The sequence below is a fragment of the Zootoca vivipara genome, chromosome 13 (assembly GCF_963506605.1).
Source record: "Zootoca vivipara chromosome 13, rZooViv1.1, whole genome shotgun sequence".
Taxonomy (NCBI): Eukaryota; Metazoa; Chordata; class Lepidosauria; order Squamata; family Lacertidae; genus Zootoca; species Zootoca vivipara.
In genome coordinates, this window is record NC_083288.1 from 45,602,386 (window position 1) to 45,673,984 (window position 71,599).

At 43.5% G+C, this 71,599-nt stretch overlaps 7 protein-coding genes and 2 pseudogenes across 7 annotated transcripts; 4 read left to right on the forward strand and 5 right to left on the reverse strand.

Moving 5' to 3' along the window:
* Window positions 1-801: 801 nt before the first annotated feature.
* LOC118095707 (olfactory receptor 6C75-like) lies at window positions 802-1,749 on the reverse strand. Its single transcript, XM_035136938.1, has one exon. It carries the CDS (start codon window positions 1,747-1,749, stop codon window positions 802-804), a length of 948 nt encoding a protein of 315 aa, XP_034992829.1.
* Window positions 1,750-6,196: 4,447 nt separating this feature from the next.
* On the reverse strand, window positions 6,197-7,453 carry LOC118095706 (olfactory receptor 6M1-like). The gene is made up of 2 exons (XM_060281349.1): window positions 7,443-7,453; window positions 6,197-6,926 (listed from the first exon to the last, which is right to left on the reverse strand). The coding sequence occupies exons 1-2, from the start codon at window positions 7,451-7,453 to the stop codon at window positions 6,197-6,199; spliced, it is 741 nt and encodes a 246-aa protein (XP_060137332.1).
* Window positions 7,454-9,141: 1,688 nt separating this feature from the next.
* On the reverse strand, window positions 9,142-10,125 carry LOC118095705 (olfactory receptor 6C1-like). Its single transcript, XM_035136937.2, has one exon. The coding sequence runs from the start codon at window positions 10,123-10,125 to the stop codon at window positions 9,142-9,144; it is 984 nt and encodes a 327-aa protein (XP_034992828.1).
* A 4,294-nt stretch (window positions 10,126-14,419) lies between these two features.
* LOC118095704 (olfactory receptor 6E1-like) lies at window positions 14,420-16,190 on the forward strand (annotated as a pseudogene).
* Window positions 16,191-17,569: 1,379 nt separating this feature from the next.
* Window positions 17,570-18,523, reverse strand: LOC118095703 (olfactory receptor 6E1-like). The gene has a single exon (XM_035136935.1). The coding sequence runs from the start codon at window positions 18,521-18,523 to the stop codon at window positions 17,570-17,572; it is 954 nt and encodes a 317-aa protein (XP_034992826.1).
* Window positions 18,524-23,882: 5,359 nt separating this feature from the next.
* LOC118095702 (olfactory receptor 6M1-like) lies at window positions 23,883-24,806 on the forward strand. Its single transcript, XM_035136934.2, has one exon. It carries the CDS (start codon window positions 23,883-23,885, stop codon window positions 24,804-24,806), a length of 924 nt encoding a protein of 307 aa, XP_034992825.2.
* Window positions 24,807-31,286: 6,480 nt separating this feature from the next.
* LOC118095701 (olfactory receptor 6C65-like) lies at window positions 31,287-32,235 on the forward strand. Its single transcript, XM_035136933.2, is given in 2 exon segments — window positions 31,287-32,147; window positions 32,149-32,235. Coding segments are annotated over 2 exon segments (948 nt in total).
* A 29,998-nt stretch (window positions 32,236-62,233) lies between these two features.
* On the reverse strand, window positions 62,234-62,733 carry LOC118095700 (olfactory receptor 6X1-like; annotated as a pseudogene).
* Window positions 62,734-66,818: 4,085 nt separating this feature from the next.
* LOC118095699 (olfactory receptor 6X1-like) lies at window positions 66,819-67,769 on the forward strand. The gene has a single exon (XM_035136932.2). The coding sequence runs from the start codon at window positions 66,819-66,821 to the stop codon at window positions 67,767-67,769; it is 951 nt and encodes a 316-aa protein (XP_034992823.2).
* The last annotated feature ends 3,830 nt before the right edge of the window (window positions 67,770-71,599 follow it).

Below are 71,599 nucleotides of genomic sequence, written 5' to 3' on the forward strand. Positions count from 1 at the left end.
CTCACTGGAAGGACAGATCCTGAAGCTGAGGCTCCAATACTTTGGCCACCTCATGAGAAGAGAAGACTCCCTGGAAAATACCCTGATGTTGGGAAAGATTGAGGGCACTAGGAGAAGGGGACGACAGAGGATGAGATGGTTGGAGGGAGGCAGTGGAAGACAGGAGTCCCTGGCCTGCTATGGTCCATGGGGTCACGAAGAGTCGGACACGACTTAATGACTAAAAATCAACAATTTAAACTCCAAAGTCATGCAGATAACAATCACACACAGTTATGCCAGTTGTCTGCCTGTATCAGATGGAGCTCAGTTTCTACAGAAGTAGTTTCAGGCAGTGGGAAAACTCATGAAGATGTCAGTAGCAGTGCCAATATATACTTTCCCTGGATTGGGACTTATTCATGAGGAGGGGGGAAATTAAATTTGAGATTGCATCCCCAAGATGACTAGCAAGGGATCTACAGGATATTTAATCCTACCTTTCACCTTTTATTCCAGCAGCTCTAACTGCCAGAAAACATAGACTGGAACACACAGAGTGAGGGTCAAACCCCAGTTACCCAGTTTTCTATCTACCCTCATTTTACACGTGGTGACTGAATTGCACTTCAAACATTCTTTAATTACCTTCATTGAAGTTGAAAGAAGGGGTTGCTTCTTCCTATTGAACTACATCAGTGCAGAAGAAGCAACACAACCAGCAGTCCAACACCGTTGTTCGCATTCCAATCAACCAGTACAAACTGAATCAGAAGGATGCAATGACGACAAAGTGGGATGAATCAAAGAGTTGCTTCATTCTCACAGTGTGAATTTCCTCTTCTTCAGAAAGTCTTTGAATACCTCCTTGACCTTCTCATTCCTTAGTGTATAGATAAAAGGGTTCAGTAAAGGCGTGACCGCTGCTGTAAGGACAGCAATGCCCATCTGGACATCCCGGGAGTATCCATGGCTGGGTAAAGAGTACATGAAGATTGAACAGAGATAAAAGATGGAAGCAACAGTGATGTGAGATGCACAGGTAGAAAATGTTTTTAGTCGACTTGTGGTGGAATGCATGCGCAAGATGGTGGCAATGATGTAGACATAAGAGAGAAGCGTGGCAAACAAAGAGCCCAGGAGCACCACTGAGGACACAATATTCTCCAGAGCCAGGTTGAAATGTACATCATTACAGGAAAGCTTTATCATTGGGGCATAGTCACAGAAGAAATGGTCAATGGTGTTAGAGCCACAGAAGGATAGGTCCAAAAGCAGGATGATGGGGACAAGTGTAGAGACGGAACCACAAACCCAGCAGCCCAAGACCAGATCAGTGCAGAGCCATCCATTCATGATTATGGAATAGCGAAGAGGTTTGCAGATGGCGACATAGCGATCAAAGGCCATCACGGCAATAAGGATGGCTTCACTGCCACCAAAGGAAAAGTAGAAATAGCATTGGGCCACACAGCCTGAGTAAGAGATGGCTTTGTTCAGAGAAACCATGTTCACCAGCATCTTGGGGATGATAGATGTGACGAAAAAGACCTCAATGAGTGAGAGGTTGCAGAGGAAAAAGTACATGGGGGTTTGGAGGCGCTTGTCCAAGCATACCAGTGTGATGATGGTGATATTGCCGGCTACCGTTAACAGGAAAACAAGAAGCAGCACCACAAAAAGGAACAGCTCCCATTGCCTAGGAAGTTGGAAGCCAATTAAGATGAACTCGGTCACCTGTTCCATGCTGCTGTGATTCCTCATTCCCATGACCAAAGTGGAATCGTGGGATGATGATCAAGCAGGTGAAACACACACATATACACTTTAGGGTTTGTATGATTTAAGGAAAGCTGTTTTTCATCTCTTCCAGTAATCTGGGCACTAACAGGATCCCCCTCCGTTACAGTTGCAAAAAGGCTTACACATAAAACCAGGGCACCCCAATCTTCCTAAGGAATAATAATAAAATATATATATGAAAATTTTCTCATACATTATTAGTGTTCAAATTTCCATTGAACCCTGTGCGACTCACTTCTTACTGTACTTTTTAAAAAGCACAACTAATTTTGCAACGTTTATGTACTGCTTGGTTGTATTAAATCCTCTAAACAGTTTTATTGGCTCCTAGACATCAAAAATTTGCCCATTAAATCACTCCCTGGAGAGGAGAACCTCATATGCATTTTCAGATCAAGCACTAAAACAATTAAAATGCTAACTTTTTGCTATGTAATGATTGGAATGTGTTGTATAGCATCGATAATAGTGTGCCTGTTATTTGCTTCATTAAATTTACTGGTCACTGTTTTACTAAAGTAATTCCAAGTGACTTACAATATATAAACAAAAGAACAGAGACATTAAAACCAACAACAACAAAAAAGAAAACAAAGAGAAAAGTAAACATTACACAAAAATCAAAGTTACCCATGTTGATCCATAAGTTAAATAAGAGATAAGTGTTTGTGTGTAGAGTAAATTTGTAGAGTGTTGCCTAAGTATGGTGCAGTTATCAGCTGAAAGTCTCAAAGACCAATGATGTAAATTTAGCAAGTCCATTAATCTTACCATGGCTGGTTGCCTTTCATAATCCTCTATACAATACCAGCAAGGCACACTTTATTTATAAAGGCACCTTGGGAAGATGGCAATTATACTGAGGTGGAACAGACCAGATTTCTGCTGCATGAATCAGTCTTCTCCAACCTTGTGCTATCAATGTTCTTTGGATTACAATTCCCAGCAGCCACTGCCAGATTCAAACAGTCCCATGTTCAATCCTATATCCGGGTTGAGTTGGCAATTTCTCCAGCAATTTCTCTGGCTGGAGATGGTGGAGGTTGAACCTGGGACCTTATTTGGGCAAAGCAGACGATCTATAATTCAGCTACTATATTCTCCTACTCTGAAACATGTGTGCTGGCATGATATTGGCAGGTTGCATTCAAAAGGAGAAACATCTTATAATACGTACTATTTCATCAATTATTTTCCAGAGGGAGGAGTTATTTTCCAACAGTTCAATTAGAGCGGGGCGCACCTTTAGCAACAGTAAGCGCTTCTCTTCTTACTGTTTGTGGAATGCTCTCCCCAGAGAGGCTCGCCTGGTGCCTTCCTTTTATATATTTAGGTGCCAGGAAAAAAACAACATTCATCCTCTCTGTACCTTTGGCTAATTAAATAATCTATGGCCTTTGAAACTGTGTAAGTGGTATGTGGTTTGGTTTTCCCAGTAGTGATGTATGGAAGTGAGAGCTGGACCATAAAGAATGCTGATCGCCGAAGAATTGATGCTTTTGAATTATGGTGCTGGAGGAGACTCTTGAGAGTCCCATGGACTGCAAGAAGATCAAACCTATCCATTCTTAAGGAAATCAGCCCTGAGTGCTCACTGGAAGGACAGATCGTGAAGCTGAGGCTCCAATACTTTGGCCACCTCATGAGAAGAGAAGAATCCTTGGAAAAGACCTTGATGTTGGGAAAGATGGAGGGCACTAGGAGAAGGGGACGACAGAGGATGAGATGGTTGGACAGTGTTCTCGAAGCTACGAACATGAGTTTGACCAAACTGCGGGAGGCAGTGGAAGACAGGAGTGCCTGGCGTGCTATGGTCCATGGGGTCACGAAGAGTCGGACACGACTAAACGACTAAACAACAACATGTGGTTTGGGGACGGGTTTCATTTGTAATTATGTTATGCATTGTTGTGTTTTTATACAGGTGACTCCCCACTTATCTTGGGGTTACGTTCCAGGGGCCCCCACGCTTAAGTGAAATCACATAAAGTGGGGAGCGCCCTTTAAACACCCTTTAAACTCCCTCTCTGCCACTCTCTCTTCAATCCATACCAAAAATACTGTGTCCAAAAATATCCACAACTACAATTGAAGCTCTGGGGTTGGCAGGAGGCTGGAGGACGTGTGGGAAAATGGCTGCTGCTGCTGCTGCACTGCCCCACACATCATCTGTTAGGCAGGGAGGCTGAGCAGCCTAAACAAAGCCCCACTGCACTTCTGGTCTCTATGGGGCTTCCTCTTTGGGCTCCGGGGAGGGTCTCCCCATGAGCCACGAGGACTCTCCAGCTCTCTCCCACCTTTTCCAGGTTTGAATTGAATTATTTGATTATTTCCCAGCACTGTGTGTATACGCAGTTGATTATTAATTGATCATGTGTATCTGGAGGGGATGCCTGTACTGCAAACTGCCCTGTGATCTTCAGAGGAAGGGCGTTATAATAAATAAATAATAAATAAATAATAATGATGACAATACATTAGCGTATCTTCTTCTTTCTCTCCTCCACCCCAAGGTTGCAAGTGGGGTTGGGCACAGCAGCAGGAAGTGTATTGGAATTCTGGCCAGGAGTTTTCATCCTTCCCAGGACCCCAAACTTAGTGACATTAGAGGGAAGGCGGGGGAACATTCCAGCTCCACCCTGTGGGACAACAATTGGCTGTTGGGTGGGACAGCTCACTTGGCAATCACGTGGCATCATTATGAAGTCGCAGGATTGGTAGTTCTGCCAACCTGCCGAAGTCCCCAGCATGGGACAACTTCAAGGAACATCATGGGGAGGAAGAAGTGGTTTCACTGAATGGGGACTACCTCATCTTCCTTGAGCATTTGTGTGCCTACAGGTGATCAGCTGCTGGGCACTGGGAAGGAAACCTTCCTTCAGCAAAGGAATAATCAGGAGCCTGCTTTAATCTCATAATAGTTCCTTTGAAACTGCACCCTTGTCTGCCCCATAACTGATGCAAATATCACATCATGTGTATGGTGGATGGGTGCAGTTTACCCCAAAATGGTTTGAAGATCCCAATGGAGGTGCCTGGAACACCACATTTGGCCATATGCCAGAGATTCCCCATCCATGTTCTAAATGAGAAAGGTTACTATTCCCCTACACGCACCCTAACAGTATGGAAAATACCTGGAGAAAAAGTTTCCTCAGTGCTCTCCTTTTTCTGGGCATGTGTGAGAGAGAAAAGGTGCATTGTTTTTGTTTTTGTTTATAATGTGGGTTCTCCTTCATGGAGAGCACGTGTTGAGGTGGGGGCCTAACAAACTACCCCTGAGTTGCTGGGTTGGGGGCTATGAGTTGGCCACCGTTCTGATGGGACCCAGGCTGTTGTTGGGGAGAAAAGCATGTTTCAATTTCTGTGGGACAGCCAGGGGTATAAAAGGCAAGCATGTGATTTGTTCCTCCTCTTGGCTGCGTTCTTCGGATCACCCGCCCTCCTTCCCTATGTTTAGGCCTTTGTGTTGACCTTGCTGTGCCTATCATGGGGTTGTCTGCTTGGCAGGGGCCTGGTAGGAATTTTGCCATTTGGCTGATTGGCTGGTGCCATCTGGTTTTGCCTATTGCATAGCAAATTGTCACAACTTGTAAGGTTGGCAGTTAGGCATTGGTTATTTTGGTTGTATGAGGGGTCTTGTTGACTGTGTTGGCCCCTCAATTTAATGCCTGTGTGTTGGGGAAATTCCGGTCAGGAATACAGGGGCTCGATGCAGTGTCCGTAACCCCCGGTTGGGGGCCAGGGCCGCGTGAGAGCCCCTGGGAGCCTGAGGGGAGGGCCAACGCAGCCGGCTCCCTGTCTCTCCCTGTAGGGTTTCCCCTTGTTGACAAGGCTACCGGTAGTTTAGTTCTGTCCTTAGGGGACAGTTGGAGAACCAATTCCTACGCAACCACTCACATATTTTGTATTTTAATAAAGTTCTGGCCAAATTCATGCCAAAAACCCAGAACAAAAATTCTGTCTGTGGTGTGAATTCTTTTGAGGGGTGGTTTTGGGGACCTCCGCACGCAATCTTCTGGTCATGTGACCCACTTTTGTATTTCTGTTCCTTTAACCTACCTCACAGAGTTGTTGTGAGGGTGGAATGGGTAGTGGCGAGAACCATGCAAAGAACCTTGTGCTCCTTGGAGGTAAGGTGGGATTTAACCCATCCAGTGCTTTTTTCCCTGGGGTTACGCATATCCCTATACATTTTGTGAATCTACGTTTGGCCTCGTTGAGGAGCATTATTTCAATATGAGTAGGAAAATGAGAGTACCCCTAAACATTTTTTTAATTATTTTTTAAAAAAGTACTGACAACATCACCCTACAAGCTTCCCTCATTCCCCAGGCAATTTGTGGAAGAATAAATCAAACCAATTACGGTTCAACAAAGGAAGAGCAGGATGGATCAACAAGTTGCTTCATTCTCAGGGCATGATTTGTCTCTTCTTCAGACAGTCTTGGAAGGCCTCCTTGACCTTCTCATTCCTTAGACTATAAATAAAAGAGTTCAGTAAAGGAGTAACAACACCAGTAAGGACAGCAAGGCCCATCTGGACATCTTGGGAGTATCCCTGGCTGGGTAAAGAATACATGAAGATTGAACTGAGATAATAGATGGAGGCAACAGAGATGTGAGATGCACAGGTGGAAAATGTCTTTAGTCGACCTTTGGTGGAGTGCATGCGGAAGATGGTGGCGATGATGTAGATGTAAGAGAGAAGAGTGGCAAACAAAGAACTGAGGAGCATAACTGAGCACAATACATTCTCTATAGCCAGGAGGGGCTGCACATCACTACAAGAAAGCTTTACAACTGGGGAATAGTCACAGAAGAAATGGTCTATAATATTAGAGTCACAGTAGGATAGGCGGCAGAGTAAAATGATTGGGACAACAGGAGCAAGGAAGCCACCGATCCAGCACCCCAGGACCAAATCAATGCAGACCCATCCATTCATGATGGTGGCATAGCGCAGTGGCTTGCAGATGGTGACATATCGATCAAAGGCCATCACAACAAGGATGGTTTCACTGGCGCCAAAGGAGAAGTAGAAATAGCATTGGGCCACACAGGCCAAGAAAGAGATGGCTTTGTTCAGAGAAACCATGTCCACCAGCATCTTGGGGATAATAGACGTGACAAAGAAGAATATTCTGTAATATTCCCGGCATAGCCATGGTGCAGTTATCTTTCATGTAGAGTTCTAAATCCTATAATCTTACCACAGCTGGTTGTCTTGCCTTCATTCTGTTGGCATAATATCAGTTAAGCAAGCTTTATTAAAAGGTGCCTTGGGAGAATGGTCACAATGCTTGAATCAGCCTTCTACAATCTGTGCTCTTTTTATGTTTGGATTACAATTCCCAGTAGGTCCTGCCCAGTTCAAACCATCCAAACATCAACCATCACAGACCCTCCAAGTGACCCTATTTTCCAGGGACATCCCTGATTTGGAGAAGCCATCCTGGTTTCTGATTTGATCACAGAATGTTCCACTTTTCCTTAGGATGTCCCTATTTTCATTGAAGAAATGTTGGAGGGTATGGAGTTATCCGACCCTAGGCCATTTTAAAGCAATCTGGTACAGTGCCAAAAACCTGGTACACACACACACACTTCAAGTTGGGAAAGGGGACAACATAAAAGAAGGAGTAATTCTGAACTGGTACAGCTCCGTCATATGTCCAAAGTTAGGACTGCACAAGCTGAGGCACTCAATACAGACTAGCTCAGGGTCGTAAACTAAGGCCCGGGGGCCGGATGCGGCCCAATCACCTTCTAAATCCGGCCCACGGACAGTCTGGGAATCAGCATGTTTTTACATGAGTAGAATGTGTACTTTTATTTAAAATGCATCTCTGGGTTATTTGTGGGGCATAGGAATTCATTCATATTTTTTTCCCCAAAAATATAGTCCGCCCCCCCCCCCCACAAGGTCTGAGGGACAGTGGACCGGCCCCCTGCTGAAAAAGTTTGCTGCCCCCTGGGCTAGCTGCTCTAAAAATTTTTTTCTAGCAGAAGGTTCAGGTTGAATTCAGCCTCAACAGATTTTGGTTGTGGAGCTGGTTTTCCACATTAAGATTTGCCTTCAAAACATGACATACTTGTTGTGTGTCCCAGGAAAAAATGGGGCATCCCTTTTTTTCTCTGTGTGATATCACAACACCCATTTTGCGTGCTGTGAACACTCGACATCTTGCCCAGAAAAAGCACTTTTCTCAAGGTAGAGTGATGTGTGGGTCACATGACTCACCTTGGAGTGCATCCCAGAAGACACACATGCTGGTATTAGATCTCCAAAATTTGGAGGGTATGACACCAGAGTGGTTATCTTACTTCCTCCCAGTGCCTTTTCCCCGTCCAAAGCTGATTTTTCACACAGTAGCTATCACTGGCAGATTTCATGAGAAAACTGTTAGAGGAGGAAAGGCTCATCAAGTTTGTTTACCATTGACCCAATGAAGCAGATTGCAACAAGCCACCATATCTAGCAACACATCAGTCATTTTTACTATTCTTTCACTGGGATACCTGATAGGAGCCTCCTATGGGAACTTCTGGATGTGAATTTAGGGCTGTAGCCAACTAAGTTCTAACCACTGAAATTAATTGGCCTCAATCGGCAGCTATATTAATTTCAATGGGTCTACTTTGAGTAGGACTAACTTTGAAGACAGCTCTTAGTATTGCAAAAGGAGTTGTTCAGGTATTGCAAGTGTGTGTGTAGTTTATTTGAATTCCCCCTGAAAGGGTAAATCTAGATTAAATGGGGGTGGGGGGATTCTGATGCCAACAATGTTGTGAAGATGCTGGCAAAAAATGTGTATGCATTAGAAGCACACAGCAGCCTGTTTTTATGTGATTTGTTTCTCTCACAGATTGGACTTTTCGCAATAGTGTATTCCAGCCAGAAGGCCCAGTTTTCACATGAACAGAGGTCGCATGAAGGTTGCTAGTCAAACCTTTGCAGAGCTACAATTCCCAGCACCCTTAGTAAACTACAGTTCCCAGAAATATTTCAGGAAAGCCAATACTTTTAAAGTGGTATAAGAGTGCATTAAATGTATGGTATAGGTGTGACCAGGGACTTTGTAACCACCCTTCTAGGATGTATAAACTGGGGCAAAGGCTTCCTGCCTCAGAGGGTTGTTGTGCTGACAAAAGTGCATAGGTAGAGCTATACAAATGAGATGGCTGGCTGATGACTAGATACCTTTATGATTCTATGATCTTCGGACTATGAAATAAAGATCTGGTAATAATTCAGAGGTTTTCCAAACCAATGAAGGTTTTTTTTAAAAAGGAGGAATCTATTTATTTGGGCTTCTGAAACTCCATAAGAAGTATCATAGATCTATTTTGATCAGTTCATAACTCCCCTTCCTTCCATCGTTTCAAACTGCATGAGTTTCTCTGCATTTTATTAAATACATGCTTGCAGGCAAAAACATTTTTCAAGGCATCTTGGACCTGCCTGTTCCTCAGGCTGTACACAAAGGGGGTCATAAGAGGACAAACCACATTGTTAAGAACGGCCACAACCTTGTTGAAGTTTTGCCCACCATCCCGCTCAGGTATGATGTACATAGAGATGCAGCTTCCATAGGTGACAGTGACAACGGTGATGTGGGCAGCACAGGTGGAAAAGGCCTTCTGCCTCCCTGCAGCAGTTGGGATGTGGAGAACAGTTGAGATTATATTCACATAGGACACAACAGTGATAGCTAAAGTCCCCAGTAGCGTAAACACCGAAAGAATAAAGCCGGAGAGCTCTAGGAAATGTGTGTCACCACAGAGAAGACGGAGTAATGGTTTGCTGTCGCAGAAGAAATGGTCAATGATGTTTGAGCCACAAACAGGAAATTGAATGAACAGAACAGTTTGGGCCAAAATCACAGCAAACGACCCAATCCAAGAGAACAGCACCAAAAGTGTGCAGAGCGTCTCGTTCATGATGGTGGTGTACCTTAGGGGGTTGCAGATGGCCACATATCGGTCAAAGGACATCACAGTCAGCAGGAAGAAATCTGTGGTGCCCAGAAAGAAATAGAAAAACAATTGGCTTAAACATCCAGCATACGAGATTGTTTTCCTGCCAGATGCAAGGTTGAACAACGCCTTTGGGACGGCAGCAGTGGTGTATCCAATTTCCAAGACGGCGTAATTCCGGAGGAAGAAATACATGGGTGTCCTGAGGTGGGAATCCATGAGAGTGATGGTAATAATGATCATGTTTCCCATTACAGCCATCAGGTACATGATTAAGAAAAGGACAAAGAAAAATATCTCTAGTTTGCCATTCTCAGTGAATCCCAGCAGTAAAAACTCATTGATCTTTGTTTGGTTCTCCATAAGGTCTTGATGTTCACAAGTTATTTGCTGGGAAAAGATGAGTATAGATAAGTAGCATCATTATCATCATCATTATTATGAAGTTAAGCCAAGCCTGCCTGGATCAGACCAGGGAAGCCTCCTGTTTCATACATTTACCCAGAATCGGAGTCATAGAATCATAGAGTTGAAAGGGACCACAAAGGTCATCTAGTCAAAACACCTGCAATGCAAGAATCCTTTTGCCCATTGTGGGGTTGAACCCAAGACCCTAAGATTAAGAGTCTCATTCTCTTCCAACTGAGCTATCCAGTCAGTGGAAATTCACACAACTGGATTCAATTGACCATACCTGCAAAGAGAGCGGTAAATGTCCATTTACAAGTGCCATTTTTATCCAAAGCACACATGCAAAGAGTAAAGGCTTTGCAAACATTGAACAATCAGCTGATCAGTTGCAAAGCCCTTCTCTGGCAACATATCTGCAAAGAAATTAATTGAGACTGCCAATAACTATTGGTAATTTGGCGTTCACACTATTGGTTAGTACTTCCACGTAATGAAGAACTAATAACAATGTTTGTGAGATAGTGTGTGAGGAAGGCAGCTACTGAATTTGCACATCACCAGGGCAGGTCTTAACTTAGGTTGAGTGAGGCAGTTACCTTATGGAACAGAAGGTGAACGGTTCAGTGCAATGTTGGAGGACAGAGTTGTGGGTACCACATCCCCTGCCATATATTCCTTCAGCTAAAGCATGGTAGACGACTTCACTGTGTCACCAGTGTTGATGTAAGAGTCAGCTGCCCTTTGCCTCAGGCTCCGTAATACCTCATCTCACCATGTCCATTGTACTGTGACTGCCTCTGCCCTGAAAGAGAGTCTGACTTCACTGTGACAATGGTTGTATTACCAAAATCAGAAGCTGAGCCAATGGGATTGTGGCAGAAAATAGGCACAACAGCTTTGCTAACCATCATGGAGCTCAGGCCAGAAAATTACCATGTTCGGCATATGTGGCTTGAAGTCAGAGTACATAAAAGCCTTTATGCCCAAAATGATTGTGAGAGAGTTCTAAGATTTCAAAAAGTGTGTAATTGGAGTTGAGCCACGGTGCCTGAAGGACCACAGGTGGAAGGGAGGGAATACTACGAATATAATAGCAAAAGTGGTCAAATTCTCCTATAATATTTGTAAGAATGCACACATTGGTGACAATAAGACGTCAAAGTTCATTATATTACGAAAAATGGCTTTGAAAAAACGTGTAGATTAGGAAAAAATGCCTACCAAAATGTGCATTTTAGGAGAACTTTTTTTCACGAAGACTTAAATAAATAAATAAACATAAGTAAAAACAATGTGATTTACCTAAATTTTGTATTAGTTAACTATTTAATCATATAGCACGGCACTGATTCAACCCTAGATATATCTCAAAAAAAGGAAAAAAAATGACATATTTGCCTCATTATAAAAATAAGAAAACTCACCTTTATAAAGCAAAGCAGTATAATATGCTATAATATGTCTCACCTAGGTAAGATGCAGCTTTCAGCACCAGATCTATAATATAGATTTCCTGTGTCACTTAAATCTTATCATGGCTGGGTGTCTTTAATCATACTCTCTATAGAATACTAGTGAGGGAAGCTTTATTTAAAGGTACCTTGGGAGGAGGATGTTCACTGTTAAGTGGAACAAAGCTGCTTTAAATTGCATAGATTAGCCTTCTCCAACCCTTGCTCCCCACATGTTTGGACTACAGCTCCCAGCAGCCACTGCCAGATCCAAAGGGTCCCAAATTCAATCTCCAGGTTAGGAGCTGATGATTATTCCGCTCTTTCCCAGGTCTATCTGAAGTTGGTAGCAATTGAACCCAGGACTTTCTGCGTGCAAATCAGACACTCTACCACTCAGCCCTCCCCATCCCCCACAATGGAATGTGTTGCACCCATAACAGAGGACAGGAGGCACCTGGCCAAGTGCTGGAAGTCCCCAATTGTTTTATATATATATATATATATATATATATATATATATATATATATATATATATATATATATATATAACATACATACTGTACCTGCTAGCATGTTGAGCAAAGCAGAAAAACAAATAGAAAGAGTGGTTATATATATCACCCCCTTAAGGACCCTTTAAGAAGATGGCAAAAATGTACCGGTATCTTTGGATCATCAGTGGTGGTTAACTTGGATAGGACCACAGGTTAGCTACCCTTCCTCTGTCTATAGACATCACCCCTCTCCTTTGCCTGTTTAAGTCACGGTCAGCAGTGATTAGAAATGGGTCCATTTTCCGCTCTCCATCCCCCCAAGAAATGCTTAGCAGACATTTAATTAATTTAAATGAGCTGTACACCCCCTTACAGTGGAGATTCCAGTTTCATGGTGAGTGTTTCAGTCTCCTGAAATAGCTGCTTGCCAGTTCTTCATGCTTGCTGTGGCCTGACCTCCATCAATGGATGCTAACTATTCCTTGTAGCTCATCTCTCCTCTCCTCCCATTCCTTGAATGCTTTCCAAAAGTACTTTATAAGTATCAAAACGTGCACTCACCCAAATTTGACTAGCTGGTATCACTGAGAACAATAGTAGGGAACTGAGGGTGCTGACAAGTGGTTTTCCTTTTTCCCAGAATACTGAAAAGGTTGTCATAAAAGTGATTTTGTCAAAGTGGAAAGTGTTTGTTCATTTCTGTGTTCTGTGTTCTGTTCATTTGAGTGTCCAGAGGAGGGCAACCAAAATGGTCAAAGGCCTGGAAACGATGCCTTATGAGGAACGGCTTAGGGAGCTGGGTATGTTTAGCCTGGAGAAGAGAAGGTTAAGGGGTGATATGATAGCCATGTTCAAATATATAAAAGGATGTCATATAGAGGAGGGATAAAGGTTGTTTTCTGCTGCTCCAGAGAAGCGGACACGGAGCAATGGATTCAAACTACAAGAAAGAAGATTCCACCTAAACATTAGGAAGAACTTCCTGACAGTAAGAGCTGTTCGGCAGTGGAATTTGCTACCAAGGAATGTGGTGGAGTGGTGGAGACAGAGGCTTGACGGCCATCTGTCAGGAATGCTTTGATGGTGTTTCCTGCGGGGTTTCGGACTGGATGGCCCTTGTTGTCTCTTCCAATTCTATGAGTCTATGAGTCTATGATTCTAAAGAGAGCTGCTTTTTTTCAGAAATGAATACAAATGACAACAGTTTTGCAAATGGGTTAATTTAAAAGGTATATTTGTTTTACATTGATGTTTAAGTTAGGGGACTTAGTTTGTTAAAAAACACACACAACAATCCCAGTTTTTATAGACTATCTAAAGGTACTGCAGGAAACTTTGCTATATAATAAACTTTAAACTTTATTATATATTTTCCTAAGCTCCAAGTCTACTCATTATCTTCTTAACAATAACAAGAACAATGATAATATCTATGCTGAAATACCTCTATGAATCAAGTTGCGCTTCTTATTCATTTTCCGGGTGGTAATTAATTCTCTAGGGAATGAATTCAAGGAACAAATTTATTAAACTGTGACAGAATAATTTTGACCTCCAATAACCTTACTAGATTCTAGCAGATCAGAGACCCTTACAGCCACCCAGATTTGACAGGTTGGCATAACGGGGGGCAATTATGAGGAACTGAGAGTGTGGGCAAGTGATGGGAATTTAAACTCTTTTTTTTTTTTTTGGTGCACAGAAAAAGTTGCCATAAGAGTGATTTTGACAGAGTTGAAAGTGTTTGTGAAATGCCGTGAGTAGTTTCACCTCATCTCTAAAGACAGCATTCTACATATCAGAAAGGATGACTTTTTTCAAATGCATGTTGATTTCAAATATACAGCATGTCTTTTTAAACTGATGTTAAAAGTTAAAAACCTTTACATGGGACTTTTAAAAATCCAGTTTTCATATGCGTTTTCATAGAGCATTGCTAGAAACTTTGCTAGATAATTAACTTCAATCCTTAAACAAATGATTAGTTCCCAAGTCTACTTATTAACTTCTTTAAAAATTAAACCATCTAAGTTGAGATGCCTCCAAGGATCAAAACTTGCCTCTCACTTTAGGGTAATTAATTCTCTAGGGAATGATTGCTAGGAACAAACTTCTTAAACTTTTAAAAATAATAATGATGATGATGATGATGACCTCTGGTAACCTTGGTTGATACCAGGAAATCAGAAAACAACTGAATGAATACCAGATCTCCTTCTCATAGACCAGCATGTAGACAGTGGTAAAGTGGTCAATTCTAAAGTGCAGGAACCTATCAGGACAGCCCCATCCCCAAGATGAGAGTCCACAAAAGTAGGCAGGTGTGGACTATATACATCAGTGATAGCCAAAATGGTGCCCTCCACATGAAGTTGGACCCTGCTGTCCCTGACCAAAGCTATACAGGCTGAGGCTGATGGGCTTTGTAGTCCAACAACTTCTGGGGGGCATCTTCTTGGTAATCCATGATCTGCATACAGGCAAATACATATGAGGCAAAGGACACAGAATATATTATCCAATGCATGAGGGTCAGAAAGACTGAAATGGAGCCATTCAAAGTGTATCAGCTTTACCTACCTCATCCATTAAAGTAAAAATAAAATAAACCAAATGATATTCACAGGTATTCTGCCAATGGCTTCAGAACTGTGCCATCTTGGAAATTGGATACACCATTGCTGCCATCCCAAAAGTGTTGTTCAACCTTGCATCTGGCAGGAAAACAATCTCGTATGCTGGATGTATAAGTCAATTGTTTCCCTATTTCTTCCTGGGGACATCACATGCATTGGGGGTCATGTTGTGAAGGATCCTGTCATCAAAATATACAGGAAGGAACTGTTACAGCCCGATAGTGTACACCTCACAGCCACTGGTAACGATTATTGGCTGAGCGAGCCAATGGGCATGGCCTCTTGCAATGGTTGGCCGTTTGCGAAGCGTCTTTTCAGGTGTAGGTAGTCTTGGTGGCGAGACCTTGATTTGCAGTCTTGGGTGGCAGGTGCAGGCCTTGGGCGGAATCCTTTAGTCATTTACCAGAAAGGGGGGACATGAGGGAGGTGACCCCCCGCCCCCATTGCGGCAGCGATACCATGGTTCCCATAAACGGGGTCTGGGGGGGAGGCATTGACCATATGCCCAGAGGTCATCATTGCCCTCCCCCTCCAGTGGCGGCGAAAAGGGGGGCGGGCTATCTGCTTGAACATATGTTCTCCAGAGCTAGCCCAACCCCCACATATGCTGGATAACCCTGAAATTACCCAGATCCCCGGCTGGGGGCTGGGAAGGATAAACACCCAGTGCCTGAGCCAAGGTCTCCCTACACCTGAATCTTAATAAAGTTGTGGCCAATTTTAATCCCATAGAACATTGTCTGGTGTCATTATTCTGCTTGGGGGTTGCCTGGGGTTTTGGGGGACTCCGCCTGACCGCCCAAAACAATCTCGTATGCTGGATGTATAAGTGAATTCCCCCCCCCTATTTCTTCCCGGGGACCACAGATTTCTTCCTGCTGACTGTGATGTCCTTTGACCGATATGTGGCCGTCTGCAACCCCCTAAGGTATACCACCATCATGAACGAGACGCTCTGCACACTTTTGGTGCTGTTCTCATGGATTGGGTTGCTTGCTGTGATTTTGGCCCAAACTGTTCTGTTCATTCAATTTCCTGTTTGTGGCTCACACATCGTTGACCATTTCTTCTGCGACAGCAAACCATTACTCCATCTTCTCTGTGGTGACACACATTTTCTGGAGCTCTCCAGCTTTATTCTTTTGGTGTTTACACTACTGGGGACATTAGCTATCACTGTTGTGTCCTGTGTGAATATAATCTCAACTGTTCTCCACATCCCTACTGCTGCATCTGCGCTGCCCACATCACCGTTGGCACTGTCACCTATGGAAGCTGCATCTCTATGTACATCATACCAGATCAGGGTGATGGGTATAATTTTAACAAGGTTGTGGCCATTCTTAACAATGTGGTTTGTCCTCTAATGACCCCCTTTGTGTACAGCTTGAGGAACAGGCAAGTTAAAGATGCTTTGAAAGGTGCTTTTTGACTGCAGACATTTATTTAATAAAGGACAAATAAACTGGTGTAGTTCAAAAGAAAGAGAGGAGGGATAAGTGTGAACCATCTCAAATAGGCCCATAATACATCTTGTGGCATGTCAAAAGCTGGAACAAATAGTTTTATTTTATTTTATTTTTTAAAAAACTCTCTCTATACCTTTTACGCCATATAATCCATATCATTGTTCAATTCAGGAAATCTGGAGCAAGAACATTAATCAATCAATCAATCAATCAATCAAATCTTTTATTGACATCATTTTCAAACAAGAACATCTGAACATCTGGAGCAGGCATCCCCAAACTGCGGCCCTCCAGATGTTTTGGTCTACAACTCCCATGATCCCTAGCTAACAGGACCAGTGGCCAGGGAAGATGGGAATTGTAGTCCAAAACATCTGGAGGGCCAAAATTTGGGAATGCCTGATCTGGAGCAAGAACATCTGAACCAACTCATGAAGTATGGATTTTAGAAGACCTGCTTCCTTACTGAATTTTCAAATGAGAATACCTATGTGCAAAACAATGTCCAATGCACATCATTTGGCCTTGGAAGGTGTGGAAAATATTACCTTCCTCAGTCTCAATTCTGGCATTGCATGAAAAACCATCTCAGCTACAGGATGCTGGCAAAGCCTAATTCAAAGTAGAACTTGTGCTATATAAGATAATATATAATACATCTTCCAGAACATTATGCAATATATAAACATGTTTGTCTATTTAATGGAATGGAATGAAATAATACATTTATTTAACAGAATTAAAGAATGTTTATGGGTACTCTCGTTTTGACTCAAGAAAATCACCATTTTATAGTTCAAATTGGGAAAAATAAATACAGTAAAAGGACAAAAGTATGAAGATTCAAAAAAATGTTTAGGGGTATGCGCACCCCTGCGTCCCCCAGAAAAAAAGCACTGGTAATAATGATGATGTTTCAAGATGGAGTGTAACACTAATTTTTCTAGGCAGAGCTTCTGCAAAGATTGATACTTCTGAAGAATAATACAATGCCCATTTCCTTTCACAGTCCCTTTTCAGATGGTCCCTTTTCAGAGCTCCTTTTCAGAAGAAGAAGAAGAAGAAGAAGAAGAAGAAGAAGAAGAAGAAGAAGAAGAAGAAGAAGAAGAAGAAGAAGAAGAAGAAGAAGAAGAAGGAGAGTTTGTATTTGATATCCCGCTAAAATTCTCCTTTCTCTTCCTCCCCCACAACAAACACTCTGTGAGGTGAGTGGGGCTGAGAGACTTCAAAGAAGTGTGACTGGCCCAAGGTCACCCAGCAGCTGCATGTGGAGGAGCAGAGACGCGAACCCGGTTCCCCAGATTACGAGTCTACCACTCTTACCCACTCCACCACACTGGCTTCAGGTGGTCCCTGGTCCCTTAGCAATGGTTTTGAGTTGCCCAAACAAATTTCTCAAGGCCTCCTGAACCTGTTTGTTCCTCAAGCTGTAGATGAAAGGGTTGAGCAAAGGGGACACAACAGTATTGAGGACGGCCACCATTTTGCCAAACTCCACTTTGCTACTCTGTGTCGGTTTGATATAAAGGAAGATGCAGCTCCCGTAGGTGATGGAGACCACAATGAAGTGAGAGGCACAAGTGGAAAAAGCCTTCTGTCTCCCTGTGGCAGTGGGGAAATGTAAGATGGTTCGGATTATATTGACGTATGACATTACTGTAATCACCAAGCTTCCCAGCACAGACAGCACAGCAGTGATGAACCCAACGAATTCCAAAAGCGATGTGTCCCCACAAACGAGTTTGATCAATGGTGTATTGTCACAGAAGAAGTGGTCAAGGACGTTGGACTTGCACATTGGGAACTGTAGGGAAAGCACTGATGGACCTATGATCAGCAGAAACCTGCCAGCCCAACAAAACACAACCAGCGTGATGCATAAGTAATGGTTCATAATAGCTGGATATCGCAAAGGATTGCTGATGGCTACATATCGATCGTAGGACATGACAGCTAAGAGGAAGAACTCGGTGGTTCCCAGGTGGAAATATAAGAAGGACTGTATCAGGCAACCAATGTAAGTGATGTTTTTATTGCCGGTTGAAAGGTGGACCAAGGTTTGGGGGATGATTGCCGTGGTGAAGCCAATTTCCAAGACAGAGAAATTCTGGAGGAAGAAATACATAGGAGTGTGTAGCCGGTGATCTATTTGAGCAACAGTGATAATCACAGCATTGCCTAAGATTGACAGAAGGTAGGAAAAGAGAAGGGTGGTGAATAACAGGAGCTGCAGTTTCCGGATGTCGGTGAAGCCCAGAAGGATAAACTCACTGACTGTCGTTTGGTTATACTTCATGCCTTCTTTAGAACTAGAGATGGGGTGGGAGAAGAAAGTGATGGACTGAAATAAATAACATCAAAACAAACAAACAAACAAACAAACAAACAAATAATGTTTGAACCACCCTGTGATCTTTGGATGAATGGCGGTGTACAAACGTGATAAATCTAAGCAAACTCAAATGAATAAATGTTCATAATCATGTAACTACAGAGCTGTAGACAATTACATGTGCAACCCCCAAGTTAAAATATGCCAATCTAAATTGCTTAATGGTGTTGATGTTGAGGATTGAGTTCAATCAAGATAACCATTATCTTTACTGCTGGGCTATGGCCCCTACAAAATATGAGCAAAACATACAAAGTCGGAAAAATGATGCTGACCTTTACTATATTTAGACAGACAGACAGACAGACAGAGAGACAGACACACACATATAGGGCTAGAAGAGTAAAGCATAAGAAAGGCAGAGGTGGGTGGAAGAGGAGAAAGAGAAGAATCTAAGCCTGTGTGTGCTTTTTATCCTGATGGATAGATACAAAATTCTAAGCTACGGAAAATCATTTCTCTGTACCCTTCCAGTAACTCTAAATGTCACCTTTGGAAAAGAACCAGCATGGCGCTGTGTTTAGTGTGTTGGACTAGGGCCTGGGAAGCCTGAGTTCAAATCCTGACACAGTCATGAACCTTGGCCTAATCTACCTCTCAGGCTTACTTTGATGAAGATTGGGAACGAGAGAACCATGTACACCATTTCCAGCTCTTTGCAGGAACTATGAAGTCAGATTGCCAGGTTCCAAATGGCATCCCTGCTATCATGGAAAACTGCAGAAACATTACAATGTACTTTGTATATCCAGATAACAATGGGTAGAAAGATAGGGGGTCTATCTTAAATTAAGATGGCTGGTGGACCTAAGGTCTTCCAGAGGTTGTTGGACTCCAGCTCCCACCAGCCCCAGCCAGCATGGCCAATGGTCAAGGAGTGTGGGAGTTGAAGTTCAAAAGTATCTGCAGAGCCACAGGCTCCCCATTCCTGACAGAGGATCTGAGCCACCTCTCCTTCCTTTAAGCTTACCTTGCTAATTATTTCGTGCCTTCAATATTGTGGCTGTGCCAACCGCAGTGTAAAGGACCAACTTTTGTGAATGATTAGCCCCCTAATATCTCCTTTCTTTTTCTAATTTGAAAACTGCATAGAAATATTGACGTACAGAGACCTGGTTTTGTCATATTTGTCGCTCATTATAGGTTCCCAGAAGATTATAGGTTCCCAGAAGATCTATGTGTCCTGATAACGGATGATTAATTTAACCCTCTCTTGTTTTGATTCTACGGACTCCGTACTTGAAATGGGGGAGTGAAATGAAGAGGACATGTTGCATCTAGGGTGGGGTGGGGTGAGCTTAAACCCAGGAGGGCAAGGTTCATATTGTTGATGAATCTCAACCAAACTCTCTGCTACCCACTGCCAGGTCGGTGTAGCCCAGGACGACGACTCAGGAACAGAACTTGCTGAACAGTAACTTGATTTGTATTTGCTTCAATTATATACAGCAGAGTAAAGCACAGCTTTGTACAAGTTACTGTATACACAGACTAGATTCAACCTGTAAATCATCCAGCGACAAAACAGCTCTAAATCATCCAGCGCCAAAACAATAGTAGCTCTTGCCCTCTGATCCTGCTCCGAATCCCCAGCATCAGGCTTCAAAGGAGGTTTAGCCACAATATCCCAGAGAGAGTCTGTCTGTAACATAGCTTGCATCCACTGGGACCACAGCAAGTAGTTGTGATTGTTGAGACCCTCAAAAGGTAACGCAAACGGATGAGCCATGTCTGTGTTAGTCAGCATCCAGTCATCTTGTAGACACGGGTCTACCGCCAATCAGCTCTTAGCATCGACTCCACGACACTCTGCCACCAATCACCACTGGCATGTCAGCACCAATTTCTTCCCTAGGAATCTGTGAGACTTCCGACCCTTGCGTCCATGACTTGGCTAGCACCTGGCAAACAAGCAGCGCTCCACAACCTGGATGCACGTAATCTGCGCCGGTAACCTGGGCCCATAACCTGTTGATGAATCTCAACCAAACTCTCTACTACCGACTGCCAGGTTGGTGTAGCCCAGGACGACGACTCAGGAACAGAACTTGCTGAACTGTAACTTGACTTGTATTTGCTTTAATTATATACAGCAGAGTAAAGCACAGCTTTGTACAAGTTACTATATACACAGACTAGATTCAAACTCTACACTCCAACCTCTCAACTCCAATCATACTCCAACACTGAACTGCTGTGTCATGCTTATAAGGGAAAACTTTTAATAATAATAATAATAATAATAATAATAATAATAATAATAATAATAATAATTTATACCCCGCCCATCTGGCTGGGTTTCCCCAGCCACTCTGGGCGGCTTACAACAGAAAAATGAAATAAAACAATTAAACATTAAAAGCCAATCACAGCCTGTTGCTAGGCTTCCCAGTCTCTAAGCAGACTTTCTCACATACTCTTCTTTAACTTGGCTTCTTGCTAACTGTCCACTTGAAAGCTGCAGTTTCTCACAGACCTCAACACATATCCCCAGAGAACTCGGAAACTTTCCTTGGGCCAGGCACTCTCTCTCAGCTTAACATCCTTCGCAGAGCTGTTGTGAAGATAAAATGGGGGCAGGAAACATACATGGAATGGTGAGATAAGAAGCAAGGCAAGTAAGTTAAATAGCATTGCTGTAAAATTCATAACTGAGGCCTAAGTTATATACTTTTAATAAAAAATCAGGGTCAACACTGTTAATATTAAAAAAATTAAAATGCTTGCATCATAATGTGATTATGATGATTCAGCTCACAACTATGGAGGGAATGCAAGGTTTTTAATCCCCCCCAGTTATTTACCCAAATCTCTCTCCAGCCCTTTTCTTTGACTCAAATGGGAGCTTTCTTCTCAATGCCAATAGAGGCTGCCGGGTGGGGGAGAGGATTTTCATAGAATCATAGAATCATGGAGTTGGAAGGGAACCTGAGTCATTGTGATGAAAGCCAGAAAGAAAAGGTTAACACCCCACCCCCACCCCACCCATGTCTTAAAGTCCCCAACCTGTGGCTACTATATCTTTTTTAAATGATTCCTGTAAACCTAAAGAGATGCATATAACTTCACATTTCAGATGGCCCATGTTGGATTGTAAATAGCCCTTGAGAGACACCTATTGTCTGTAGCTAAGGTCTGAAAGTGAGTGAAGTGGGGGTGGACATAAATGAAAGTGGAGGATGCTTTTGTGGCAGTTGAAGTGTGGAGATTACGGTGATGACTTTTTTACAACCTCATTTCTTTGTATCATAATTTGATGAGCTTTCATTAAAGATTAGATAAAATCTTACTTTCAAAGAGATTTGATTAAAAAAAACCTCACACACAAAATGATTTTTTAAAAAATTATTTATCAGTTTTTTTGACCGTTTTTGAAGTCACTGTAAGCAGATATAAAATTGAACCCAAGCTTTAGAGTCACATATATACAACATTATATAGGGTCATCAAACACACAAGGAAGCTTTTTTTAGCTGCAGTAACAGTATAGACGCCACTAGAGGACAATGTTTTGCTACCTCTCCTGTAGGTGTGACATTTGTACACCCTATGTTGCTAAGAACACTCTCCATTGTGGAATGTGGTGTTGTGTCCAAATCTGATACGAAATATATATAGAATTGTTCATACAATATTATGTAATGGTAAAACGGCATACAAAAAAATGACAATACAAAAAAAATTAAAACGGTTTGTGCATAACCTTTTTTAATATTTCAATGGAATATACCTCATTTTAGTCATTAACAGGCAAAAGTTCATCCATTTGTGCTACAGGAAATAATTTTTGAAGGAAAAAAATGAAAAAGCCATCACCCTAGTGGAGATGCCAATGTGTTGGCCATGGCCTTTTTGCGAGACAGGTCATTACATTACCCCTCCCATCGCATTTCCACCACCATCACCCTCGAGAGTGAGCTAGCAGCATTCCATGGCTACGGAGCATGCTCACTGTACTTTTGGCTCTCTGGGCAATGAAAGTGAGATGAGAAGGACTTTGCTTGAGACTTGGTTTCCCTTGACATTAGGTATGCAGCTGGGAGCTTTTAGGACTCGGTAATAATCATTCCCAGGTAACTTCATATAAACTCTGTCTCACGGACAGCACATTCTGTAGAAGAGGATGAGGACACTGCAGTAAGTCATGGTAAGATTAGGGGGCCATTGAAGCAACACTTTATTTCTTTATTATCTGATTTCGCCGCTAGCTACATAAGAAAATTCAGAGGATGTAATAAATTTTGTCTGTGACTTTCTAATTCTTTGGAGTCTTGCGGTGCTGGAGCAGGAGAAGATACAGGTGGGTTTTTTGTGTGTGCCAATTTCCCCTTCCATCAGCACCATTTTCAATACTGCTCTAACTCCCCCCCCCTCCCCGGCAACACCTTCTGCGTAAGATCTTAGGGTGCATATGGGCCTGCAATGTGTAAAGGGAATCAGAAATATATGCCCCCTTCTCCAATCTACTGACTCAATGCTCTCCTGGAAAGAAGAGGGCTCAATGGAAGCCACTGGATAAAACCAAATAATGTTGGCTGTTTATTTTAGATTATTCCCTATACACATACATTGGGTTTTAAGAATAATGGGGATTCTTGAAAGGGGTATGTGAATTAAGATTGGTTCTTCTCCCTCCTCACATGAGACAGCTCTAAACTGAATCATTCAGACATGCCTATTATACTGCTATTATACTCATTTGTTATATTCATGCATGGGGTAGTGATGTTTTTCAGTACAGATACCATATTTTTCTGTTTATAAGACACCCCCATGTATAAGATGCCCCCTATTTTTGAGGACTCAAAATTAGGAAAGCACCCCTCAGCACTACCCATGTATAAGAGGGGCCCCAATTTTAAACTTTTCTGGGTGTGTGTGTGTAAAAAAACCCCTAGTGTTATACACAGAAAAATACGGTAATCAACTTTTCTATCACCCAGTTGTTAGGCATTGATCTGGGGAAAAGCCAAACTATGAAAATCTTATGGAAAAAGAGGAATAATAATAATAATAATAATAATAATAATAATAATAATAATGTTTAGAATTTATGAAGAGGGAAGAATTGCAAAAGTAAGAAGTAACTGGAATACAAGAGAAGACATTTTAAGATGGAGATAATGGGTATTTGTATATCTGAAATCTCAGAAGAGGGGGAAAGTGGCAACCTTGAATCACACAAACTCCAGCGTGTGTAATTTGCATGTGTCTTCACTTGCCGATTTTGCAGCTCAAACTGTGGTTGAGGAATCAGAGCAGCATGGAGCAGGTGTCCGAGTTCATGTTAATTGGCTTCCGTCTTCCCAGGCCATTGGAGGTATTATTTTTTGTGGTGTTGTTTCTTGTTTTCCTACTAACGTTAGTTGGGAATTTCACCATCATCACACTGGTATGCCTGGACCAGCGCCTCCAAACTCCCATGTACTTTTTCCTTTGCAACCTCTCCCTCCTGGAGGTCCTCTTTGTCTTGTCAATCACCCCCAAGATGCTGGTGAACCTCATTTCCACGAACAAAGCCATCTCTTTCTTGGGCTGTGTGTCTCAGTGCTATTTCTACTTCTTTCTTGGAACCACAGAAACCATCCTTATTGCCGTGATGGCCTTTGATCGCTACGCTGCTATCTGCAAACCTCTTCGCTATACCATCATCATGAATGGTTGGGTCTGCACCAATTTGGTCTTGGGTTGCTGGATTGGTGGTTTCCTCTCTACACTCGGCCCCATCATTTTGCTCTTCAACCTATCCTTCTGTGGCTCTAACACTATAGACCATTTCTTTTGTGACTATGCCCCAATTATAAAGCTTTCTTGCAATGATGTACATTTCCAGTTGGCTCTGGAGAATGTCTTGTCCTCAGTGGTGCTCTTGAGCTCTTTGTTTGTCACTGTTGTCTCTTACATCTACGTCATTGTCACCATCTTGAGCATGCACTCTGCCAAAGGTCGACAAAAGACATTTTCCACCTGTGCTGCTCATATCACTGTTGCCTCTATCTTTTTTGGGAGTGCAATTTTCATGTACTCTTTACCTAGCCAGGGATTTTCTCGACAGGTACAGAAGGTGGTTGCAGTTTTTACTGCCATTGTAACACCATTACTAAACCCTTTTATTTATAGTCTAAGGAATGAGAAGGTCAAGGAAGCCTTCAAAGAGTGTCTGAGGAAGTGGGCATTCTCACAATGAGTGGAAATCCTATCCTTTCAGAGAGGAGCCAAAATGGCATCACATTTTATCAATCCCCAAATAAAATGGTGAAAGCTTTTCGGCACTGTTTGTAGCAAATGTTTGTCCTGAAACACTGAAAATGATTAACTGTTACGATCCATGGTGGCCATTGTATGTTTTTTAAAAAGGCATGGCAATTGCCATTAATCTTGGATTATTTTGTAGATAGAACAGGATATGGGGAGAAATTTAATGAATAGGAAAATGGGGTGGGGGAGGGGTTTTATTGGTTTGTGCTTTTCAGTTCTTGCTTTTATTATGTATTTTGTGCTTTTATGTTGCATTCTTATGTTGTGAACTGCCCTGAGACCTGCAGATGGAGGGCGGTATACAAATTTAATTGATAAATAAAAATAGTCAACAACTTAATAAAGAAAGACTTTTAAAAATGATTTATGTAAACATATGATATTATATGGAGGGCTGATCTGAAGACCCAAATGATTTTGATTGGTTATTATTATTATTATTATTATTATTTATACCCCGCCCATCTGGCAGGGTTTCCCCCACCACTCTGGGCGGCTTCCAACAAATAGCAAAAGACATTAAAATATCACAGATTAAAAACTTCCCTAAACAGGGCTGCCTTTAGGTGTTTTCTAAATGTCAGGTAGTTGTTTATCTCCTTGACCTCCGATGGGAGGACGTTCCACAGGGCAGGCACCACTACCGAAAGGCCCTCTGCCTGGTTCCCTGTAGCTTTGCTTCTCGCAGTGAGGGAACCGCCAGAAGGCCCTCGGCGCTGGACCTCAGTGTCCGGGCTAAACAATGGGGGTGGAGACACTCGTTCAGGTATACAGGACCGAAGCCATTTAGGGCTTTAAGGTCAGCACCAACACTTTGAATTGTGCTCGGAAACGTACTGGGAGCCAATGTACGACCGGTGTTATGTGGTCTTGGCGGCCACTCCCAGTCACCAGTCTAGCTGCCGCATTCTGGATTAATTGCAGTTTTCAGGTCACCTTCAAAGGTAGCCCCACGTAGAGCGCATTGCAGTAATCCAAGCAGGAGATAACTAGAGCATGCACCACTCTGGTGAGATAGTCTGTGGGCAGGTAGGGTCTCAGCCTGCGTACCAGATGGAGCTGATAGACAGCCGCCCTGGACACAGAATTGACCTGTGGCTCCATGGACAGCTGTGAGTCCAAAATGACTCCCAGGCTGCACACCTGGTCCTTCAGGGGCACAGTGACCCCATTCAGGACCAGGGAGTCCCCCACACCCGCCTGCCCCCTGTCCCCAAAAAACAGTACTTCTGTCTTGTCAGGATTCAACCTCAATCTGTTAGCCGCCATCCATCCTCCGACTGCCTCCAGGCACTCACACAGGACCTTTACCCCCTTCACTGGTTCTGATTTAAAAGAGAGATAGAGTTGGGTGTCATCCGCATACTGATGAACACCCAGCCCAACCCCCCTGATGAACTCTCCCAGCAGCTTCATATAGATGTTAAAAAGCAGGGGGAAGAGGACGGAACCCTGAGGCACCCCACAAGTGAGAGGCCAGGGGTCTGAACACTCATCCCCCACCACAACTTTCTGAACATGGCCCAGGAGGAAGAAGCAGAACCACTGTATGACAGTGCTCCCAGCTCCCAACCCCTCTAGACGGTCCAGAAGGATGTTATGGTCGATTGTATCAAAGGCCGCTGAGAGACCAGCAGAACTAGGAAACAGCTCTCACCTTTGTCCCTAGCCTGCCGGAGATCATCGACCAGCGCGACCAAGGCAGTTTCAGTCCCATGATGAGGCCTGAATCCCGATTGGAAGGGATCCAAATGGTCCGCATCCTCCAGGCGTGCTTGGAGTTGTTCAGCAACCACTCGCTCAATCACCTTGCTCAATGGGCAATGGCAGTGAGATCAGAAGCTCTTGGTATGAGACTTGGGTTCCCCTGGCATTATGTACTTAACCTGAAGCGAACTTTCCCATTGAAAGCAATGGAAAGTGGATTAATTCGTTCCAGACAGGTCTGTGGAGTACTTAAACTGAAAATACTCAAACTGAGGTGTACTTAAACCGAGGTATTACTGTATTGTTATTATGTCAATGAGCAGACTTGGAACTTAGGAAAATGTATAATAAAGTTTAAAGTTTATTATATAGCAACGTTTCCTGCAGTGGTTTTTTTTAAAAAAAACAACAACAGTAAGTCCCCTAATTTAAACATCAATGTAAAACAATATATGTTCTAAATCAACACCCCTTTGCAAAGCTGTTGTCCTTTGTATTCATTCATGAAAAAAGCAGCTCTTTAGAAATGAAGTGAAGCTGCTCACTGTATTTCACAAACTCTGTCAAAATCAATTTTATGACATTTTTTTTCAGTATTTCAGTATTATTGGGGGGGGGGGTGATCACCACTTGTCAGCACCCACAGTTCCCTATTATTGCTCTCAGTGATACCAGCTAGTACCAGCTAGCCATACTAATAAAGTACTTTTTGGAAAGTATTCAAGGAATGAGAGGAGAGGAGAGATGAGCTACAAGGAATAGTTAGCATCCATTGATGGAGGACGGACAAGCAGCTATTTCAGGAGACTGAAACACTCACCATGAAACTGGAAACTCCACTGTAATGGGGTGTACAGCTCTTTTAAATAAATTAAATGTCTGCTAAGCATTTCTAATCACTGCTGCCAGTCACTTAAATAGGCAAAGGAGAGGGGTGAGGTCTATAGGCAGAGGAAGGGTATCTAACCTATGGTTATATACATATAACAATTGGGGGCTTCCAGCACTTGGCCAACTGCCTTCTGTCCTTAGTTATGGGTGCAACACATTCCATTGTGGGGGGCGGGGAGGGCTGAGTGGTAGAGTGTCTGATTTGCACTCAGAAAGTCCTGGGTTCAATTGCTACCAACTTCAGATAGACCTGGGAAAGAGCGGAATAATCATCAGCTCCTAACCTGGAGATTGAATTTGGGACCCTTTGAATCTGGCAGTGGCTTCTGGGAGCTGTAGTCCAAACATGTGGAGAGCAAGGGTTGCAGAAGGCTAATCTATGCAAATTAAAGCAGCTTTGTTCCACTTAACAGTGAACATCCTCCTCCCAAGGTACCTTTAAACAAAGCTTCTTTCACTAGTATTCTACAGAGAGTATGATGAAAGACACCCAGCCATGATGAGATTTAAGTGACACAGGAAATCTATATTATAGATCTGGTGTTGATAGCTGCATCTTACCTAGGTGAGTAATATTGTATCATATTATACTGCTTTGCTTTATAAAGGTATTCAGAGTTTTCTTATTTTTTATTATGAGACAAATATGTCATCCCCCCCCTTTTTTGAGAGATATCTAGTGTGTTATCAGTGCTATGCTATATGATTAAATACTGAACTAGTACAAAATTTAGGCAAATAAGCTGTATTTTTTTTTTAAGTCTTCAAGGAAAAAATCTGCTAATATGCACATTTTTGTAGGCATTTTTCCTAATCTACACGTTTTTTCAAAGCAATTTTTCATAATATAATGAACTTTGACATGTTATTGTCACCAATTTGTGCATTTTTATGGACCTTTTATCCTAGTATATGCACATTTGCACCCACTACTTGGCTGAAGAACAGCATCCCAAAAATTTCGAGAACTGAACATTTTGAAAAATGACACACAACCCCCCCCCCCCCCGCTTATGTGTTATTAGGAAATTTTGAAAGCCTTCAACAACACGCATTTAACAACAATGCAATGTGAAGAATGTTGGTGCTTTCATTAACAACTTTGCTCCCATGCTTTTGCTGACTCGGTTGTCCTTCTGTGGTGATAATGTCATAGACCATTTTTTCTGTGACTATGCTCCAGTAATAAAACTTGCCACCATCTTGCACATATACTCCATAAAAGGTCAGCAAAAGATATTTCCAACCTGCACTTCTCACACCAGAGTCACATCCATCTTTTATGGCAGTGCAATATTCATGTACTACTTGCCCAGCCAGGAACGATCTTGGGATGTCCAGAAGGGAGTTGCAGTCCTTACCACCATTTCTAATCCCTTTTATTTATAGTCTAAGGAATTGTTGTTCGGTCCCAGCTCCTGCCAACCTAGCAGTTCGAAAGCACATCGAAGTGCAAGCTGCACGCCGGCTCCCTCGGCCAATAAAGCGAGATGAACAAGAATTATCTATAAACAAGATATGAAATGGGAGTTAAGATGTAATTCTATGATGTTTAGTTAAGATTTGGAAATGTTATGAGTTAATTATAATATAATGGCAAGAAGGGGAAGTGAAGAATTTTGAAGAAATAAGATGTGATGATATTGTTTTGCATTTTTGTATCTTTTTTCTTTTCTTTCGTTCAAATTTTTCGTTTCTATTTTTCTTTTTTCTCTATGTAAAATCCAATAAAAATTATTATTATTATTATTATTTTAAAAAGCGAGATGAGCGCCGCAACTTCAGAATCGGTGAAAACTGGAGCTAACGGTAAGGGGTCCCTCTACCTTTTAAGGAATGAGAAGGTCAATGAAGCCTTCAAAGACTATCTGAAGAGGAGGAAATCTGAACACGTGTGGTCTTTTTTACAAAGTGGCTAGCAAATTAGGGAGGCTGTAGGGTGATGGATTAGTGGCTGCAATGTTTGTAGTTGGTTGAAGACCCTTTCCTTAGGTACAAAGATACCGATCCCATCTTCCAACTGGCAACATCAATGCAACTACAGCCTGTTATATGCCTAGGAAGGTTGTATGTAGGGCCTGAGTGCAGCAGCACACAGAAAGCAGAGTGGGGGCTAAGTATTTCTTCTCTCCCCTTTCAACTTATTTCTTTTACAACAACCCCCCCTCTCAAATTATGGCAGAAATCCTTAGCAGTTTGTAATCAGTTTTACTTACTCTAAAAAGTCACTCATAAATCCTTCCTTTTCTGAGAGACAACTGGCCCCATGAAAGGGTGTGTCCAGCCCTATATAAATACAAGGAAAAAAACACATTTAACTGCATAATAAGGGTAAGTGTGTGACAGCATATCTATATATCTATGTTTCATGGGCGTACCCAGGATCAAAACTAGGGGGGGCAAGGGGAGGGGCCAAGGCACGGAAGGGGAGGGGCCACAAAGTGGGCGGGAACGGCGAACTCGCACTCCGCCGGGCTGTGCCCCTCCCTAGAAGCAGGGCTGGTGGGCGGAGGCGGAGCCCAGCCCAGCGGAGCACGAGTTCAGCGTTCCCGCCCACCGCGCCGCGCTCTCTGGTTCCCCGCCGCGCTTGGCCTTGCCAGAGGGCGCGCCGGGGAGCTGGAGGGAGGGTGCGGCGCGGCGCGGCGGGAATGGCGAACTCGCGCTCCGCCGGGCTGTGCTCCGCCTCTGCCCACCAGCCCTGCTTCTAGAGTAGGGCAGCTGCCCTAACTTGCCCCGTGGTGGGTACGCCCTTGCTATGTTTATCTGTTTGGCAGGACTATTATTTTTAAAGGATCAAATTGATGTAGAAACAGAATTAAGGCATGTGAATGAGATCTGAGCCAAAATCAGTAGATCTGCTTGTTCCTATTTCAATTACATACAGTACATTTACAATACTCCCCCCTCCCAACAAAAAACACCCCCAGATTTAAGGGGAAATACTAGAGGGGGTGAATGCTTTTGAAGGAAGACAGCTGAAGGCAGCCCTGTATCAGGAAATTTTTAATGTCTTATGTTTTACAATTTTATATATATGCTGTAAGCGGCCCAGAGTGGCTGGGAAAACCCAACCAGATGGGTGGAGTATAATTTTTTATTGTTATTAATTATAGCAGAATTTGACCACTTTTGCTATTATATTCATAGTATTCCCTCCCTTCCACCTGTGGTCCTTCAGGTACTGTGGCTCGACACCATTACACACTTTTTGAAATCTTAGAACTCTCTCACAACCATTTTGGGCATAAAGGCTTCTATGTACTCTGACTTCAAGCCACAGATGCCGAACATGGTGATTTTCTGGTCTGAGCTCCGTGATGGTTAGCAAAGCTGTTGTGCCAATTTTCTGCCACAATCCCATTGGCTCAGCTTGTGATTTTGGTAATACAACCATTGTCACAGTGCAGTCAGACTCTCTTTCAGGGCGGAGGCAGTCACAGTACAATGGACATGGTGAGATGAGGTATTACGGAGCCTGAGGCAAAGGGCATGATGTCACCTCCCCTTCAGGTACAGAAACTGCTTATACTTAATCTTAGGGTCTTGGGTTCAAGCCCCACACTGGGCAAAAATATCCTAGCATTGCAGATGTTTTGACTAGATGACCTTTGTGGTCCCTTTCAACTCTATGATTCTATGACTCCAACTCTGAGTCAATGTACAAAACAGGAGGCAGAACTATATGCTTCCCTGGTCTGATCCAGGCAGGCTTGGCTTAACTTCGTAATAATGATGATAATAATAATGATAATAATGCTACTTATCTATACTCCTCTTTTGCCAGCAGATAACTCATGAAAGTCAATACTTTATGGACAACCAAACAAAGATCAATGAGTTTATACTGCTGGGATTCACTGAGAATGGCAAACTAGAGATATTTTTCTTTGTCCTTTTCTTAATCATGTACCTGATGGCTGTAATGGGAAACATGATCATTATCACCATCACTCTCATGGATTTCCACCTCAAGACACCCATGTATTTCTTCCTCCGGAATTACGCCATCTTGGAAATTGGATACACCACTGCTGCCGTCCCAAAGGCGTTGTTCAACCTTGCATCTGGCAGGAAAACAATATCGTATGTTGGGTGTTTAAGCCAATCATTTTTCTATTTCTTTCTGGGCACCACAGATTTCTTCCTGCTGACTGTGATGTCCTTTGACCGATATGTGGCCATCTGCAACCCCCTAAGGTACACCACCATCATGAACGAGAAGTTCTGCACATTTTTGGTGCTGTTCTCATGGATTGGGTCACTTGCTGTGATTTTGGTGCAGAGTATGCTGTTCATTCAATTTCCCTTTTGCAACTCAAACATCATTGACCATTTCTTCTGCGACAGCAAACCATTACTCCGTCTTCTCTGTGGTGATACACAATTCCTAGAGCTCTCCAGCTTTATTCTTTCAGTGTTTACGCTACTGGGGACTTTAGCTATCACTGTTGTGTCCTATGTGAATATAATCTCAACTGTTCTCCACATCCCAACTGCTGCAGGGAGGCAGAAGGCCTTTTCCACCTGTGCTGCCCACATCACCGTTGTCACTGTCACCTATGGAAGCTGCATCACTATGTACATCATACCTGAGCGGGATGGTGGGCAAAACTTCAACAAGGTTGTGGCCGTTCTTAACAATGTGGTTTGTCCTCTTATGACCCCCTTTGTGTTACAGCCTGAGGAACAGGCAGGTCCAAGATGCCTTGAAAAATGCTTTTGCCTGCAATCATGTATTTAATAAAATGCAGAGAAACTAATGCAGTTTGAAATGATGGAAGGAAAGGGAGTCATGAACTGGTTAAAATAGACCCACGAAGCCCAAATAAATAGATTTCTCCTGAAAACAAAAGCCTTTATTGGTTTGCAAAACCTTTGAATTATCACCAGATCCTCATTTCATAGTCTGAAGATCATTGAATCATAGTTTTAGGCAGTGCTATTGTGTTTCTATAAAAAAGAGGTGCCAGAACTCACCATGAACATCTCTCTGCTGTATCAATTTTTTCCACACAACCATTTTTGAGGTATGTAAAGCTGATACACTTTGAATGGCTCAATTTCATCCAGTGAGCCTCAAGACTGAGCAAGGATTTGAGCCTTCATTCCCCAGACCCTACTACAAAAAAAGTCAAAGAAAAATTACAAGTACATACTTATGCATCTGATGGAAGAGGGAACCACACCAGTTTATTGTATAATAATCAACTTCCTGCTTTATTGGATCAACTGGCATGTTTCTAGGAGTCATATCAGAGCCCGGAACCAATGGAAGCACACAGTACGGGCCACTCTTTCCCTTCATTTCAGAACCATTGAACCAAAGCAGTCAGAAGTAAACACTCCTCAAAAATCTGTCCTGGTAAGGTGGAGCTGAGCATTTGCCAGAAGAGGAAGAGGAAGGTGGCAGTGAGCATAGCTGCCAAGTCTCCTGTTTTCCCCGGGAAATCCCCGTTTCCCCAGCTGTTCCTAGCTGAAAAAACAGATTTTTTTTGTTTTTTCCCTGGTTTATTCTGGCGCGGCGGGCATTTTGGAACTGGGTGGCGCATGCTCAGAAGCAACTTTTGATGCTGCTCTGCCCAGTTCCAAAATGGCTGCAGTGCGACTTCTGGCATGGCGGCCATTTTGGAACTGGGCAAAGCAGCATCAAAAGTCACTTCTGAGCATGCTCCGCCCAGTTCCAAAATGGCAGCAGTGCTACTTCCGGTCTGCCTGGTCCCTTATTTCTCTGACAGCAACTTGGCAGGTATGGGCAGTGAGGGCAGGGCTGCATGTGTGCAATGGCAGGGGAGCTGTATTGACCCTGATGGTGGGGCCACACAACGCCGCCATCATCACATGCCCTCACTGTTGCAATCTGCCCCACTGGATGAACCACTCATGGCTCCTTTCAAGGAAACCGTGCATTGGATTGCCGTATTTCTGATCCTCATACATTGGTTAATATATTCTGTGTCCTTTGCCTCATGTGTATGTGGCTGTATGCAGATCATGGATGACCAAGAAGATGCCCCCCCAGAAGTTGTTGGACTACAAATCCCATCAGCCTCACCCTGTATAGCTATTGGTCAGGGACAGCAGTACCAACAGTCCACCTTCATTTTGGCTATCACTGATGTATATAGTCCACACCTGCCCACTTTTGTGGACTCTCATCTTGGGGATGGGGCTGTCCTGATAGGTTCCTGCACTTTAGAATTGACCACTTTACCACTGTCTACATGCTGGTCTATGAGAAGGAGATCTGGTATTCATTCAGTTGTTTTCTAATTTCCTGGTATCAAGCAAGGTTACTAGAGGTCATCATCATCATCATTATTTTTTAAAAAAGTTTAATAAGTTTTTTCCTAGTAATCATTCCATAGAGAATTAATTACTCTAAAGTGAGAGGCAAGTTTTGATCCTTGGAGGCATCTCAACTTAGATGGTTTAATTTTTAAGAAGTTAATAAGTAAACTGGACCTTGGGAACTAATCAGTTGTTGAAAAAAAGGATTGAAGTTAATTATCTAGCAAAGTTTCTAGCAATGCTCTGTGAAAACACCTCTGAAATCTGGATTTTTAAAAGTCCTATGTAAAAGTGTAAGACCTGTAATTAAACATGCTGTATATTTGAAATCAACATGCTTTTGAAAAAAGTCATCTTTTCTGACAGAAATGCTGTCTTTAGAGCTGAGGTGAAACTACCCATGGCATTTCACAAACATTTTCAGCTCTGTCAAAATCACTCTTATGACAACTTTTACTGTGCACAAAAACTAAAAAATAAAAATAAAAAAATTGGAATTGAAATTTATAAAATTAAAACAAAAAATATTTATTTTGTTTTGGCATATCATGTGTGCCTCTTGAATTTCAAGCAACAGAAAGCTCAGTTCTATGTAATTGGATACTGGTAATCACTTTTACTCCCAGTATGGCTGTTTTAAGAAAACTTAAGCGTTTTGTGGTAATTGTGTTCTTATTCCTTTCACACATACCTATCACTGTATCTTTTTCAAGGAAGAAATATTTGCTGTGGAAGATTAAATAACCCTTTAAATCCCACTAGAGGGCAGCAAATATTAGGAAATGTTACCTATGCAGTTTTTTTCAGCACAACAACCCTCTGAGGTAGATAAGGCAGGAAGCCTGTGCCCTATTTCATACATCCTGCCAGGGTGGTTAAAAAGTCCCTGGTTACACCCATACCATACATTTAATGCACTCTTATACCACTTCAAAAACCATGGCTTCCCCCAAAGTCTGGGAACTGCAGTTTACTAAGGGTGCTGGGAATTGCAGCTCTGCAAAGCTTTGACTAGCAACCCTCATGTGACCTCTGTTCACATAAAACGAGTCACTGTGTGCTATGCATACACATTTTTGCCAGCATCTTCACAACATTGTTGGCATCAGAACCCCCCATTCCCATTTAATCTAGATTTACCCTTTCAGGGGGAATTCAAATAACACACACACACACACATGCAATATCTGAACAACTCCTTTTGCAATACTAAGAGTTGTCTTCAAAGTTAGTCCTACTCAGAGTAGACCCATTGAAATTACCGTGTTTCTCATATTATAAGACATGTCTTATATTTATTTTTTCCTCAAAAAAACACACTATGGCTTATTTTCAAGGGATGTCTTATTTTTTTCCTCCTCCTCCTGCTGCGGCCGGCATTGCTGCTGCGCCTATCACTATGTCTTATTTTCGGGGTATGGCTTATATTCCTTGAATGCTTAAAAATCCTGCTATGGCTTATTTTATAGGTATGTCTTAAAATATGAGAAACAGGGTAATATAGCTGCCAATTGAGGCCAATTAATTTCTTTTTTTTAAAATAATTATTTATTAAATTTTCCAAAATAAACACATTTAAAACATTATACAAGACAAACAAACACATAAACAAACATTCAAAAATACAAACATCCCAAAAAAACATGCTCCGCCGAGCTTGACTTCCCTCCCTCCCCTCAAAAGGTTTTCTAATCAGTTCTTATCTCGCAGTTCCTTTGTATCTAATCTTTAGGGTCAATTCGTAGGATTTATTTCACGCCTGCAAGTGTCTTTAAACCTTTACAGTTCATTTCCATATAGTCCACAAATTTACTCCAATCCCTTAGAAACCTTGTCTCCCTCTGGTTTCGAATCCTGCTAGTCAGTCTCGCTAATTCTGCATATTCAATCATCTTTGTCTGCCAGTCTCCAATTGTCGGTAAGTCCTGGGTTTTCCATTTTTGGGCTAATAATGTCCTCGCCGCGGTTGTCGCATATAAGAAAAGGGTACTATCCTCCCTTGTTATCTCTTGGCCTATCAGTCCTAACAGAAAGGCCTCTGGTCTTTTGGGAAAAGTATATTTAAATATCTTTTTCAGTTCGTTATATATCATTTCCCAATATCCTTTAACCTTTTCACATTTCCACCACATATGATAAAAGTCCCCTTCCTTTTCATTACATTTCCAGCACATTCTATTACTCATTCTATACATTTTCGCTAATTTCACTGGAGTTAAGTGCCATCTATACATCATCTTCCAAACATTCTCTTTCAAAGCAGTACATGCTGTAAATTTTATTGTTTGGTTCCATAATTTCAACCACGCATCATATTCAATATTATGCCCAAAATCCTTAGCCCATTTTATCATTACCTCTTTCGTCAACTCATCTTTAGTATACCACTCTACCAGCAAGTTATACATTTTGGACAACCATTTCACTCTGCCCCCTAGCAACTCTGTTTGAAATTTGGACCTTCTCTCCTCAAAACCAATTTTTTTATCTTGCACAAATACATCATTAATTTGATGATATTGCAACCAACTCGTCAAATATACTTTCACCTCTTCATACGGTTTCAGTTTCCAACCTTGTTCCGATTGTCTTAGAAAATTTTCATATGTTGGTCTCTCACCTTCCATATTCACTTTTTTCACTATAATCACTTCCATTGGTGAGATCCACCATGGCGTCTTGGTCTCTAACAAGGCTTTATTTCTTTCCCATACTTCAAATAACGATCTTCTTATAACATGGTTCGTAAATCCTTTATGGGTTTTTTTCTTATCATACCATAGATATGAATGCCAACCTGCTCTGTTGTCAAATCCCTCCAAGTCCAACAAGTCCGTATTTTCCAATGTTATCCATTCTTTTATCCAACAGAGACATGACGCTTCAAAGTATAATTTCAAGTCTGGCATGGAGAATCCGCCTCTTTCGGTCTTGTCTACCAATATTTTATATTTTATTCTTGGTTTCTTCCCCTGCCAGACAAATCTTTGTAAATCTTTTTGCCATTCCTTGAATTGTCTTGTCCCCTTTATAATAGGTATTGTTTGAAACAAGAATAACATTTTGGGCAATACGTTCATCTTTACAGCTGCAATTCTACCGAGGAATGACAACTTCCTCCTATTCCATATCTCTAAATCTTTCTTTATTTCTTTCCATACCAATTCATAATTATCATTAAACAAATTTATATTTTTGGTTGTCATCCATATTCCAAGGTATTGTACCTTTTTTACGATCGCAATACCATATCTTTGCTGCAAATCTTCCTTCTCTTCTTTACCAAATTTTTTTATCATCATTTTCGTCTTTTGTTTATTCATTTTAAATCCTGCCAATTGTCCAAATTCTTCAATCACTTCTATCACTTCAGCAACACTTTCTTTGGGGTTCTCTAAAGTTACAACTACATCATCTGCAAATGCTTTCAGTTTGAATTCTTTCGCACCTAATTTAATTCCTTTGATGGATTGTTTTTCTCTAATTCTGTTTAGTAGCACTTCCAAGACCGTAATGAACAATAACGGGGACAGCGGGCATCCCTGTCTGGTCCCCTTTGTGATTTCAAATTCATCTGTCAAAACATTATTTACTATCAATTTTGCTCTTTGTTCCGAATATATTGCTTCAATCCCATTCAGGAAACATCCCCCTACCTTCATCTTTTCCAGGTTCTTTTTCATAAAATGCCAAGATATATTATCAAAAGCTTTCTCTGCATCAATGAACATCAGCGCCGCAGGTTTATCTATCCTAACCTCCAAGAATTCTATCACGTCTATAATATGTCTTACATTATCTTTTAATTGTCGGTTAGGTAGAAAACCTGCTTGGTCTTTATGGATCAAGTCCTTCAAGATCTCTTTCAATCTTGTTGCCATTATGTCTGCAAAAAGCTTATAGTCATTATTCAATAATGAAATTGGTCTGTAGTTTTTTACATCTAAACCATCTGAACCTTGCTTCGGTATCAAAGTTATATAAGCTTCTTTCCATGTGTTTGGGGTCTTTCCTCCTTGAAGTATGTTATTCATTACTTCCACTAATACAGGGATCAACTGTCCATTCAGTACTTTATAATATTTTGCCGATAGTCCATCCGGTCCTGGCGCTTTTCCTTGCTTCATCTTCTTTATCGCATTCTGGATTTCTTGTGCAGTTATTGAGGCATTCAATATATTCTTCTCTTTTTCCATAATTTGCTTTAACTTATGTTTCTCCAAATATTCATTTATCTTTCTAGCATCTTCTTTTCCTTTACTATACAGGTTTTTATAATAATTTTGAAAGGCCCTTCTGATTTCTTTTGGGTCTTCAATTATTTCTTCCTGAACTTTAATTTTGTTTATTATATTTTGATTTTGTCTTTTCCTCAATTGCCAGGCCAACCATTTCCCTGTTTTATTTGCCGATTCAAAATTCTTTTGTTTCATCTGCTTTATCTTCCACTCTATTTCCTGATTCACCAACATGGAGAATTGTGTTTGCAACATCTTTATATTATTCTTAATTTGCTGATCGTACGGTTTGTCGATCAGCCTCTTCTCATTCTCCATGAGGTGTCTCAGAATTTCTTCTTTCTTCTTTTCTTTATTTTTCTTTAAATAACTGTTTTTTTGTATTAAATAGCCTCTCATTACTGCTTTACTTGCATCCCAGACTATATCTATTCCAGTTTCTTTATGCAAGTTCCAATGGAAATAATCCTTCAAGATTTCTTTTGCTTTTTCCACAGTTTCTTTATTTTCCAACACTTCTTCATTCATTCTCCATCTAAAGGAATTCTGTTCTTTCCCTCTCATCTCCAAGAATACTGGATTGTGGTCCGACAATGTCCGTGGCGTTATTTCACTTTTTGTTGTCCTGGGTACTAATTCTTTAGAAATCCACATATGATCAATTCTTCCCGAACTTTGGTTTGGTTCTGAAAAAAAGGTAAATTTCGTCGTCGGGTGTTTCACTCTCCATACATCTACTAGCCCCAGATTTTCCGTAAGTTCAAAGAACGATTTAGGTAATTTTCCATCATGCTTCCTCTTTTTTGTTCTGTCCAATTCAGGTATCGCCACTCCATTAAAATCACCTAACAAGATAATCTTTTGATCCATGTATTCCATTAAATCTTCCTCCAACTTCTTAAAAAATTCTGCCTTGTTTTCATTCGGTGCGTAAATTCCAACCAAAAACATTTTTTCTCCATAAAATGTTATCTGTACAACGATCACTCTTCCCTCTTCGTCTCTCGAGATCAATTTCGGATCCAATTTCTCTTTCACATAAAAGACTACTCCTCTCTTTTTATTAGCAATTGAATTTATAAACTCTTTTCCTAATCCTTTATTGATTAAAATATGACTATGTTTCTTCGCTACATGAGTTTCTTGCAAACAAATCACATCCAGACTCCTTTTCTTCAAAATATGTTCAATCTTATTTCTTTTCTTCTTATCATTTAATCCATTTACATTCCATGACAACACCTTGAGTGCCATGTTCAAATTCTGTTACGAGATCTAATTTAGTCTTGGATGGGTATTTTATTACTATCTTTATCCTCTTCCTCCTCCTCCTCTGGTTTAGATTCTTCCCCCGATTCTCCTTCTTCTTTATCTTCTTCCTCTTCTTCTCTCTTTTTCTCTTTTTTCTTCTTTGGTCTGACGTCTTCTTCTTCTTCCTCCGTCTCTGCAGCCAAAATTGCTAAACTTGGTTCCAACGGCCCCAGGAACTTCTCATATTTCCTTAGAAATTTCCCGATGTCTAACATACTCGTCAATATATGTTTCTTCTCTTTGTAATAGAACATTATTCCTTCGGGATACTCCCACTTATGTTGTACTCCGTTCTTCCTCAGTAGAGACACCATTGATTTATACGCGTCCCGTTTGCGAAGGAACCTTCCCGGTATTTCTTTAAAGACGATTATGGGTCTTCCTCCGATAATTAACTTGTTAGTAAAACTTAATTTCAAAATCTCATTCTTCATTTCCATTGAATTGAAGATCACCAAGCAATCTCCTGGTGCTTTTCTTGCTCTGGCTTTGGCCGATTTTACTCTAATCCTAAATGCAGTGACAATGGAGTTACTCACTTCAAATAAACTACACACACACTTGCAATACCTGAACAACTCCTTTTGCAATACTAAGAGCTGTCTTCAAAGTTAGTCCTACTCAAAGTAGACCCATTGAAATTAATATAGCTGCCGATTGAGGCCAATTAATTTCAGTGGTTAGAACTTAGTTGGCTACAGCCCTAAATTCACATCCAGAAGTTCCCATAGGAGGCTCCTATCAGGTATCCTGGTGAAAAAATAGTAAAAAATGGCTGATCTGTTGCTAGATTTGGTTGCTTGTTGCAATCTGCTTCATTGGGTCAATGGTAAACAAACCTGATGAGCCTTTCCTCTTCTAAAAGTTTTCTCATGAAATCTGCCGGTGATAGCTACTGTGTGAAAAATCAGCTTTGGACAGGGAAAAGGCACTGGGAGGATGTAAGATAACCACTCTGATGTCATACCCTCCAAATTTTGGAGATCTAATACCAGCATGTGTGTCTTCTGGGATGCACTCCAAGGTGAGTCATGTGACCCACACATCACTCTACCCTGAGAAAAGTGCTTTTTCAGGGTGAGACGGCAAGAGTTCGCAGCACGCAAAATGGCTGTTGTGATCTCGCACGGGAAAAAAAAGGGATGTCCCATTTTTTTCTGGGACACACAACAGGTATGTGATGTTTCAAAGGTAAACCATTGAGTGCCTCAGCTTGTGCAGTCCTACCTTTGAACGAGAGAGAGAGAGAGAGAGAGAGAGAGAGAGAGAGAGAGAGAGAGAGAGAGAGAGAGAGATGGACCAGACTGGACTTTACTTTTGAATGCTTGGCCCAATTCTTCTTGTTACCCGGTGCAGTGGAGACCAAAGGCTTGAAGAAGATCTTAGGAAATGTAGCCCCAGGGAATAGGGATTGATTTTTACAGTAAGTCACTCTGAGAACTGTAGCCCAGAGAGGGGGAAAGGAGTCAGCTAACAACTCTCCTTGCCCTTATCAGACTACAGTTCCCAGGATGCTTTTGGGGAAGCCATTGCTGCTTAAAGTGGTATGATACAATTCTGGGCTGCATCAATAGGAGTATAGCGTCTAGATCTAGGGAAGTAATAGTACCAATGTATTCTGCTCTGGTCAGACCTCACCTGGAGTACTGTGTCCAGTTCTGGGCACCACAGTTCAAGAAGGATACTGACAAGCTGGAACGTGTCCAGAAGAGGGCAACCAAAATGGTCAAAGGCCTGGAAACGATGCCTTATGAGGAACGGCTTAGGGAGCTGGGTATGTTTAGCCTGGAGAAGAGAAGATTAAGGGGTGATATAATAGCCATGTTCAAATATATGAAAGGATGTCATATGGAGGAGGGAGAAGGATTGTTTTCTGTTGCTCCAGAGAAGCGGACACGGAGCAATTGATTAAAACTTCAAGAAAGAAGATTCCACCTAAACATTAGGAAGAACTTCCTGACAGTGAGAGCTGTTCGGCGGTGGAATTTGCTACCAAGGAGTGTGGTGGAGTCTCCTTCTTTGGAGGTCTTTAAGCAGAGGCTTGACAGGCATATGTCAAGAATGCTTTGATGGTGTTTCCTGCTTGGCAGGGGGTTGGACTGGATGGCCCTCGTGGTCTCTTCCAACTCTATGATTCTATGATTCTATGATTCTATGATACTGTTTGAAATGCACAGTGCAGATGGGGTCTAAGTTAGGATGAGTACATGAAATCAAACATCTTAAAGCTCCTGCACTCACTCGCACGCGCGCACACACATTATATATGTATAATTTTATATCAGGAAAAAACTGTTACTGCATTTACAGTAGGAGAAAAGTTAGCAAAATCCTTTTGAACATCTCCCTTGGCGGAAGTTTCAGACTGTAGAGCACTTTAATTAATTCAATAAGTTTTGTAGGCCATTGGGGGTATCCTGCAGAAAGGTGAAGAAAATTAATTTATAGGCATGGGGCTTAATCAGGCCACAAAGTTTTGGAGAGTTAGTAGCAAACTTTTTCTTCTCTTGGTACATTAGGGGAAGCTGATAATGAGAAACTGGTTTGGAAGGGGAAATCAATTAGCATTTGTTTGCACACTAATTGGAGAATGAGGCAGAAAAGTTTTGTTTTGTTTTGTTTTTAAATTGAAAAGCAACAGACTTAGATTGTCCATCAAGAGTCAAGTGGTAAAGTAGTAGACCAAACTAATACATTTTTGATAAAAAGAATATACCCCCCCAAAAAAAAACACCCAATGAACTGAGGTTAAATAACAACATTCACATAGGAAAAAATCTTATTCTATTTATTTCATTGTAACTATTATTGCATTTTATATCCCACCTTTCCGCCAAGGAGCTCAGGGTTCTCCCCCTCCCCCTGTTATCCTCACAACAATCCTGCGAGGCGGGTTTGAGGAAAAGAGAGTGACTGATCCAAAGCATGGGTGTACCCAGCATGGGGCAGGGGGTGCAGCTGCCCCCCAGAGGGCCAAACCGTGGGCCCAACTAGGGAAGCAAATACCCTGCGCAGGCGCCCCGCTTGTTGACACGGGAGGGGGGGAGGAAACGCTGCTGGTGCGGCGGCTCCTCCTCTCAGCCCACCCTGCCTACATTTGCACCATTCCCCACCCACTAAAGCCTTCACGCCTCCCAATGGAAAGCCCTGCTGCCTCTCCTGCCTAAGAGTTCTGCTGAGCTGGCAAGCGAAGGAGACACGGCTCCCTGCATTGGTTGCAGCCGCTGCCGTGCTCTGCCTCCCGGTAGGCTGCACTGCGATCGTCGGTGCCGCGGGCTGGGAATCGCCCCCTTCCGCCCTCCGTACCCCCCCTACCCCGCCTGAGTTAGGAGTTGCTACTGAGACTCCTCCTGGGCCGGGAGAGGAAGTGCACCGACAGGAGCCAGTTCAGCCTCGGCGGGCAGAAGCCCGCAAAGGAGGAGTGGGGGGGGGCGGTGCCTGAAGGCGGTTGTCGTGGCTGCTGCAAGGAAGCTGCGTGGGGGCGTTTGCGCCGGATTGCCGGCGGCAGGAGTAGCCCAGCGGCAGTGACCCTTCCTCGCCGCCCCCCACCCCCGGCAATAGGAAAGGAGCTGCCTTGGGGGGCGGCACAGCTCTCCGCTCCCCCTGTGTGTATTGCCCTCTCCGGGCATTGGCTGCTGTTTCCTTCTTTGCAATGCGCCCCCCCCCAGCCGCTCTCCCTTCCTGCCCCTGCCGAGAGAGGGGCGTTGAGGGCGGGGGAGCTGCTGCCGCCGCCGTAGGATCACAGCTGGGGGGGGGCTCGCAAGCCTGCTCTGTGCCACCCCACCTTTCCCATCTTTTGCTCCCTTGCGATGGGGAGGCGGCGGTGGCAGCTTCTTCTTCTTCTTTGAGGGTCTCAGCTTGGGGGTGTGTGTACCCAGTATCCTCCCAGGCTACGGGGGGATGGCCCCCCAGGACTAGCAGACCTCTGAGCTCCTTCCCCCTCCCAGATATATAGGGTGGGAACTGGCAAGGCTTCGGGGGGGGGGGACCTGGAGGAGGGAAAGCGGGGCCCAAAGGGGTTTTTCAGGGGGGTGGCTAGCCGTAAATGGATGGGAGCGGTGTTTTCAGAGCAGGGCCGTCTTAAGCATACCTGGCGCCCTGGCACCCTGGTGTGACAGATCCCTCTGGCGCCCCCACTCCGCCCCGTTTCCCAGCGGCGGGCGCAGCTCACTGAGCGGCTGCCGCCTGGAGGGCCGGAGCCCTGCGCAACCCAGCCTGGCCGTAGGGCTGGCCCTGGGCCAGGGGGTGCTGCCCGCCCCCTGTTGCGATGCCCCTGCGCACGGCGGAGGCGGCCCCAGGCCCACGCGCCTCCGGAAAGCAGCCTGAAGCCGCTGAACAGCTGAGAGGCGCGCCTGGGGCGGCCTCCGCCGCGCCTCTCAGCGGGCGCAGCGGCGCCCCTGGTGGCCTGGCGCCCCGTGCCACCGGACCTGGGCCTAGAGACGGCCCTGCTTCAGAGCAGGGGAATTTTGTGTGAGAGAGTTTAGGGGGTTCATTTAGTGGCTGCAGCCGCCGCAGAGTCGTCGGGCCCACTGGCCCTGTAGCCCCGACCACATTCCCACTTTGTGGCCCCTCCCCTACTGTGCCTTGGCCCCGCCCCTGAACGACCATGGCTTGCCCCCCCCCTTAGTTTTGATCCTGGGTACGCCCCTGATCCAAAGTCATCCAGTGATTTGGTCTTCTGGGTTCTAGTCTGACCCTCTGAGACCATCAGCCAATGATAGCACTCACCATAATGACCGTATGCCGTCTCCAGGACCAGAAGCATCATCCTTCTGAATACCAGACACAGGGAGACAACTGTGATAGAGGGTCAATGGGCTTCATAAATGAGTCTGGTTGGCCACTGTGAGGAAGAGGATGCTGGAACAGATGGACCTCTGGTTTTGATGCTGTAGAGCTCTTCTCGCATTCTTATGAATTCTCAAACATTACTAGAGAGAAGGATGCTTAAGTCTTACCCACTGAAGGGCCTATTTTTTTAAAAAAGAAAAACAATGGATAGCATACTTCTCTAGCAAATAGCTGAAATTTGGTTCTTCACAAATAGTGCAAGATACACATAATCCTTCTGAAGAAAGCTTAGATGAATTTTAACAGGGAGAAATGTAAAGTACTACACTTTGGGGTGGTGGTGAAAGGCACAAATACAGGATGGGTGGCACCTGGCTTGAGAGCAGTACATGTGAAAAGGATCTAGGAGACCACAAACTAGGTAGACCACAAACTTGACATGAGTCAACAGTGTGATGCAGCAGCTAAAAAAGCCAATGCAATTCTGGGCTGCATCAATAGGAGTATAGCATCTAGATCAAGGGAAGTAATAGTACCACTGTATTCTGCTCTGGTCATACCTCACCTGGAGCACTGTGTCTAGTTCTGGGCACCACAGTTCAAGAAGGATACTGACAAGCCGGAACGTGTCAAGAGGAGGGCAGCCAAAATGGTCAAAGGCCTGGAAACGATGCCTTATGAGGAATGGCTTAGGGAGCTGGGTATGTTTAGCATGGAGAAGAGAAGGTTAAGGGGAGATATGATAGCCATGTTCAAATATATAAAAGGCTGCCATATAGAGGAGGGAGAAAGTTGTTTTCTGCTGCTCCAGAGAAGCGGACACAGAGCAATGGATTCAAACTTCAAGAAAGAAGATTCCACCTAAACATTAGGAAGAACTTTCTGACAGTAAGAGCTGTTCGACAGTGGAATTTGCTACCAAGGAGTGTGGTGGAGTCTCCTTCTTTGGAGGTCTTTAAGCGGAGGCTTGACGGCCATATGTCAGGAATGCTTTGATGGTGTTTCCTGCTTGGCAGGGGGTTGGACTGGATGGCCCTTGTGGTCTCTTCCAACGCTATGATTCTATGATTCTTATGATGAATATTGCTGTTAGAAAAACGCCTTGGAGAGGGTAACATCAGTAACCATGCAATGGGAAAGAAGAATTAATGGACCATAATCTAATCTCAAAACTTCCCAAGCCACGTGAGCAACTGAATGGCTGCAATCCACAGGGGATATTTTCGCTTTGCACTGCTGGAGGCAGTACACCCCTGAATACCAGATGCTGGGAATCACAACTGGGGAGGCAGGGGTGCCAACTCACCCTCAGGATTGTGGGTGCCTGCCACCGCAATGCGGACATGCAATGGCACATGCACACACCTTCACGTTGTGTGTGTGCCTCTTCCTCCTCCTCTCCACAGCCAGCAAGGCACCCTTTTCCACAGGGAGGGGCTTTGACCCAGACGCAGAGAGACTCTGCTTCCCCCCCCCCAAAAAAAGGCTGCCTCACTTGCTGGCTGTGGAGGGTGGCGCTGAACTCCTTTTCTCTCAGAGGCAGTACTGTTGCCACCTGCTGCCTTTTCTCGTTGACTTTGTGGGTGCCCGGACCCCACAATTATATTATCGTGAGTGCCCAAGCACCCCCGGCTCCCTGGATTTGGCTCCTATGTTGGGGAGAGTGCTGTTGTACTCGGGTCCTGTTTTGGGGTTCCCCATGGGCACTTGTGTGGTCACTGTGAGTACAAGATGCTGGGCTAGATGGGCCATTGGCCTGATCCGGCAGGTCTCTTATTATGTTCCTCTTCATACATAGCATTAGTTCTCAGATTGGTGGGGGTGGCAAAGCAAGGGCAGCTGAAATAGACTTTGTGTATGTGGAATATCTATAAACACAAACACAGAAACACAGAAGTAACTTCCATGAATTCTGATCATGGCCACTGTTTTGGGTGGCTTCAATGGGGTTTTAGACAAATCCATGGAGGATAAATTCTATCAATGGCTGCTGGGTCTGCAAGAGCTAAATTTCCAGAGGTAGTGTGCCTTCATCGTTACGTTCTTATGGGTCTCCTTGAGCCTCCTCATTGGCCATTGAAGAATGCTCAATAGAATGATGGAGCAGATGGATATTTGGGCTTGATCCATCAGAGCTCTTATGTTCTTATAGAATCTGTCCAGGTAAGGGCCTTCTCGGTAGTGGCACCCGCCCTGTGGAACACCCTCCCACCAGATGTCAAAAAGAAAAATATCTACCAGACTTTTAGAGGACATCTGAAGGCAGCCCTGTTTAGGGAAGCTTTTAATCTTTAAGAAATTAGTGTATTCCAATATTTCTGTTGGAAGCCGCCCAGTGTGGCTGGGGAAACCCAGCCAGATGGGCAGGGTATAAATAATACATCATCATCACCATCATCATCATCATTATTATTATTACTTTACATTGCCATTGGCCCACTTGCTCTGTGCGCCCAGTGACAATGCTGTACACATGCAACAACTGATAGTGTACTGTAGAAGCAAAGGACTCACAAAAAGATTATTAGATAACAGAAGTGGAAAATATGAAAGTCGAGCCTGCATTGAGAAGCATCAAAGTTGAGCCTGCATTGGGCTAAACGACCTCCAAGATCCCTTCCAAGATTTCAGTGTCTTGTATTTTTCACTAATCCGTAAATGAAATTAGCTTCAGTCTTTGTTTGCTCTCTAAAACTATGAGCTCATCATCATCAACAACAACAGGTTCCTGCAATCTGCTCTACACGATACCATTTTGAGGATCTCGGGTTCATTTTCAGACCATGTGGCTGCCATTCTGAAACAACCACCTGTGGTTCTACACCAGCTTCCACTTCATTTGAATGCTGAATGCCGGAACTATGGTAGCAGCTGAAACTGAGAAGTTTTGAAGCGTGGCCACCTGTGAATGTTCAGCAAAGTGGCAAACCCCCAACTAAACTTCTAGATGTCATCTGGCTTGTTTTGAGCATTGGATGGTCTAATGACTTAATTTAGAAAAAAAAAATGCAAGGTAGCCCTCCTGATAGAGAAAGCACTGGAAAGCTACACTGAATCCAGTGAGACAGGGGGGAGTTAGGGGTTTCAAAGAAAGACCTGCAGACATCTGATCTAATTACAATGCACTCATGTGGAGCTCCCCTTGAAGACTGTCTGGAAGCTGTAGCAGAATGCTTCTGTTGGGGCTCTTCAGAAGAATGGGACTATTTATCACAGCTCCTTCAAGCAGTACACTTCTATGTGCTACTGGGCCTGATTAAAAGTTCAAAGCCCCAAATGGCTCAGGGCCCAAGTTCACAGTCTTTGATGTACAAAGCCCTTAACAAGTTGGGTCCAGGATAGCTTTAGGACCACCTAGAATCATAGAGTTGGAAGAGACCACAAGGGCCATCCAGTCCAACCCCCTGCCAAGAAGGAAACACCATCAAAGCATTCCTGACAGATGGCTGTCAAGCCTCCACTAAAATACCTCCAAAGAAGGAGGATCCACCACACTCTTTGGCAGCAAATTCCACTGCCAAACAGCTCTTACTGTCAGGAAGTTATTCCTAATGTTTAGGTGGAATCTTCTTTCTTGTAGCTTGAATCCATTGCTCCGTGTCCACTTCTCTGGAGCAGCAGAAAACAACCTTTCACCGTCTTCTATATGACATCCTTTTATATATTTAAACATGGCTCTCATATCATCCCACAACCTTCTCTTCTCCAGGCTAAACATACCCAGCCCCCTTAAGCCGTTCCTCATAAGGCATCGTTTCCAGGCCTTTGACCATTTTGGTTGCCCTCCTCTGGACACGTTCCGGCTTGTCTGTATCCTTTTTGAACTGTGGTGCCCAGAACTGGACACAGTACTACAGGTGAGGTCTGACCAGAGCGGAATACAGTGGTACTATTACTTCCCTTGGTCTAGATCAGGCATGTCAAACCTGCGGCCCTCCAGATGTTTTGGCCTACAACTCCCATGATCCCTAGCTAGCAGGACCAGTGGTTGTGGAAGATGGGAATTGTAGTCCAAAACATCTGGAGGGCCGCAGGTTTGACATGCCTGGTCTAGATGCTATACTCCTATTGATGCAGCCCAGAAATGCATTGGCTTTTTTAGCTGCTGCATCACACTGTTGACTCATGTCAAGTTTGTGGTCTACCAAGACTCCTAGATCCTTTTCACATGTACTGCTCTCAAGCCAGGTGTCACCCATCCTGTATTTGTGCCTTTCATTTTTTGCCCTTCTGTTCCAGCCCAATCACTGAGATATGTTTAAGGAATACAGTTAACTGAATGTGGCATCCTTGAAAAATCGAGCATCTGGCATAGCTCGCCCAGCAATGTGGAATGTCTTCTTGATGGCAATCTTCCAGGCACCCTCATTTCATACTTCCAGATGTCTTCTGAAGACATCCATGTGTCTACAGCGATTTTAAGTTGCATGGATTCTATGTGAATGGCTGGTGCCATTCAATTCCCTCCATTGCTTTTATATTGTTCTTATTGTGTTATTTATTTATTGCAATTATTTCCTATCTTTTTGCCCAAGGAGCTCAAAGCAGCTTACATAATTCTCAACCTCTTCATTTAATTCTCACAATAACCCTGTGAGGTAGGTTAGGCTGAGAGGAAGTGGCTAGCCCAAGGTCACCCAGTGAATTTCATGGATGAGTGGGAATTTGAACCCTGCTCTCGCATGTCCTAGTCCAACTCTCTAACCACTGGGTTACTTCCGGGTTTGCCGCTCGCACATGCGCAGAAACACAAACCACCCCGCGTGTGTGCGCAGACACAGCACTTTGCCCTGTGTCGTTTTCAGCTAGCAGCCGGGGCTCCGGAACAGATTCTGGCCACAAAACAAGGTACGACTGTATTACACTGCTGCTGTTTAGGGCAGCTTAAAGGCCTGTATGTTTATCCAGCCCTTTAAGATGTGAACGTCTATTGCAATCTCAGCAGCTGCAGTTAGGATATATTCTGAATATATTTTTTAATTATGATATATCATATTGTTCTGCTGTTTGCCATCCTGGACTCCCATGAGAGGAAAAGCAAGCTAAAATGAAATTTGTGCTAGTTCACAGTTAAAGGGGCTAAATTATGCAAAGTTTAGAAATTGTAAGAAGGGAGAGCAAAAAGAGGTTGTTTCGGCCGCAGCAATAAGCATCAATAAAGCTATTATATGGTATAAATGAAGAACCACAGAAAATGTGTTCTTAAAAAAATATGCCCAATTTTTTGTTTGTTTTGCTTTTGTAATGTAATCTTGACTATGGCTATGTACATATTAACACCTTGAAATGCCTCGTGGTTGTTTTCCCTATTGCTTTTCAAGTAACTTTTTAATATTGTGTTTCACACCAGAAAAGGGGCAAGGTGGTATTCTGATTCCCATTACCTGATCTGCTTCCAATTCTCTGAAATTGTCATGTCCTGTGTCCTCCTGTCATGTCCTCCATGCCTGGAGGTGGTTGGAGGATGGATAGCGGCTAACAGATTGAGGTTGAATCCTGACAAGACAGAAGTACTGTTTTGGGGAAACAAGGGGCAGGCAGGTGTGGAGGACTCCCTGGTCCTGAATGGGGTAACTGTGCCTCTGAAGGACCAGGTGTGCAGCCTGGGAGTCATTTTGGACTCACAGCTGTCCATGGAGCTGCTGGTCAGTTCAGTGTCCAGGGAAGCTCTCCACCAGCTCCATCTGGTACGCCGGCTGAGACCCTACCTGCCTGCAGATTGTCACACCTGAGTGGTGCATGCTCTAGTTATCTCCCACTTGGACTACTGCAACACACTCTATGTGGGGTTAACTTTGAAAGTGACCCATAAAAACTACAACTAAACCAGAATGCGCCAGCTAGACTGGTGACTGGGAGTGCCCACTGAGACCATATAACACCGGTCCTGAAAAACCTACATTGCCTCCCAGTACGTTTCCGAGCATCAGATGTCAAGGAAATAAACAACTATCTGACTTTTAGAAGACATCTGAAGGCAGCCCTGTTTTAGGGAACTTTTTAATCTTTGATGTTTTATCATATTTTTAATATTCTGTTGGAAGCCGCCCAGAGTGGCTGGGGAAACCCAGCCAGATGAGTGGGGTATATTATTATTATTATTATTATTATTATTATTATTATTATTATTTACAATGGCTGCCTGACACATCTCAGTTCTACCATGGCTTCTGTTTTCTAATCAGATGGAAGCTAGTTGGAGAGTAAGCCCATCAAACAGGGGTCTTTCTAAAGGAACTACATAATACTGATGAATTGTGTCGTGTGCACTTGGCTTCAAACACCAGTGGTTTGATATTTTATTATTAATCTGCACCTTCCCAGATACATGCAACCTCTAGCACAGTTAACCTGTGCACAAAATGGAGTCTCTGCATCCATCCTCTAGCATAGTCACCCTACTAACAAAATGGAGACTCCCAGAAATTGCAGCAAAACAACTTTACCACCATTACCCTATGGTACAATTTGTTTTCCTGGACCAATGCCTCTCTGTGTGTATTCCCCCCCCCTACCCCACCACCCCACTTTCAAGCTCATTTGCAAGGATATACTAAAAATGGCCCTCAGTCTCTCGGTCCCTCCTTTCAAGTGCAGTCAAGATCGGCAGATGTTTTCGGAGTAAAGGAAACCAAACTGAATCATGTGCATCTAGGCCTGCATCTGTGGTCGCTTCCTGTCTGAAGCTCTGTAGAGGGCTGACACCCCAGGCTAGAGAGAGAAATGATTAATAGAATTAAATGCCTTGAGAAAGACATTAAAAAAATAAATGAGTGGCAATCCTTCTAGATGTGAGAAGAACAAATAATTGAAATACATTCACAGGTCACTTCTCCTAATTTTTATTTATTTAAAAAAGGAATCCCATCCTTCATGGGAAACTGGCCTCATGAAGCAGCTTTCACATCTCTAAAACACATGAAAATACCTTTATAAAATGCAAGAAGAAGAAGAAGAAGAAGAAGAAGAAGAAGAAGAAGAAGAAGAAGAAGAAGAAGAAGAAGAAGAAGAAGAAGAAGAAGAAGAAGAAGAAGTCATAATTACAAATTTTGCAATGTGTAGCTGCTTGGGTGGGGAAATTGGATCTGATTTTTAAAATCTGAATTCCCCAATTGGGGTAGTGGTTTGAGTGTTGAACTAGGCCAGGCATAGGCAAACTCGGCCCTCCAGATGTTTTGAGACTACAATTCCCATCACCCTTGACCTCTGGTCCTGTTAGCTAGGAATGGTGGGAGTTGTAGTCCCAAAACATCTGGAGGGCCAAGTTTGCCTATGCCTGAACTAGGCCCTAAGAGACCACCAGGGTTCAGATATCCACTCGGCCATGAAGCTCAATGGGTGGCCCTGCCTCTTGGCCTATCCCACCTCACAGGGTTGAGTTGGGAATTAAATGAGGGGCAGGAGAACTGTGTAAGCTCCATGCAATGAGTAAACAAACTTGTAACTCTCCCATGTCAACATCTATATTGTATTATGATTGAAGAGAAGACCCTGGCACCATGTGGCTGCTCATAGTTCCAACAGCTCAGGGATTCAAAATGGTTTGCCTTCTATTTGGGAAATAAAGTTTTCCACAGAGGTCCTATATACAGAAATAGCTTTGTGGGGCAGGTTGAGCACTGGGAAGCATTTCCAAGTTGTAGAGATGCTAAGGGAGGCAAAGCTCCTAGAAACAAGGTGCTAGGAGAAAAGGTGTTCAGTAGGATTGGTAGGAACAAACAGAAATCTGGAAGAGAAGGAACACAGAATCCGTTGGCTATGCCTTCACTGGGAATCACAAGTGGTGAGAGGGTTGCTTGTCGAGGTTGCCAGACACTCCCCCCCCCTAAATAACTCACACCACACACAGAATTTTAGTTTGGGTTTTGGCATTAATTTGGCCACAACTTTATTTAAACACAATTAAATGTGAGTGTTGGCTTAGGCATTGGTTAATCCATCTGTCCCCTGCCTGGGACAGATCAGCTCCGACTTCCCTAGCCGTATAGGGAAGTCAAGTAAACACCCCATGGGAGAGGAGGTAGCTGTGTCCAGGCCTTCTCCCCTCGACCAGAAATGCTCCCCAAGGCTCGTGCTCTGTAATGGCCCCAGCCCCGCCTGTTGCGGGGGTGTATGGACTAGAGCCCCGGAGCCCCAGGATTCCTTTAAAGGAATACTTCTATGTGGAGCAGCATTTTAATGAGGGGTAGTCACCTCCATGCCAAACCCCTCCACCAACCAGAATTATTAACCAATCCCTAACCGCCAACCTTCCAAGTTGTGACAATTTGCTAAGCAGGAGGCAAAAACCAATGGCAACAGCCAATCAGCCAAATGGCAAAATTCCTACTGGGCCCTTGCAAAGCAAGCGACCCCATGAAAGGCAAAGCAATGTCAGGCTAAACCATTAGAAAAAGGTGGTGGGTGGGAGGGAGATCCGAAGCACTTTGCAAAAGTGAAACTAACTGCTGGACGCTGAGGTTTTAAGGGTCACTTCCTGTCAATCAAAATTCGCTACATGCTTTTTACCCCAGCAACCCAGAAGGATCCTATCACACACACTCCCTCTCATCCAACACCCCCCCCCAACCCAGGAGATGTCTTTTAACCCTTCCGCAACCCACACTCTCCCTGATTGGAGAACGCGCTTTGTTGCACTCAGGTCCTGCTTCCAGGCTTCTCATGGACATCTGGTTGACCTATACGCATCTGGAGGGCTCTGCCATGAGGCAGTTGCTTCAGACAGAAGAACAAGGTGGCAGCCCCATCGGCATCCTGGGCATATCTTGTGGGTCAATTTCAGTGAGATCTCACCCAAAATTAGTGCTGATGCAGGTATTACTTCACCTCTGGCAGCAGGGGTGGGTGGGTGAAGAAACAGTGCTGGTGGCAGCAAGTATGGTTGCTGTGAATCACCAGTGTAGCACTTGAGTCCTTCTTTGGGGCATCTCATAGGCATCCGGTTAGCCACTTATGACTTTTTGAAATGCCATTGAATTAATTATTTGGAGAATTGTTAACTTAAGTTTCTAGTTTGTTTTATTAAGCACATAGGAAGAGCCTGCAGGATCAGGCCAAATGACCATTCAGGTCCTGCATCCTGTTCTTAGATTGGCCAACTGAATGCCTGTGGCAAGTAGGACCCCACAAGAGCACTCGCCCCTCCTGCACTTTCCAGCTACTGGCATTCAGAAACGTTACTGCCTCTGACCATGGAGGCAGAGCTTAACCATCACGGCTAGTAGTTTTTGATTGTGTTAGCCTCCATGGATTTAACAAATACCCCTTCAAAGCATCCAAGTTCTAAGCCTTCAAGGAAGAACCAGCATGGAACAATGCCCTCCCAGTGAGAGAGGGAGGACAGGACCCATGCTGGGGCCAGAACTTAAGTGGTATCAAAAATGAGACATGGCTGGAAAGTGGAAATGTAGTTGGATGGTTTTGTGGAACAGCTAGGAAATTGGGGAGGTAGCAGGGGACGAAGAAGGGAGAGTGGTGGACAGGTGGTGAAAGAGCTGGAGTGGGGTGAGGAGTTATAATTGATGTTATTTTTTGACTGATCAAGATGGCCCGAAACTGGAACGACCTATGGAACTGGCTGATTCATCTGGGAGACCCTGAGTCCAGGGGAGGGGGGGGGCTGAATTAGATTTAAGTGTTTAAATGTTTTTATGATAAAAGAAATAATATTTGAATGTATGGAAAATTTTTGGGTATAAATTTGAGGCTAAGGTGAGAAATAGAGGATAGATGGATGGGAAAATAAATTTAGATTTGGATTAAGATAAATTATGGGTGGAAGATAGTAGATATATTGATGAATAGAAATAGTTGTGAGATAATGAAAAAATGTGTTAGAATGATTTAGGATAATATACGAGAAATGCTTAATTTGGAGTTAAAAATGGACCCAGTGCAAGGGGAATCGAGGAAGTCTACAATGTTAATCAAAATGTTAGATTTTATATGTTTTTCTTTTTTATGTCTTCATTCCTGTGTCTTTTTTGTGTGAATTTTTTGTAATATGGAATGTTAGAAAATCAATAAATATTATTTGGGGGGGGGGAAACAAACCAAAGCATCCAAGTTCTACATTGGCTCTCAGTACGTTTCCAAGCACAATTCAAAGTGTTGGTGCTGACCTTTAAAGCCCTAAATGGCCTCTGCCCAGCATCTCCACCCCCATCGTTCTGACCAGACACTGAGGTCCAGCTCCAAGGGCCTTCTGGTGGTTCCCTCCCTGTGAGAAGTGAGGTTACAGGGAACCAGGCAGAGGGTCTTCTCAGTAGTGGCACCCACCCTGTGGAACACCCTCCTATCAGATGTCAAGGAAAGAAACAACTCTATGACTTTTAGAAAACAACTGAAGGCAACCCTGTTTAGGGAAGTTTTAAATGTTTGATGTTTTATCTTGTTTTTAATATTCTGTTGAGAGCAGCCCAGAGTGGCTAGAGAAACCCAGCCAGATGGGCGGGGTATAAATAATTATTATTTATTACTACTACTACTATCACTGCCTCCTGTAGAAACAAGTTCCATAGTTTAACTGTGAAAAAATACTTTCTTTTATCTGTCCTTAATCTTACAACATTCAGCTTCATTGCATCAGCTACAACATTCAGGTAAAATTTCCAGAGTGGTTTAACAACTAATCCTTCTGCCCTGGGAACTCTGGGAATTGTTATGTTTCAAGGATATTTAGTTGGAAGCTGCCCAGAGTGGCTGGGGAAACCCAGCCAGATGGGCAGGGTATAAATAATAAATTATTATTCTTATTCTTATTCAAGAAGAATATGGGTCTCCAAAGAACTCACTGTACCCTTAATAAATGACAATTGCCATGATTCTCTGAGGAAGCCATGACCATTTATCATGGAATTGTGCTACTTTAATGGATATTGCAGTTGGGGCCTAAAACCAAACACTAGGTTTATTTTCCCAATGTATCATTCTATTGCCTATTTCTTTTTTTAAAGGGTGGGGCTCGAGAACACAACTTGTACAGCTGAGGTTCTCACAAACCTCTTTCGAAGCTTAAACCTTATCTTTCGTTACAGTGACAGAAAGCATCTCTAAAAAACACACATGTACAAAAGAAATACCCTGATTAGCACGCTTGTGGTTGGTGGCCGTTGGCTCAGGTTATCACCTCTGAAATATTTTTGTCTTGATATTTCTCAGAATCCTGACACCTGGGTATTTCAGTAGTGGCTACTGGATGTCATTTGAACGCCCCATCAAGAACAAACTGGTTGAGATAATAAAGTTATGAGAAAGCAGAAATACGAATTGCCGTTATTCAGGGACTGAGGAGGAGGAGGAGATAGTTTTGGTTTCTTGGTGAAATATGCCTAGTTCAGAAATACGCTAGGTCTAATTTTGGACAGTTTTAACAGGTCCCCCCCCCTTAATCAGACACCTGTTTCTTTTGGGGAAATATGTGTAGTTGTAATAATTTATTACCGTGACACAATAAAGTTGATCATCATAGTCTAATGATAAATTACATACAGTAGTAACTGAAAGTATTATCTTGTTAGCATCCATCTGTTTTGAGAAACAATGGAGTGAGCCTCTGAGGGTGAAGTCAAACCACTATATTAGCAGCATCAAAGTGACTTTCCTGGGGCAGAAGCTTGGACAGTGTGTATGGAGGTTCTGGGCTGCCCAGAAAACAAGACCCCCCCCTCACTCAGCCTGGCTGATGTGGTCCAAAGGAAAGTAGAGAAATACATTTGGCACCAGCTTGGCTTCAGGAGTTTCCAGAAGGAGGCGTACAAGGGCACCATCCAACCATCTAGGGCAGGCATGGCCAAACTTGGCCATCCAGCTGTTTGGGGACTACAGTTCCCATCATCCATGACCACTGGTCCTGATAGCTAGGGATGATGGGAGTTGTGGTTCCAAAACAGCTGGAGGGCCAAGTTTGGCCATGCCTGATCTAGGGACTCCACACTGGAATTGTGTAGGGTTTACTCCTTAGGTAAAGTTGCCATATTTCAAACACTGTTGAGCTTTCTCTGAGAAATCACATTAAAAAAATGATGTTTTAAGCTATTTTTTAATGGAAAATCAGCAAAAACTACACTGTCGACATGAGTTGCCCCATGTCCGGATTTCCCAGGACATTTTGCTGATGATACCAACCACAGTATTCCGGATACATCTGGGAAATTCCAGACATATGACAACTCTGCCTTGGGTTTTTCTTCTCCCAAATGATATCCCACAAAGCAACAGAGGTGTCAGTCATGTTAGTGTGCAAAAAACCCACTACAGTTTGGTGATAGGAGACATTCTACATCTAAGTGAGCTCTGATCCAAACAAAATTTTTCCCCTTAAATTGTGGGTTAGGTTGCATTCATACAGCAGTTTATTCAAACTCATGGATGCTTCCCTGTGGAGATTATGTTTTTGCTGATAAAGAGTTAACTCCAACTTTGAACTATGTGATTTACTGACTGGCATGCTCTGTGACAGTTGGGATGGGTAGCTATGGGATGCTGGTTTGTGGGGCTTTTAGATGCCCAATTAGTCTACTAATTGGGCTAAAGAGACAGAACATTCCATGTCCATCATCTAGATTTGTAGCTGATGATGAGAAGGAGGATTATGCCAAGGGATGGTGAATCCATGTCCTTCCAGATGTTGCTGGACTTCAGCTCTCATCATGATAGTCTGGGACTGATGGGTCTAGAGGGGTTGGGAGCTGGGGGGGACTGTCAAACAGCGGTTCCGCTCCTTCCTCCTGGGCCATGTTCAGAAAGTGGTGGTGGGGGATGAGTGTTCAGACCCCTGGGCTCTCACTTGTGGGGTGCCTCAGGGCTCTGTCCCCTCCCCCATGCTTTTTAACATCTACATGCAGCCGCTGGGAGAGATCATCAGGGGGTTTGGGCTGTTTGTTCATCAGTATGCAGATGACACCCAACTCTATCTCTCTTTTAAATCAAAACCAGTGAAGGCGGTGAAGGTCCTGTGTGAGTGCCTGGAGGCGGTTGGAGGATGGATGGCGGCTAACAGATTGAGGTTGAATCCTGACAAGACAGAAGTACTGTTCATGGGGGACAGGAGGTGGGCAGGTGTGGAGGATTCCCTGGTCCTGAATGGGGTAACTGTGCCCCTGAAGGACCAGGTGTGCAGCCTGGGAGTCATTCTGGACTCACAGCTGTCCATGGAGGCGCAGGTCAATTCTGTGTCCGGGGCAGCTGTTTATCAGCTCCATCTGGTACGCAGGCTGAGACCCTACCTGCCTGCAGACTGTATCGCCGGAGTGGTACATGCTCTGGTTATCTCCCACTTGGACTGTGCAATGCGCTCTACGTGGGGCTACCTTTGAAGGTGACCTGGAAACTACAACTAATCCAGAATGCGGCAGTTAGACTGGTGACTGGGAGCGGCCGCCAAGACCACATAACACCGGTCTTGAAAGATCTACATTGGCTCCCAGTACGTTTCTGACTGCTCAAAGTGTTAGTGCTGACCTTTAAAGCCCTAAACGGCCTCGGTCCAGTATACCTGAAGGAGCGTCTCCACCCCCATTGTTCTGCCCGGACACTGAGGTCCAGTACCGAAGGCCTTCTGGCGGTTCCCTCATTGCGAGAAGCCAAGTTGCAGGGAACCAGGCAGAGGGCCTTCTCGGTGGTGGCGCCTGCCCTGTGGAACGCCCTCCCATCAGATGTCAAAAAGAAAAACAGCTACCAGATTTTTAGAAGACATCTGAAGGCAGCCCTGTTTAGGGAGGCTTTTTATGTTTAATAGATTATGGAAGTTGGAATCCAATACTGGGAGGTCTAGATGTTTCTCATCCCTTCATGGCTTTCCAATTTCACAGACATAATCTAATTATCAAAGGAAGGGCTTCGGGTAGGGATAACCATGAGATGTAAATGCTTGTCACAATTTATGATGGTCATTTTTTAATAATAAAATAATCCTCAATTATTTGATAAGGAAACATATTTTCTTCTCCAAAGCAAAGGTATCAGACTGTGCTATTTTGCCACTAGGAAAGAGTAGGTGAGAGTTTCAGATGTATTGGGAAGTACCAAGACTTTTAGGTTTTGAGTTTCATTCTAAGTGCAGAAATATGAAACTGAGAAGCAGAACTAATGATGGATGTTTGAAACAGTTGTAGCTGTGCCAGGTGTGAGAAGGGCAGAGATAGAATGTTAGGTATAGGATGGGGACATTTCATGGTCCTCATTCTTTAATAATTAGAGCATAATGTTTAACTCATTTATCCTCCCAGTGTCATGGCTTCATCCACTTAACAAACACAGGAATCTCTCTCTTTCTTAATGTATACCAGTATATATAGACATTATGTATGGAGTATGTAGGCAAGAGAGGGAAGCAGAATTCAATAAATGCACACAACTGATAAATCACCTCTTCAGTGTACACAAATCTTCGCAATCCTATAACTTGTTTTTCCTAACTTCAGCTCTACAGAATCCTATTCCAATTTTCACTGCGGGTGAACTACCGTAATTTTGACAGATCGTTGGCCCAGTGTCACTGTTCAAATCTCACTTTAATCCAAGGTATCTCTGAAATCTTTCATTCTTCATCTCACGCTACCTCTTCATTCCTCATCTCTTTGCGGGGTCTGGCGGAGTCCCCCAAAACCGCAGGCAGCCCCCGAGCGGAATAACAACACCAGACAACGTTCTATGGGATTAAAATTGACCACAACTTTATTAAGATTCAGATGTAGGGAGACCTTGGCTCAGGCATTGGGCGTTTATGCTTCCCAGCCCCCAGCCAGGGATCTGGGTAATTTCAGGGTCATCCAGCTTATGTGGGGGTTGGGCTAGCTCTGGAGAACATATGTTCAAGCAGATAGCCCGGCCCCCCTTTTCGCCGCTGCTGGAGGGGTAGGGCAATGATGACCTCTGGGCATATGGTCAATGCCTCCCCCTTAGAACCCTTTAACAGGAACCCTGGTATCGCTGCCACAATGGGGGCGGGGGGTCACCTCTCCCACGCCCCCCCCATTTTGGTAAATGACTAAAGGATTCTGCCCAAAGCCTGCAACCGCCAAAGTTGTGACGAATTGCTATGGGAAAGGCGAAACCTGCCAATGCAGGGAAATTCCTTTCCGGCCCTTCAACAGCGGCCTTGTTATAGCAGCGCCTGCGTGCGTGTTCGCCTGCAGAAGAAAAAGGTTAACCTGTAATGTAAGCATTAATTTTGGGAGTGGAGGGTGGGAAAGTTCTGGAGCTGTCAGCTGCTTCCCAGGTATGTTTATCCTTCTGCTGTGTGCACTGTATGATTACCTACTCCTACCTGGCCAACCCCCCTGGCAACACCTCCCCCAGCTGGATTGGATGGCTGGCTGTGTGGGCGGAGACCACAGGTATCCAGCCCGGGAAGGTGGTGCCAGCCTCCGAGCTGCCGAGGGCTGTCCTAGGGATTCCAGGGGGCTGCGCGCGACCGCGCAAAATGTGCACCCCTTTTATATGGGGAACGGTCATTGTGTGCTGAGATTTACCCAGGAAGTATTTCATTAACCATAGATAACTCTTACATCTGAACCAATAAACTATCATTGCAAGATTCGGAATAAGGTAAGATCTAAAACTATGGCTTAGAATTGGTTTAAATCTTGGTTTGCCCTGATCCTCGTAAACCTAGTCGCTTGGTTCATATGTAACTGGAGACTATGGTTAATGGAAGACTTCCAGGATTAATCCAGCACCCTAAGAATATGGAGAGAAAGGGCATAAAGCTTGCACATATTTCAGTTCAATAAAATGAGTTATATATGTCTGAACTGGATCATTAAGTGTGATAAAGACACCACAGAATACATGAAGGGCAGCTCATTAATAAAAGTGTTTGTATGTTTAAAGTAAAATGGATATACACATGTACCCAGACAACAGTGAGAATGGAGGCAAATATTTCGTCCAATCATCAACATTATTTTATTTCATTGCATATTAATCCCACCTGCCAAGGTAATTTGAGCGACAGCCTTCTCTTCTCCACCAAGTCTGGTAGGATTTACAAACACTGTTCTTTGGGGGTTCCAGACTTACTTGTTATGTGGTCAAAGATGCTCATAATTTATGAAGTACAAAGGTCTTCCTTCCTAATGCTTTTTGTAAAGCATATTTGATTTCATTGTTCCTGATGCTGTATATGAAAGGGCTCAGCACTGGGGCAACTATCATGTTCAGTACAGACACGGCTTTCACCACCTTAGAATCATAGAGTTGAATGCATTCTATGTGGAGCTGCCCTTGAAGACTGTCTGGAAGCTGTAGCTGGGGCAGAATGCTTCTGTTGGGGCTCTTCAGAAGAATGGGACAATTTATCACAAGTCCTTCAAGCAGTACACTTCTATGTGCTACTGGGCCTGATTAAAAGTTTCAAGACTAGAGTTCAGAGCCCCAAATGGCTCAGGGCCCAAGTTCTCAGTCATTGATGTACAAAGCCCTTAACAAGTTGGATCCAGGATAGCTTTAGGACCACCTAGAATCATAGAATCATAGAGTTGGAAGAGACCACAAGGGCCATCCAGTCCAACCCCCTGCCAAGCAGGAAACACCATCAAAGCATTCTTGACATATGGCTGTCAAGGCTCTGCTTAAAGATCTCCAAAGAAGGAGACTCCACCACACTCCTTGGCAGTAAATTCCACTGTCGAACAGCTCTTACTGTCAGGAAGTTCTTCCTAATGTTTAGGTGGAATCTTCTTTCTTGTAGCTGGAATCCATTGCTCCGTGTCCGCTTCTCTGGAGCAGCAGAAAACACTTCACCCTCTTCTATATGAAATCCTTTTATATATTTGAACATGGCTATCATATCACCCACCCCCCAACCTTCTCTTCTCCAGGCTAAACATACCCAGCTCCCTAAGCCGTTTCTCATAAGACATTGTTTCCAGGCCTTTGACCATTTTGGTTGCCCTCTTCTGGACACGTTCCAACTTGTCAGTATCCTTCTTGAACTGTGGTGCCCAGAACTGGACACAGTACTCCAGGTGAGGTCTGACCAGAGCAGAATACAATGGTACTATTACTTCCCTAGATCTAGATGCTATACTCCTGTTGTTGCAACCCAGAATTGCATTGGCTTTTTTAGCTGCTGCATCACACTGTTGACTCATGTCAAGTTTGTGGTCTACCAAGACTCCTAGATCCTTTTCACATGTACTGCTCTCAAGCCAGTTGTCACCCATCCTGCATTTGTGCCTTTCATTTTTCTTGCCCAAGTGTAGTACTTTACATTTCTGTTAAAATTCGTCTTGTTTGCTTTGGCCCAGTTGTCTAATCTGTTAAGGTCATTTTGAAGTGTGATCCTGTCCTCTGGGGTATTAGCCTGTCTTCCCCGAGCCCCGTCCGATGCTCCCGGGTGTCCGTGGCGTGGTGGCGGCGGGGAGATCCTTATTCTCCACTTCTCTCCCCCCCCCCGCCGCCTCGCACACAGCTGACACCGGCTCACAGTTTCCCATAGGAATGCATTGAAACTTAATCAATGCGTTCCTATGGGCTCCGGGGGACTGGTGGCGGCAGCGGCGCTTGCTCTCTTGGCTCGGGGAAGGCAGGCAGGCCAAGAGAGCCAAGAGAGCAAGCGCCGCTGCCGCCGCCAGTCCCCTGGAGCCCATAGGAACACATTGATTAAGTTTCAATGCATTCCTATGGGAAACCACAACTCGCAAGACGAATTTTTCGTAGGATGAATTGAGTCCTGGAACGAATTAAATTCATCTTGTGAGGTACCACTGTATCTGACCTAGATGGACCAAGAGTCCGATTCAAAGAAGGCCACTTAATCAGCTATCTCTTGCCATTATCTGGTAAGAGGGGACATAAGAAGGTAGATTACTCTTTCTATATCCATCCATCCATCCATCCATCCATCTCCTCTAATCATCACTAAACTGATTGGCAATGGCACCATTTCAGAATAGAATCAGAACTGTGGTAAACTTGGATTCAGAGAAGCATAGGGTAAAATTACAGGGGATGATGATGATGATGATATCTTTATATGCTGCCCATCTGACTGGGTTGCTGGGATGCAGGTCCCTGTGAGCACTGAGTTAGACTGCAGTCCTTTCCAACCCAAGTCAACACTTAGAACTTAGAAACTGCGAATGTCTTCCTTCCCAAGGCTTTTCGTAAAGCATCTTTGACTTCATTATTCCTGATTGTGTACAGACACAGCTCTGACCACACCAAAAGAAGAGCCCTTGACAGAAGGTCTCAAGTAGATGAAAAGGACTGCCCCATACAAGATGCTGACCAGAGTCAAATGGGAGGCACAGGTGGAGAAAGCCTTCCGCTGTCCCCTGGTTGAAGTGATACGGAGGATCGTGGAGATGATGAAGATGTAAATTACAAGCGTCAAAAGCAGAGAGCTCAGGATCACCGCCACAGTCACCACAAAGACAAGGGCTTCAATGACTTGTGTGTGCCCCCCCCCCGGGCGATCTTTAGCATAGCTCCTACATCACAGAAAAAATGATGTACAATGTTGGAGCTACAGAAAGGAAGCCTCACAACTTTCCACACCTGGAGAATAATTGAGAAAAAGCCTGCAAGCCAGGCAGCCAGTGCAAGCTTAAGGCAGACCTGGGAGGGCATAAGGGTGGGGTACCTCAATGGATGGCAGATGGCTAAGTATCTATCAAAGGACATGATAGCAAGAATGAAAAAACTCTGTGACACCAAAGAGGAAGTAGAAGAACAACTGTGTCATGCAACAGTAGAAGCAGATCGTGTTCTTTGCCGACAGGAAGTTGACTAGCATCTTCGGCATAAACAGAGTTCAGCAGTGGAATTTGCTACCAAGGAGTGTAGTGGAGTCTCCTTCTTTGGAGGTCTTTAAGCAGAGGCGTGACAGGCATATGTCAAGAATGCTTTGATGGTGTTTCCTGCTTGGCAGGGGGTTGGACTGGATGGCCCTTGTGGTCTCTTCCAGCTCTATGATTCTATGATTCTATACTCAGTGGCCACAGAATTCTGAGCGTCCAGTGTGTGTGTGTGTGTGTGTGTGTGTGTGTGTGTGTGTGTGTGGGAGGGAGGGAGAGAATACATTTTGGAGGATCATGGGATGGTGTATTTCAGAAGAGAGCATGGCCGACTTTCTGGAACTCTGAATTCTGCAATATTCTGCAATATTCTGCTGCAGGTCTCATTTGTAATACAATGATTTCACTTTAAAAGGCTACCTTCCCAATATGCCTAATCCAGTCCATTACAGATTGAGCAGTCTGTGGCTTCAACATTTATCATGTTAATAGGCAAGGAACCATTAACTTGGCTTTAGATGTTGTAATAATATGGAATATGGAATTAAGCCTGCTATGCCTTTAACATTTTTAAGGGTGATGAAGAAGTCCTAAGAAGCTTGCTGGATATGACCAGTGGCCCATCTAGTACAGCATCTGGTTCTTACAGTAGCCAATCAGATGCCATGGGGTAGACCAGAAGCAGGACCTGAGTGCAACAGCTAGTTAAGAAAAAAGTGCTTAATTCAAAAGCAAATTATTTTTTAGTTAGGTGAATTCAAAATCATTTGTAATGCAGAATATTGATTTCCCTTATGGGAAATTACAGGGTTTATCATTAGAGAGCGGATCCAAAAAAAACATTACGTAGAAGATCCATAGCTAGCTCCTCATTTGCACCGTATAATTTGTGGGAAAGTTTTTAAACAGTGCATATAAATTTAAACACATATACATACACCAAATTGCAGACACAACATTGTGCATCTTGATGTTTCAACACATGCTTTGCAGGTCTAGGGAGCAATAATCTCTAGGTAATCTTTAGCAGGGCTGGTAGATAGAGACAGGAGATCAATCGGAACAGATATAGCTATGTAGCTGACACTAAGGGAAAGGACAGGATAGCATCGCAGCTGGATAAAACTCCAAGACTTCTGAAGAAGAAATTCCATAGGATTTCATTTCAGTAGGATGATACATTTGGAATATGACTGGCAAAAACATGTAATTGGCTATCTGATTGTTGGCCTGAACATGCACTATTGGCACGTTTGTGATGGATCAAATAGCTATAATGTGAGTATATAATCCACCACCCACCTTTTTTTTTTTTTTTTAGAAAATATGCTTTGTAGTTTTAAAGCAAATACTCATTGGTTTTCAGCCATGCGTTCATTTCCTGCGGAAGCACCCTCTTGCCTTGCTTTGTATCATTTCTCAGATTCTCCAAACCTAGACCTGTAAACAGCACTTATTTGAAATGTTTATTCTGCTAAAATAATCTGCATTCTGGCAAAAACAACACCAAACCTCTCCCTCTCTTCTCACTTCCCCACTGACTTCATCTGTGGTTTATTTTCAAAATTGTGTTGTTCGAAGCAGAAAGTAGATAACTTTTTTTGTGTTTTACTGGGGGCTTCTTGTCTCACTCCACCACCCGTTATGAGAACTCTTGCCACTTTGTATTCAGGGGAATATTAGAGGTACAATATAGCTATAGTGGTTAATATATGTAGAAACTTGTATGCGTGCCCAGCTGGATCTCACCAAAGGCTCATTGAATCCAGCATCCTCTCCTCATAGTGACCCACCAGATGCCCCTTATAGGAAGCCCACAAGTGTGATCTGAGTGCAACAGCAGCACTCTCCCCACCTGTGATTCCCAGCAAGTGTCAGGCTTCAGGGGATCGGCTCCACCCCCCCCTTTGACAGTAGATAAACAGAACAAAGGAAAAGGAGTCTTCTCACCAGTTTGAAACTTTAATGATCACAGCGAGAGAGAAAAGTATCCATTTCCTAGGAATGGTGGTGCTCCCAATTAAGGGCTTCACTCACTTCCTCCCTAGTCACCCACATCACTATTGCGTCTTGTAACCTGAGCTTTTTGTGCTTTCTGTGCAGCCACTTTATCTGCTCTTCTTGACCTTGGGTTGAGCAGATGGATGCTTCCCAGAGACAGTGAATCTCTCTCTCTCTCCCAGTGATTCTTCTCCATCCAGTATTTCCCAGCTTCTGCCTTCTGAACTATGTCCCTCTGCAAACCATTGGTCCAAATCTATACTGTCCTCATACTCCTGGGAAGATTCAAGATCTTCATCAGGAGCGGGGGGAGGGGGAGGCTCCCACCATTCCTCCTCACTGCAGGGTCCCTGACAGCAAGTGGCATTCAGAGGCACAGTGCCTCCAACACTAGAAGAGGAATACAGCCAGTGCAGCTAGTAGCTATTAACTAATGCATGTAAATGGTACTTTTAAAACAAGAGAGGACCACCTGCAACTCTCCAGGTGTTGCTGGTCTTCAGGTCACATCAGCCCCCAATCAGCATGGCTTATGATCAGAGATGATGGGAAATGTAGTCCAGCAACATTTGAAGGGCCATTGGTTCCCCACTCCTGAGACATATAAGTGCCTAAATTTAAAATGTTTTCAAGAGCTACATTGTTCATTTATTTTAAATATTCCATGGTTGCCCTTTCAAGGCCAAAGCTCCCACAAGGCAGTCCGTAAGAAAAATGGAGGTTGGTAAAAACATAATTCCAATGGCATACAGTGGTTTTAAATGAGCAGTTAAGTTAAAACATTGTACAGGCGGGCCAGAACCACACTCATATAAAATAAATGTAAGATCAATGGGAAGGATCATGTTAAATAATAATAATAATACCGTAATAATAATAATAATAATAATAATAATAATAATAATAATAATAAATTATTTATACCCCGCCCATCTGGCTGGGTTTCCCCAGCCACTCTGGGCGGCTTCCAACAGAAATATTAAAATACAGTAATTTCTTAAAGATTAAAAACTTCCCTAAGCAGGGCTGCCTTCAGGTGTCCTCTAAAAGTCTGGTAGTTATTTTTCTTTTTGACATCTGGTGGGAGGGCGTTCCACAGGGCGGGTGCCACTACTGAGAAGGCCCTCTGCCTGGTTCCCTGCAACTTGGCTTCTCGAAACGAGGGAACTGCCAGAAGGCCCTTGGCACTGGACCTCAGTGTCTGGGCAGAATGATGGAGGTGGAGACGCTCCTTCAGGTATACTGGACCGAGGCCATTTAGGGCTTTAAAAGTCAATGTGTTAAAAGAAAGAAAGAAAAACAGCAATGAAAGTAATTAAAAGCATGCAGCATTGCATCTCAACTGAAAGGAGAAGTCTAAAATGGGGTTTCATAGCCCATTCTGAAGCCAGCACAGATGTATCTCCCTTGGGTGGAATTTCCGCAGACGTGACTTGAGAACAAAGCCAAAAAAATCCTGGATCCAAGTTTGGATTCAGTTAAGCTCTATAAATGCAAACTGAATCAAATTCATTCTCCATTCTTAATGCCAGTTTTTCCTTCCAATAAACTAGGTCTATCTTATTGCCTCTGCTGAAATGCTGTCACCTGGCAGCAGGCATTCCTATCAGGCTACTGGACCTATTTCTATCCCAGTAACTTTAAAAACAGGTCTCTGCCCTTGCTTCTGCACTCCTCGCTCCTTATCCCCATTTCTTTGTGTATCATGAATTTTAGATTGTGTGAAGAAATAGACTATCTTCCTCCTGATCTTGTGTGAACCTGCGGGAGCCTCTTTTAATGTTTTTATTTTGCTGAAGGGTGGAATAGACATGCTTTAGCTAAACCCATTAAAATAACAAGGGGGTATGGGAAATTCACTGAAATAAGGGGAGAAAATGTATTCTGCTCTCTGTTTTGGTGCAGGATGAATTGAATATCCAAATAGTATTTTTTAAAGCTTCCATCACCTCTCTCTTGGTGAGCCCAGTTATGGATCTGACCAACTGCACAAGAGTGTCTGAGTTCATCTTGCTTGGATTCCCACATATTTGGGGAATGAACATCACCTTGTTCCTCGTGGTCCTCCTGCTCTACATTTTGTCAATTGCAGGGAATGGTCTCATTATTGTCATGGTGAGAGTGGACCGTCGGCTCCAGAAGCCTATGTACTTCTTCCTTAGCAACCTCTCTTTCCTGGAGATGTGGTACACCACTGCCGTTGTTCCCATGATGTTGACCAACCTCCTGTCGGCAAAGACCACCATCTGCTTCTACTGTTGCATGGCCCAGTCCTACTTCCACTTCCTCTTTGGCATCACCGAGTTTTACATCCTCACGGTCATGTCTTTTGACAGGTACTTAGCCATCTGCCAGCCGCTCAGGTACACCGCCATCATGACCTCCAACGTCTGCCTTCAACTTTCACTGGTCACATGGCTTGGGGGCTTCTGCACCATCCTTTTGCAGACAGTGCTGGTCGTGAGGCTTCCCTCCTGCGGCTCCAATGTTGTCCACCATTTCTATTGCGACATTGGGCCCATGTTGAAGATCGCTGGTGGAGACACACATCTTATTGAAGCCCTCGGCTTCCTGATCGCTGTGGCTGTGATCCTGGGCTCCCTGATGCTAACGGTGGTATCTTACATCTTCATCATCTCCACGATTCTGCGCATCCCATCAACCAGCGGACAACGGAGGGCCTTCTCCACCTGTGCCTCCCACCTGACTGTGGTCAGCATCCTGTATGGGGCCGTCCTTTTTATCTACTTAAGACCTTCTGCCAAACACTCGTCTTTCAGCCTCAACAAAGCCATCTCTGTGCTGAACACTGTGATCACTCCGGTGCTAAATCCTTTCATATACACAATCAGGAACAATGAAGTCAAGGAGGCTTTACGGAAAGCCTTAGGAAAGAAGGCGCAGAATCCACTTATACTGTGATCATAGTTTTTCAAGGAAGGACTATATTGCTAATGATTTTCTGACTCCTGCAGTGGAAATGCATGGCGAAAGTGATACTAACAGTGCAACCCTGAAGGATTGATACCAACCAGTGTGGACAATTTGGATTGGAGCACTGTTGTGACCCCAGTATAAAGCAGCTTCATATGCTCCTGTGAGTAGTACTTGTCAGGAGGTCCTACACATGAGTAGGAATCCGGCAGAGACACGTGCCCAGCTGGCATGTTCTCTCCCTCCTGGTCAGTCGTTCGGGAGACTCAAAGTCTTTCTCCATCCCGAACATCACAGTGACACTTCAGGAACAGCAGAGTATGGGCAGTCAGCGTAACAGACTCATTTTGGCTAAACTACTTTATTTACATATAATACACTCGAAGCATTCCGTCTCAGCTCCTTCCTCATCAGCATCGAACAAGAAGGAGAAAGAACAAAAGGACAAATGTCCTACATCACAGAAACACAGTAATAAAAACATCCTGTCTCCATCACTTCCCACAATGTGGAATGGAAACATATGCCGTCATGTGATAAAAAACAATCCCATGACTGCAACACAGGGAATGAATCCTAACAGTACTCAATTCTGAAATACAGGAGCTTATAATCACAGTCACTCATAGCCACACATCCCCATGGAGAATCCAAAAATGCAGGCAGCTTTGCTGATCTTATAGTGAGCTGACAATTGATGGTACAGTGGTACCTCGGGTTAAGAACTTAATTCGCTCTGGAGGTCCGTTCTTAACCTGAAACTGTTCTTAACCTGAGGTACCACTTAAGCTAATGGGGCCTCCCACTGCCACCGTGCCGCCACCGCACAATTTCTGTTCTCATCCTGAAGCAAAGTTCTTAACCTGAGGTACTATTTCTGGGTTAGCGGAGTCTGTAACCAGAAGCGTCTGTAACCTGAAGTGTCTGTAACCCAAGGTACCACTGTATAGTGCAGGGGTTCCTAAACTAAGGCCCGGGGCCCGGATGCGGCCCAATCACCTTCTAAATCCAGCCCGCAGATGGTCCAAGAATCAGCATGTTTTTACATGAGTAGAATGTGTCCTTTTATTTAAAATGCATCTCTGGGTTATTTGTGGGGACTGCCTGGTGTTTTTACATGAGTAAAATGTGTCCTTTTATTTAAAATGCATCACTGGGTTATTTGTGGGGCGTAGGAATCAGTTCATATTTTTTTTCAAAATATAGTCCGGCCCCCCACAAGGTCTGAGGGACAGTGGACCGGCCCCCTGCTGAAAAAGTTTGCTGACCCCTGGTATAGTGGTTAGCATGGTAGACTTGAAGACTGGGATCCACAACCCTGATCATCTGTGACATTCACTAAGTGACCTTGGGGCAGTCCCTGATTGATCCTGGTCTATCTCACAGTCAGCATAAAGTGAGGTGACCCAACCCTTTTTTCTGTGCCACTCTGGTGTCAATGGACAGTGGAATACAACTACGAGCTCTATTAAAGCATCATGGGGTCCATAGACTGTCATTTCTCATGATAGTGAGGCTTGGTTTGAGCTGGAGAACAATTGCTTAATGCTCTACCAGATATTGAATGCAACAAAAGTGTCTTTTAAAATAGCCAAGCAAGTCTTTTGCTAGGTTAACTAATGAAAACAGAACTTGTTTAATAACCCTGCTCCCCACTGCCACCAAGTTCACAATACTGGCAAATATTACTCTTGTTAATCCACTCTGAGAATTGTAGTTCTGGGAAGGGCAAAAGAGTCTCCTAACAACTCTCAGCACCCTTAACAAACCACACTTCCCATGATTATTTGAGGGAAGCTATGACTGCTTAAAGTGGTATCAGGAACACCTAAGCTGTAACAATGGTTTGTATCGCTTCACAATTACATTTTGTACTCCAGAAGCTGGAAAGAAATTTTGTATACTTTTCTAAAAGATGCCTGTTGCACTTCACAAGTGTTATCCCGACACCTAGTGGCCAGACCCAAACAAAACACAAACCTTAAATTAGACGCAAGCATTATGCTATTGCTATAAGCCAGGGGTCAGCAAACTTTTTCAGCAGGGGGCCTGGACCTCAGACCTTGTGGGGGGGTTCGACTATATGTTGGAAAAAAATATATGAACGAATTCCTGTGCCCCACAAATAACCCAGAGATGCATTTTAAATAAAAGGACACACTCTATTCATGTAAAAACTCCAGGCAGGCCCCACAAATAATCCAGAGAAGCATTTTAAATAAAATGCATAATATTTTTTGAAAAAAATATATGAACGAATTCCTGTGCCCCACAAATAACCCAGAGATGCATTTTAAATAAAATGACACATTCTACTCATGTAAAAAACATGCTGATTCCTGGACTATCCGCGGACTGGATTTAGAAGGCAATTGGGCTGCATCCGGCCCTCGGGCCTTAGTTTGGGGACCCCTGCTATAAGCAATATCTCCTCCTCCTCCTCCTCCTCCTCCTCCTCCTCCTCCTCCTCCTCCTCCTCCTCCTCCTCCCAGCAGCTGCTGTTGTATTTTTTAACCACCCTTCAACACGTGATCCCAGGATGGGCTACAACAATTTAAAAATACAATATTAAAATTAGTTAAAGCAAGTTACTGTGAAGTTGGAACTAAAATCTATAATTCAGGTGTCAAAGGCAAAAGTAAATTGGATGCTATTTCAGCATACAAGCAATACATAATCAAGGTGCCAGATTCACTTCTGTAGGGAGGGTATCCCACAGATTTGGGGCTGTCACAGAGGAAATGATGATGATGATGATGATGATGATGATGATGATGATGATGATGATAATAGAGATGCAAACTAAGGTCAATTTTTAAAATTCACCACAGCGATAAAAAAAAGAGTGAATAGTTGGGCTGGTTGAAAAAATGCATTGCCACAAGAGGGCAGTAAACAATTTAATAGCACATTGGAATATAATAAGAAAAAAGTGTTGAAACACACACACACACACCCAACACTGAAGAGAGTGTTCACCAAATCGTCTTAGGAACAGAGTTCCATGATCCTGGGTGCTGTTCACATACCAGATGTGGACAGCAGCCTTGCTGAAGATTGTCAGAACAATTCATTCTTCCGCTTGCTATCTAATAATAATAATAATAATAATAATAATAATAATAATAATATTTTATTTATACTCCGCCCTTCCCGGGTTAGAAACCGGGCTCAGGGCGGCTAACAACAAATATAAGACATTGATTAAAACGACTTAAAAAACAGCTTAAAAACAGCATAAAACACAACATCAATGCATATCAATACCATAGTCAATAGTGCCACATTCATAGCATACATTTAAAGCACTTTGACAGTCACAGGGAATCCTGGGAGCTGTCCTTTGTTAAGGCATAGCTGCCAACGTGCCGCAGAAGAAAATAAGGATTTACATCTTTTGGGGCCATGCTCCCGAGAGAATCATATGACTCGCAGGAGAGTGTGTCCCCCCCATGTGCTTCTTTCAGGGTTTCTCTCCTGTGGGAGCCAGGTGACATTTTGGGAGTGCACTTCCCAAAATGTGCTTCTTTCGGAGCAGTGCTCTTGCGGCAACCAAAAAGGAACATCCCAGGATCCAATCAGAAGACAGGATGGCTTCTGTAACTCTAGGACGTCCTGCTCAAAATGGGACAGTTGAGAGGTATGGTTTAGGACACTGGAAATTGCAGCTCTGGGAAATTAGCACCATTAACAGCCTACAGTTCCCAGAATTAGACATGACTGTTAAAGTGGTATAAGAGTGCTTTAAGGGCTCATCTGCACCTACATTAACCCTGTTGCTTTTCCCCAGGGAAACTCAGTCTTTAACACTGAATCAG

Coding starts and splice junctions, on each gene's coding strand:
- LOC118095699 (XM_035136932.2), top strand. CDS start 66,819: ATGGATCTGACCAACTGCACAAGAGTGTCTGAGTTCATCTTGCTTGGA.
- LOC118095702 (XM_035136934.2), top strand. CDS start 23,883: ATGGAGCAGGTGTCCGAGTTCATGTTAATTGGCTTCCGTCTTCCCAGG.
- LOC118095703 (XM_035136935.1), bottom strand. CDS start 18,523: ATGAAGTATAACCAAACGACAGTCAGTGAGTTTATCCTTCTGGGCTTC.
- LOC118095705 (XM_035136937.2), bottom strand. CDS start 10,125: ATGGAGAACCAAACAAAGATCAATGAGTTTTTACTGCTGGGATTCACT.
- LOC118095707 (XM_035136938.1), bottom strand. CDS start 1,749: ATGGGAATGAGGAATCACAGCAGCATGGAACAGGTGACCGAGTTCATC.